Consider the following 60,276-nt stretch of genomic DNA (forward strand, 5'->3'; position numbering starts at 1 on the left):
TTCCAAGTCGTCTTTGTATTAGGTGGTTGTGTTTATTCCTGGTAATCTCCTGCATGTTTCCTTTTTGAAATGAATATTAATATTATTTAATATATGTGTTTTTCCAGATGAGCTGAACCAAGGGGCACGAGGCACGTCTGCTCGGTGATGGTCCTCGAGGGACATTTGCTGCCAATGTGGAGTGGGTGCTAGTGAACCTCGGTTCACCATCTGCCCCCCTGAGGATGACATCACCAGCCCCACTCAGGACCCAGTGCCTAACCAGCCACCTCCTACACCTCTCATACTTCTTACTTTTTAAAATATATTAATAGAAAAACAACCGATATACACCTCCAAATGAGCACAAAGTATTTTGAAACTTTGTGGTTGTCAAGTGTTTATGCAGTGTGTTGATCATCATGTTTACTCTGCTAGGATATTTATGTGAACTTGAGGGGAATTGATTTCACACATCCACTAAAAACCACTCTGACCCAGGTTGGCATAAGAATAAGACACAGAAACTGAGAAAAGCTCTTACGTTATTTGTTTGCAGATGCCAATTGCTTTGTCATTTTTAATTGTGACTGAGGTGCTAGAGAGTTATAAATTTGATTATAAATGCCAGTTCTGTCTGAACTATCGATTTGTCTTCCTGTAAAGCTCGTAACTATACTTGAACAGGAACACGTGCTTTTCATGCTATTTTAAAGAACATTCTATTTTCAGAAAATAGGAAACTTCTGCAGAGATGTGCTGTGAGAAGCATTTCAAACGGTGAAGTGAGTTACAACACAAAATCACAAAAATGTATTCACAATACAACACAAAAACTTAAAGTAGTAAACATACTTATACTTTTGACCAACCAAAACAAGTATACAAACTGCTGAACCATGTAAACAGACACAATAGAGCTTTCCATCACTGATTCAACCCTGTGAAGCTTCAAGGCCGTTTCACAGGACAAACAGCAAAACCTAAAAGTTTAAAGTTCATGAATGTATGAGTGATTGGAGGTACACTCATGTATTTAAAGGTTAATGTTAATGAGGACACAGGAAGTTCAGTCAGTGTATTGTATTAGTAACTCTGTTCACACAGCACACCTCCACTCAGTCTCAAAATTAGCAGCAGTAAAGAACCTGGTCCATAAATATTAGGCCTACATTTTCTCTCTTTTTTTCTCCACGAAAGATATTGGCAGCTACACTGGTTTGACTGTTTTCTCTTTTTTGGTAAGTCTTAAATTATGTTTTTCTGTGCTATTCAATTCATTGAGCTGTTGGAAACTTTCAATTAGTTCATAAATATTCATAAATATGCTATGTATAGTAGTATAGTTCCCAAATTATTTTAAATTTAATTTTGTATAATTTATGCATGTAAATACAAGTGTGTTTCTCCGCAGGACTTACTGTCTGTTAATGTAAAGATGGACACTGCAGAGAAAATCATTCTTTTCTGTTTTCTTTTACAAGGTTTGATTTTCCTCCACTTTTAACTATTTTAACAAGTGCTAAACAATGATAACTTTTAATTTAGTATTTTTAACTAAATTAATTTCAGATATTGGTTGACACATACATTTTTTTACTGGGATCTCACTCAAAATATTCAAAATTTACCCTTTTAAATGATCACATGTATTGCAATTAAATGTTTTGTGAAATTAATTAAAAAAAATTGTGTTTATAACACAACAGATGTGTTGGTGTGTCTGAATGCTTCACTCTTTGTTTCTGCTTGTGACTGAATGATTTTCATCATGTGTGTTGAAGGTGTTTGCTGTAGAGATTTCAGCATCAGTCTGCCGGAGAAGATTGAAGCTCTCAGTGGATCCTGTGTGATCATAAAGTGCACATTTGAGATTGAAGATGAATATAACAAAGGCCTCTCTGAGAGTAATGCTACAGGATTGTGGTTCAAAGATGGAACTGATAAGAATATCAATCAAGTGTTTAACTCCAGTGATCCCAAACCTGATCACTTTAAAGGGGAAATAACTGGAAAACTAGATGAGAACAACTGCACCACTATCTTTTATAATGTTAATTCAAATCACGCTGGTAAATATTACTTCAGGATTGAGAGTGTTGGTGCTCTGAAATACACCTACACTGAAAAAGAAAACATCTCCACTATAAATGTCATTGGTGAGTGATTTGAGAACTTTATTTATAAATGAATGTTAAATTATTATTATTATTATTATTTAAATTTTTGTCATGCCATCATTGTCACTTATTCTTGTATTTATGTGTATTTCAGAGTCTCCCCCCAAACCCACAGTGAAGCTGTATGTGGTTCAGGATCAGGAGGAGGTGTTGGAGGGGAGCTCTGTGAGTCTGCGCTGCTCTGCTGAGACTCTCTGCTCCTCTCCTCCACCAACTCTCACATGGAGCTCCACTCCCAGAATCCCCCTCAGTGAGAGCAGCAGACAACAGGAGCTCATCTCTGATCTGAACTTCACTGCTGCTCACCGTCACCACAGAGTCACTTTCACCTGCACTATAACCTACCAGATACTGGACAAGAACAAAATGGCACATGACAGCATCACATTACATGTTCAGTGTAGGATGTTTTTGTGGCTTCAGTTCTTTTCTCTTCCACAAGATGCTAATAGTGTGTAATATCATTCTCTATTTTTCTTTCTCAGATGCTCCTAAAATCTCTTCCTCCTCCAACTGTAACAGTGGGAATGTATTAGTGTATGTCTGTGAGGTTGATGGGAATCCCTCTCCTGAACTGGAGTGGCATCTGTCTGGACGTCCTGTCACTAACTCTTCAGACACGTTCATCAGTGAAGAGCGATTGAGCAGCACAGTCTTGAGGAGCTTCATCACTCTACATCAGTCACTCACAAACACATCTCTGCAGTGTGTAGGCAACAACACTCGTGGCACTGCAAGAAAACTGTTTCAAGTGCCTCCCCCTGTTTCATGTGAGTTTCAGTTCTGTAATTCATCTAATATAAGACATATTGACATCTATCATGTAAATGAAAAAAGTGTAAATCGTGCAATCGCAACAGTCATTGACTTCAATAGGAATGCTAATGCTGATATCTTACTTTTCAGATTGTTCCTAATATGCTCCTACCATAATGGCTATTTTGTTGTTTAAAATTTGACTAAATCAGTGAATCATCAGTAATTTTCTCTAAATTTAAAACTCCTTTGTTCTTCTTTAGGGTTAAATCTTCCCTCTGTGATGATTGGGGTTGCTGTTACGGCTTTGGTATTTGTGATGTCCTGTGCCATTACCTGTATCTGTGTACGGTAAGTGAACGACACATATGCTATTTAGAATAATGCAAAGTAGTGACCAAATTAGTAAGAAAAACATATTTAGTCTAATGATTGTATTGTACACAAACTGATTTCTCACATATGTTGCCGATTAAATATTTAAATGTATAGTTTTCAAGGGAATTTTTTGCTCATAAATACAATTAATTATTAATATATAAAATGGTCACACGTAATATTAGGCGACCTTTACTATGTACTAACATTAAATACACACACAATTATGTAATTACTGTTTAACTACATGTTATTCTGGAAAATTTCCACATTTATTGCTAATGAGTTTGAGGTACGGTTTAGATCAAGTTAATTAACTCATTAAGTTTTAGGGAGTCACTTGGACATTTATTTTAAGCACTCTGTCCTTTTATCAAAATTTATTTTATCAGAGGTCTATTCAAGTCAATATAAATGTTTTTGAATAATTAATACATAAAAAAAATTGTATCATATAACAGAGCCCTATTTAAAGTGTAAAATGTTGCTGCAATATATAAGAAAAAATTAAACCAAGTGGTATTTATATTAAAGATAAAGAGTACAAGTTCAATTTTCAAGCAAAATAGTTTACATAAAGGAGCTAGGCTTTAAACTATAGATATACATTTAAAACTAAACACAAAATTATTTGACACATTTGGTTGTCATGTGTTACTGTGGTAAAACTCTGTGGTTTTAAACTAGAAGAATGAGCTTGAGGGGAAATGACCTAACCACCTTGACACCAGTTGGTTAAAAGTCTTTGCAAAGAAAAGAGAAGTTAGATCTGTGAAACTCTTGAGTATACATAGCAGATGCCAGTTGTTTTTACAGTTTGCATCTAATGCAATGACATTTGATATGCAATGATATTTGTGTGTGACCTTGGTGCCAGTCCTGACTTATTGATTTTGCAGTCTGTGAAGCTCATTTATTATTATTATTATTTTTTAACATGGACACATGCTTTTCTTTTTTTTCTTTCTTTCTTTCTTAGAAAAGTGAATGGGAAACTTCTGCAGACTACACAAGAAGGTGCTGGGAGAAATGGACACAATACAGATGAAGTGAGACACAAAAACACACAAATGACTACTTCATAAACATTACCCATTCACACCAACATTAAGTTGTAAATAATGATTGCCGAACAATTAAACCAGACAAGCTGGAGCTTGTCCATCACTGATTCAACCCTGTCAATCTTTTAGGCCCTTCCACACGAGAATCAAGGCGACTCTGTTTATGTCATGATGTCTTCTGCTGAAGCCACCACAGAAAATCTAGAATCGCTCATTTATTCCTCCACTGATTTCAAAAGCTGTAAACCAGAGTCACAAGAGATCACGGGCATCTCCTCACTTCATGCCAACTACGCTGTGGTCAAACATTGTTCTGGAGGAGTGTCAAAGGCAGAGAGCTCAATGGGAGAGTCTTCAAGAGCGATAGAGGCACTGGTGATTGTGAGTGCAGATGGAGTTACTAAACAAACAGAGTCAAGGGATTCAGAGGAAGAGCTGTTTGCAGATTCCTCTCAGCTTTACGGAAAGGTTAAGCGTCTTAAGCCATAGAGAACTGGAGATTTTGCCATTTGTTTTCTCCTAAAAATTTCTGATATATGTAAACAATGGAATTTTTTAACATTAAGCCCCACTATTTCTAACACATAACACGCCTTTAAGTTCATCAGCGATTTTGCTGATGGGTTGTGAAATGTGGTTATAAACAAACAAGCGAACTGATGACTGTTAAAGGCAGTGGAGTGTAGACTTCAGCAGGAGAATAAGAATAAAGACCCTGATGGAAAAAAAAACCTCTACCAAAATGTATTTAAAGGATTAGTTCACTTTCAAATAAACTTTTGCTGATAATTTACTCACCCCCATGTCATCCAAGATGTTCATGTCTTTCTTTCTTCAGTCGAAAAGAAATGAAGGTTTTTGATGAAAACATTCCAGGATTATTCTCCTTATAGTGAACATCAATGGCCTTGCATTGATCGCCTTGTACGTGCTTCCGTATTCTTCAAAAAGCTTCCGCTGTATGTCCTACGCCTTCCCTATTCTACTTACGGAAAAAAATGGAACTGGTGCCGCGTTCGTTTCGTAAGTTGAATAGGGAAGGCATAGGACATACAGCGGAAGCTTTTTGAAGAATACGAAAAGTGGAAGCATGTGCAAATCATATACAGTTGTATTTTTTTCGAAAATGACTGATCGTTTTGCTAGATAAGACCCTTATTCCTTGTCTGGCATCGTTTAAAGCCCTTTGAAGCTGCACTGAAACTGTAATTTTGACCTTAAACCGTCTGGAGGTCATTGAAGTCCACTATAAGGAGAAAAATCCTGGAATGTTTTCATCAAAAACCTTCATTTCTTTTCGACTGAAGAAAGAAGGACATGGACATCTTGGATGACATGGGGGTGAGTAAATTATCAGGACATGTTTATTTGAAAGTGAACTAATCCTTTAAAATACATTTATTTCATACTAAGTATACTACAAATCAATTAACATATTTACTGACGTATCGCTTGAGACTTACTGATATAAATATTATAATGAAACTTTATTTGGAGTACTTCTTTATTCATTGCACATTTCTTAATATTAAAGGTCCCGTTTTTCGTGGTTTTTTGAAGCTTTGATTGTGTTTATAGTGTGCAATATAACATGTTTTCATGTTTCGCGTGTAAAAAAACAGTATTTTTCACATAATTTACTTATCTGTATACCGCTGTTTCCACTGTCATAAAAACGGGCTGATGACTTCCTTGTTCTATGAAGTCCCTCCTTCAGAAATACGTAACGAGTTCTGATTGTGCCAGCGGTTCCTGTGTTGTGATTCGACAGCAGCTTAGCGCATCTTGCCCGGAAAAGTCACGCCTCTTACCATAACGTGGAGATGCACGCGCTCTGTTACTGTAAACATGTCTTTAATTTTACCCTATCAATTTGAGCCGGAATCAGACTCGGTGATTGGACTGCGGGATGAAAATAACAGCGTTTCGACGACATGGCGACAAACACACTCTACAAACGCAACTCTTGTGTATTCCTGTGGGCGGAGGTTAGTCAAAAAACTGTTTTAGTGACGTCATTAAAGAAGGAAGTAGAGGGATGTAGTCCAAACTGGCCGTTCGATGTAGGCGACTTCTGTTAAATAAAATATCTCGCTTGGCATTGAACTTTGAGCTTTAAAATTTTACAGATTTTATTTATACTCTAACAACAACATTACACACTAACTAAAGTTTGAAACATGGGATCACGAAGAACGGGACCTTTAAGCCTAAAATGTGTTTTAACATCACTATTAGTAAGGATAGTTCCATCTCTGTATAATATCAGTCTTTAAATGCAAGATATTTAAAGTGTACCTAAATTATACTTGCAATATTTAAATTTTACCACAATCAGATATACTTAAGTATATCTTTAGATGGACCTCAGCACTATTTCCAGATAACTAAAGTGCATTAGATACAAAATTAGTTGTTCCACTTTAGTATAACGAAAGTACAATGGCAGGGTATTTACATTCAGTACATAAATACTCTAAGTAAATGTATTTGTAGAATACTTAGTATAAAATAAATTTATTTTCACTAGGGAAGAGCACTGTAAAAATGTTGTACAAGTAGAAAAGGATTAATTGTACGTCTTTTCATTTATTATATACAGTAAATACTGTATTCTCCCCAATTTTTCCATTATTTTATATTTTTGGATGGTTAAACCATGGTATTATTTGGAGTGCTTTGGAGCTGCCATGGAAATAAGAATGTGATACATTCTATATCTATAATTCTGCTTTCAGATCAGCAAGTTCTTAATAAAAACAACAATAGTCTGGATTAGAGCCACTTCTGAATTAATGAGTAATAAAATTGTTCTTAGATTTTCATTCAGCCCTTTTGAGGCTTCATATAACACTGATGTGGCCCAGGAAGGAATTAAGTTTGACATCCCAGATTGAACATATTTGAAAACAGATACTGATGACTTTTAAAAAATTATTTTACTTTACATATAAAAATACATATACATACTTTACATATAAAAAATATTTTATTTTACATTCCCACAAGAAAGTGGACTTATGGAAAAAGGATCTATGAATTTTAACTTTCTTTGTAGTGTCTTTGTAGTTTAAGCTTCAAATACTACCCTAATCTCCACACATGCATAATTTTTGGGATTTTTAACAGCAGTGTGTGTGTGAGTGTGTGTTTGTGACATATCAGGACACAAATTTGTATAATGACATGGGTATGACATAGGTATTACAAGGAGAGGGTGACTTATGAGGACATTACCCCATGTCCCCATTTTCAAAAGGCTTATAATTCATAGAGAATGAGTTTTTGTGAGAAAGTAAAAATGTGCACAGTTTTCTGTGATGGGTAGGTTTAGGGGTAGGGGTAGTGTAGGGGGATAGAAAATACGGTTTGTACAGTATAAAAACCATTACGCCTATGGAATGTCCCCACAATTCACAAAAACAAACGTGCGTGCGTGTGTGTGTGTGTGTGTGTGTGTGTGTGTGTGTGTGTAACAACCATGTTTTATTTTTTTCTGTTTTTGCTCAATTATTCTTTTAAAATAATACTGTTTGATAATTTCATTATTCCATTTAATCATGTAATCATTTATTTTGTCTCATTTAACAGTTTAATCATTATTATATTGTTTATTCTTTTACCTATTTTCCTTGCTCTTGTAGTGCTTGTTACTGTTGTTTATTAATCTTATGATTTTGTGGTTTATTCACAAAAATATTTGTCACTTCATGTAATTCTCATTGGTTTTGAATTGGTAAATTAACACTTGTTGAACTTGTGCTGGGTAGGGATGAAGTTCAGGCAAAGTCCTACTGAGCATTGAAACATATATATTATTCAATAAAACCTGCTCTTTTTTTTTTTTTTTGCAATTCTTCATCTCCTGCTTTCTGATATTTCCTCTGTCTGCCTTTTTGGCTGATCTGATGAAGAGACTGGATCCAATATTTCTGGCATTTTGGAATGATATAACATTTATCTGTCATAATCAAACTCTTTTCTGTATCTCGCAGTGCTGTTTATGGCGTTTTCGTGATAGTGTCACGTTGTCTAGACCGCTAGTAATCAAACAAATTTTCTTATTGGATAGGCCCAGGGCCGGATTAACATAAGGGCTAGGTGGGGCTGAAGCCCCAGGGCCCGCGGGTAGAGGGGGCCCGTGATTGGCTGGAGGAAATGAGATTGACAAGTCATAGGTGGTTGATTTTTGTCTAATAAAATAACAAGAAAAAATGATTGGAAAATATGCCTGACTGATAAATCACCGTCCAATCAAAATCTACAATTCGCGCCATGACATCGGGAAACGCCTCTTTGCGTTATGCTATCGCAGGTAGACGTAGACTAGAAAATGGGAAATTGGCCTTTATTGCTTGTTAAGCCTCTCTGGTGTTCAAAATGATAAACAAAAGTGATAGTGGTGCGCAAAAAAAAGGAAAAATAAGCTTGAAAGAGAGAAAAGGGATGCTAATCTTACAGCAAAAATTCCAAAACTAACTATTTCAGTTCACATAAAACATCCGAGCCAGTGGAAGACCCCGCGTGCAGCGGCAGTTCACAATTATCTTCACCCACCGACACCGTCGCCGATCTGCGTGCTTTACACGCTGAAGAAGGTGAGATAGCAGCTGCAGCAAGTTATTATTCTTATAACGAGTTAAGCCCTATTCGGATGGTAATTGTTTCTCATGAAAACCTAAGGTGTTTTCAACATTTACAGGGACGAGTCGATTGATTTTATTGCCGTTTGAATTCAGAATGTCAATGTTTTTTCTCTCATCATCATCACCCGCGTAAAAATCCCGAATTAACTTTCCTACTGTTTTTTGACGAACACCAATGTCGTGTGACTTGTCTCCACTATCTGCCTTTGAAGCACATTCTATCAGTTGCAGTTCTGGTGCCTCCATCCGTACAACTCGACCTCGACACATTCACATCACATGTCAGCGGTAGAGTTACTCACAGGACACTGCACTTATTCGCAATCACAAAAGTTCTTTATTTGCATGTGCTTTAAAGCCCTGCCAGTTAAACATGTCATTCGTGTGCTGTTCTGAGATGCGCTTTTTCTGACCCCATACACCCGAAGCGTGCACACACACTTAAGCCTGTCAAACAGCACCTGACTACTGGACTTCATCTTCCGCGTCTGATTGCGCTATAATACTGTCAAATACACAAAAGGTTTACATAAACACAGTTGGTTATGTCCGAAGGGAGTTGAGAAAATCGGGCGCGTGCAGTTCTTAAAGTGACAGCATCCTAATAGTTAGCATGCGGACCCTTGTCCTTAAAGGGATAGTTCACCCAAAAATTAAAATCCTGTCATCACATACTCACTTTCAGGCTGTTTTAAACCTGAATGAGTTTCTTTTTTCTGTTGAACACAAAAGAAAATATTTTAGAGAAGGTTCGTAACCAGACAGTTGATGGCACCCACTGATTTTTTTTCCTACTATGGAAGTCAATGGGTGCCGTCAACTGTCTGGTTACCAACATGTAACATGTAAGTAATGACAATTTTCATTTTTGCGTGAACTATCTCTTTAAAATATTCATGGTAAAGTAATCATTGAGGAAGTATGACTGAAGTATGACAAATGTTTTTGCTGCTTTTGGCAACCTGTTTGTTTGGAGTTCATATCTGGAGTTAATGCATTTGTTTGTAATGTGTTAAATAGCAAGGAATATTTAGTGTGCTTGTGCTTATATAAAATGATTTGATAAAATGAGATTTGTAAAAATATAAAAATAATAACAATAAAAAAAAAAAAAATTATTGTTGTACAAGACACTGTGACATGGCAATCAGATGAAAGGGGGCCCTTGGTGTTGCTATAGCCCCAGGGCCCAATGTGTTCTTAATCCGGGCCTGGATAGGCCTACTGAATATTGGTTCACTGATTTTATTCCAAGTTCAGATCTCAAACTATCAGTCATTCTTTCAAATAAAAACGAGTGGGGAATGAAATTAAACTGTTGGACTGTAGGGGGCAAGAGTTCAACATTAAGCCTGAAAATATGGAATGTGATGCTGACAAATTCAGGAGAAAATTAAATCAAAAGTGTTGTTGACTTTGTGCCTTGTGCACCTGCAAGTATTGTAGAACAGTAAAGTTTATTATTTATTTGTTTCCATTTGCACCTATTTGGGCTATTTGAATGTTTGTTAGTAGAAAACTGTGTTGACCAACCGATATGCTCCATTCCAGATGGCTACTAAGCTTGTTTGATGTCAGACATGAGGGCTCATTATCTGCTGTATCAAAAACAATCTGCATTGAGCAATGGGCTTGGCTTGATGCTTATGTAGCCTATTTAGTTATGCCCTTTAAAGTGCTTTCACATTATTTACTTTAAGCATAGTTACCCAACACTACACAGAAAGAATTGGCATCACTGATGGTATCTTCTTTATCTGATTCTAATCCGACCATGTCGTCTTGTTTTGTACAGAGTGTGCCAGATAATGGAGTACAACAATAAAAATGAAGTGCAAGTGATTACCTTTACACGATTATTGAACAGAACTGAAAACACCAAACTAACTACAGGTGAACAATGTCTTTTTTAGTGCTGCATTACAGCAAAATTTGAATATCATATATTTAAGGACCCTCTTGGAATAGCTCTGTTTATTATTGATCATTATTTTCCTGTTTATTACTGTGAAGCTGCTTTGAAGCAATCTGTATTGTATTAAACGCTATATAAATTAAGGTAACTTGAATAATGAATATAAAGACACAGTTCCCTTTCGTGGGAACATCGACGCTACGTCCAATGACGCAATGGGCTCCCATTGCGTCATTGGACGTAGCGTCTCGTTCCCTTACTCGGGGAACAAGGGTTACACTCGTAACCCGAGACGTTCTGTCTATGTGGCATAAAAAACCTCTCAGATTTCATCAAAATATCTTAATTTGTGTTCCAAAGATGAAATAAGGTCTTACGGATTTGGAACGACATGAGGGTGAGTAATTAAAACCAGAAATTTCATTTTTTGGGTGAACTAACCCTTGCACTCCACTTTTACACTTGCAAACTTCCTTTAGCACTCCCCCTCAGGGGAATCCCCACCTCCATTTTGAAGTGTGTTCAACTTCGTCAAGTGGGTGAGGCAAATTTATTTGGACAGACCCTCGACCCCTTGATTTTGAATGTACATTTCATGCAGATCCATAGACCACAATGCAACATGATTGTGATGTCACAGCAGATTGTGCTTAATTACCCCCACCCTACACAACTCTAGAGTTATTTTTACATTTAACTGCATATACTTGTAGCTACCTTAAGCTGACTGTTATAGTTTATGGTATTGTTATCTTTTTTATTTGTGTAATTTTTTATATTTTCTCCAACAGCCCAAGCATGCATACAGGCCTATAGAATGGTGCGTAAATTCATAAGGAAAAAAACTGTGAACAATAAATCAGCTCCATAGTTGATCAAGGGTTTAGGGCATTTCATTGCAAGGGTTCTGCCAGTAGTGGGCAACATAAGCAATGAAATACATCGGAGCGAATGAGAAGGAGCGAAGTTAGCAAGGTAAGGACATAAAAATGGACTTAAACACAGCCTTGTTGTTGTTTTGTTCCTGTATTCCCTTTCAGTTTAGTCCCAGGCTGTGTTCAAGATCGCCCCCTCATTCACTATTCCCTACATTACTCCACTAATATAGTCCACTTAAAGGAGTGAATGAAGTGACTGAGTGCGCTGGAAGGGCTGCCTTTTTTTGTCATGGAAGCTACCATATTTAAACCTTAATTTAACAATTAAATAATCAATTAAAAAGCAATTTATACCTGTATGATGATATGCTGGACCAGCGGTTTGGATGATTCCGCTGCAGGTGCCATCTTCAGGTCAGACGTGGGAATTCATTCTGCGCATGACTCTCGCAGTGCATTCTAAATATTCTCTAGCCATTGAGCGTACATCGGTTGTACACTCGTTATTGCAGTGCATTATAGGATTGAATGAGAGTTCTCGATAACATCCACTATGGTTTCGGACACCACTACAAATGGTGTCCCCTCAAATAGTGCCCTATTTAAGAGTAAAGGGAGCTATTTCGGACACAGCCCCTGATTATTCCCTATTTAGTTGCCTTAGTTACTGATTAGTCTCACCTGTGTCTCATTTAGTTTCCTTTGTTCGCACTGTGTATATAAAAACTTGTGTTTTAGTTTCTTCTTGTTGGTTCTTGTTTGCTTTATGTGTGATTTGCGATCTTCTTTTCGTCTTTATCTTCATGCGTGTTGGCTACCACACCCATTACAAATTTAACAGTTTGGATCAAGGAATGCAATTATCAGACCTGAGGAGAAACGGTGTCATTTAAAAACAAAAGGAAACTTCTTATCTGTATTTGATACAAAACAATCATGGAAGAATGTGCATGTCAAAGTGTAATTTGTCAACAGCTTGTGATTGCTTCTTTGTGCTTTCACTTTTGTTTTGTTTATTTCTACAGTCACCAGTCCCTACATTTGCAAATAACCTTGCTTTTTTTATTTATTTATTGACTATTTGCTATGAGAAACCATCATGTTTGTCTATTGCAGAGTTATGGTGTCTCCCCACTGGCACAGGATGTACCAGGTACTGCAGGTCAAGAGGTCAAAGCTTAAATAAGGATTCCACACCTCGGGGAACAATTACTGTTTGCTGTGACACTAAAATTAAATAAAGTTTTAACTTGACCCCATTTGCTATACACTGGCAGACAATGATTATTGAGCCATTTTTATGATTATGGGGGCAGTTTTGGCGTTAAAAATCAAAGCATGGTGAAAAATAGACTGATCTTGGTCTTGTCTTGACAACAAAATCAAAGACATATGACATTCAAAGAAGAAACAAAGCATGGCAAAAGGTCATTGTTAAGCTGGTAGTGCTTTCATAATGATTATGTGGTTATTAATTAGTAACAGGTTATTTCCAGCAAGTTATCTAAACTTATCACTCAATGGGGGTGAAATCAAGATCAGGCATGTGGACTTACGGGTCATGGGTTCACACGTAAAGCCAAGAAAAATGTGATCATGGTACTTGTGAAGAACAGATTCTTCTACATAAATCTTCTGCCCAAATTCTCCCTCCACCTATCAAGTGTTGCCCTGGCAGAATCAGGAAATACAGTGCAGCTATATAAGCTAACTGTCGCAACAGATTCTCCAAATATTGTGGCCGCACCTGTAGTGTGAGAACAGGAGAATCACATTGATTGCTGAATTCATTGACACAAGAGAAGGTTGGCTTACTTTAATAATGCAACAACATACTTGTACATAACTAAAATATTGGTGTTAGAGTTGCCATCTTAATTTCTGAGTATAAACTAGACTTTGAGTATAACTTTGTTTATTTATGTGGAATGGAATTTAAGAAGACAGTTAAACATTTTGACTCTAAAAGTGCAAGTTCTGACTATTTCTTTTCTTTTTAGGAACAAAAAGTGTTGTGGAACAATGAAAGCTTGTCAGTGCATCCTGCTACTCTTTAGCTGCCTGTTCCTTGATACTCTAGGTAAACTACAGTATGAATGTGTTTTTAAGGATTCATGAACATATAGTAATAACATTTGTAGAATAACTGAAAATGTATTATAATTTCCCTATAGCTTTGGAGTGTGAAGTGATTCCTGGCAACCTGAAGCAGATTGATGCTGGGATAGGTGTAGTGGGTGGGGTGAACGATGACAATGAAGTGTTCCTGTTGCTGGGGACTGGTTTTATAAGGATAAATGTAACAATGAAGCACTTTACGGTTGGACCTGCTGGAGAGCTTGCAGTGAATTTATCAAACAGCGTCTTTAAGTTTCAGAGTGGCAAATTCAGCTCGATTCCAGGTAAATAATAATAATAATAATAAAACAATAAATAAGATACACATTTCTTTTTCATTCATTCTCTATGTTTTATTGTCAGTCACTTTTAAACAGGTGGATGCCGGAGGTGACCAGATTATTGTAGGCATTACTCCGATAGATGACATCTTCTGCTTAAATAAAGATGCTAACAACATCGGGCCATCCAGCAATTTCCCTTGGGTGCAACTTGCAGGAAAGCTGAAGTACTACAGTTGTGGCCCATACAGCTGTTGGGGAGTGAACTCTGCAGGGAATATCCTCGTCAGAAGGGTAAGGGTACTACTAAGGGCTTAAACAGGTATGAAGAAAGAGGTTCAGTTCATCACTGAATTAGGCATCATCTAATGCTAGGCAGCTTTAAAACATTACTTGTCAGTGAAGGGATTGAAAACAGCTGTGATCATGCTATCTGTGAGGTTTCTGTATCTTCTTGTGTTTTATAGTCTGTAACTGGTGCTAACTGTGGAGGGGCGAGTTCCTTTGATGTAATTTCTGGAAGTATGTCCATGGTTGAAGTAGCAACTGATGGCAGCGTCTATGCTGTTGACACTCAGGGGTCTTTATTTCAGAGGTGAGCAAAAATAGTGTCAAATTTGAACAGATGTAAAATATGAGAATGATTTTCATTGGCAGAAACCATTATTCTTGTTTATTTTAGAACTGGTGTCTCTTCATCGAATCCCATTGGCACAGGTTGGTTAGGTTTACTTGTGTGTCCCAACGGCCACAAGCATGTGACTTCTGATCAGGGAAGGCTGTATGTCATCTGTAGTGACGGATCCATCAGGAGATGCATTTAAATGTCCAACAGAAGAGCTCAACTATCATTATAAAATGAAACTTGTTTTTCCTATCTTTCCTTTGTTACATTTATTTGTTGTCGATCAAATATTGATTCATGCTTTATTATTTTTAAAGTGTCAATAAAGAATTGTTACATAATCAACTTCTTTATAATCAATAATTATTGGAACTCATTCACATGATGTTTAAATAAATTTACATTTGGGGAAAATGCATGAGACATCACTTTCAGTTTGTCAGAAGCAGTGTTGGGAAAGTTACTTTTAAAAGTAATGCATTACAATATTTTGCGTTACTCTCTGAAAAAAGTAATTGCGTTAGTTACCGTGTTACATTACTTTTGCGTTTCTTTTTCTCACCTGGGCTGGGCTTGCTTGTTTGTTTTTTAATAACAATGAAAAAGTTCTATTTTTGGCAAACGTAAAGGCCCTTTCACACCAAAAGTGAAATGAATAAGCCTCAGGCTGAAGGAAATGCATATTACTTACACCTTTAGAGGGCGCAACTCAAATAAACCATTTAGCTGTTCTGCCATTCTGGATTAAAGAAAAATAGGATACAGGAGAAGGAAGTTCAACACTCTTATTTCTAAATCTAAAGTAATTTTTGTTAATTAGTATAGCTGAATTAGATCATTGAAGGTTTGCAACAAAGACATTGGTTAATAAAGTGAGATTAAATTGATAACCCCCCCGGTTTCACAGATAAGGTTTAAGCTATAGTCCCAGACTAAATGCATGTTTGAGATGTTTTAACTGAAGGCAACTTGCATGAAAATATATTAAAATATGTCAGTGCCATTGTTTTGTCTCAAGATTCACACCAGTAATGTTTTTTTCAAGGGTACGTTTATAAAAGCTACTAATTGAACCAAGGCTTAATCGTGGCTTAGTCTAAGCCCTGTCTGTGAAACCAGGCCAAAGTATAATTGTGCAATTTAATATAGTTTGTGTAAAATTCTGAGATTGCATTTCACTTTTTTTATTCATTTTGAGGAATACTGAATGTTTTTGTGCAAGTGAGATGAGTAAATGCAGTTACTTTTAGTCTAGAACTACAATAACCATATTCACACAGCAAACACAACATCTCTGCACTTTATTTCTCTCAACATGGGGAGAGCTGTCAGTCAATAAATGTGAAAAAAGTAACTTGGGTTACTTATTTGAAAAAGTAATGTGTTACTTTACTAGCTACTTGAAAAAGTAATCTGATTAAATAACTCAAGATACTTGTAATGCATTACCCTCAACACTGGTCAGAAGGAATGATAAATCATTTAAGGTAACACACTTCCAATGTTACATTTAAGTAAAGTAAAATAAAGCTACCTAATGTAATATACAGTGGTAACACTTTACAATAAAGTTCATTAGTTAAACATTAATGTATTAACTAACATGGTCTAACCATGAGAAATACATTTGTTACTGTATTTACTAACAGAGCTGGGTAGTAACGGATTACATGTAATCTAGATTACGTAATCAGATTCCAAAAATTAAGTACTTGTAATTAGGGTAAATTACATTTAAACTACTCGTATCTTAAACTACTAGAGTTACTTTTTTATGGATTATATGATTAAATATTTACACAATGGCAGTAAGTTGTTCACAATTAATTGATTCTCCTAATTTTTCATTTTTTTAATGTTTATATTTTTTCATAATAAACCTGACGCTTATATACTTTGTGATCCTTCGAGTTTTTTCCGGCGGTGAGGGGGAAATATAGATTAATATATTTGAAATATAGATTAAATATATATATGAAATATATATATATATATATATATATATATATATGAAATAATGATAATAATAATAATCTATGGAATATAGATTATTATAGAAATATTTGATGTAGCAGTGCTGTGTATTTCATGTTTTTCAATATTTGTTTTTGTAATGTTGCTGTTTTCTAAATTTACTTCATTTTAAGTAAATATGGGACCCACTTTATATTAAGTGGCCTTAACTACTATGTACTTACATTTAAATTAATAATTTAATACAATGCACTTACTGTGTACATACATGTTTTTACATTGTACTTATATTTTAAAAGCACCTGATTGTAATTACATCTGTAATTAATTTCTGTAATTACATTTATAACTACACTGTTGACCCATCCCTTAACCCTTACCCCTACCCTTAAACCTACCCATACCACCAAACCTGTCCCTAACCTTACCCGTATCCCACCTCAAAAGCAGCAAAAGTGTTTTGCAATTCAATATGAACCCAATAAGTACACTGTACTTCTTTTTTGATGTAAGTACATAGTAGTTAAGGCCACTTAATATAAAGTGGGACCTAAATATGTTTTAAGTTCATAAGATGTGATTTTGTTTTATTCAGTGTTACTCTCAGCAAACACTAACAGGTACATTAGTGTTAGTATTTTGAAGTATTAACTGTCCATACATTGCACTTTAAAAGAATCTGTTGAGGCTCTTGTTGATGAATAGAATATATTTTTTGGAATATATTTTTTCTTTGTATCTGTCAAAATAGTACAAGATTATCCTACAATATATGTGACATCAAATAAGCGTTAGCATAAAAGTAATCTAAATGTAATCCAAAAGTAGTCAGATTATCAAAAATGTGTAATCTAAGAGATTACACATTTTGTCATGTAATTTGTAATCAGAAACTGATTTCAATTCATAAGTAATCTACCCAGCTGTTTACTAATCTTCATTAATGTTAGTAAACGAAAATACAGTTGTTTGTTCATGTTAGTTCACAGTGCATTAATGTTAACAAGATTTTAATAATGTATTAGTAAATGTTAAAATTAACATTAATAAAGATTAATAAATGCTGTTAATAAGTGCAGTTTTTATTAGTTCATGTTAACTAATGAAGTTAACTAATGTTAACTAATGAACCTTATTGTATACAGTCAGCCAGTAGTTATCACATATTGTACTGTATCACGCTAAAGAGGATTTTTTTTATACGACAAATGATTGGTATGTTTATTATTACATGGCTACTCACCACATTTGTAAATAATCTGACACAAAATAAATATATTAGCTCACTTAAAAATGAATAAGGCTTTGACCAAGCAACAAGTCAAACACTACAACAACATTACAGGAATATTAATACTGAACTGCAGTAAGAAGGATGCCATACGAAGTGAGCAACTTAACCCTTTCATTAAGTGTTCTTCCATAAGGTCATCTGTAAGTGGCTAAGGGTCACTTCAAGGAACTTGAGGACTCATTGGAGATTAGAAAAATCAGCAAAGAATCACTCACTGGTAGCTAATCACCACAAGATGCATGCTGATTAGAAATGTGTCTGTACGTGGTTCGACATGCTCTGATATCATGCTGACATTTGTCAAAATAACCTTCGTGACACCAAGGCATGCCAGGCGTGTTTTCATGCATGCAGTTTCTCCAGAACTCTAAGGTTAGTGATAAAAGATAACACAACAGTTCACGGCAAAGAAAAAAGACGCCATCAGAGTCTCACTATACGTTCTCCAAATATTAAATATTTGTATAGGCCTATAAATGCATATTTTGCAATAAACTTATAGTTTCTATATGTAATCAACAACTATAAATTAATAGTTTCCATGAATTTTAAAGGTCCCGTTTTTCGTGGTTTTTTGAAGCTTTCATTGTGTTTATAGTGTGCAATATAACATGTGTTCATGTTTCGCGTGTAAAAAAACACAGTATTTTTCACATAATTTACTTATCTGTATACCGCTGTTTCCACTGTCATAAAAACGGGCTGATGACTTCCTTGTTCTATGAAGTCCCTCCTTCAGAAATACGTAACGAGTTCTGATTGTGCCAGCGGTTCCTGTGTTGTGATTCGACAGCAGCTTAGCGAACCGTGCCCGGAAAGGTCATGCCTCTTACCATAACATGGAGATGCATGCGCTCAGTGTTAATGTAAACATGTCTTTAATTTTACCCTATCAATTTGAGCCGGAATCAGACCCGGTGATTGGACTGCGGGATGAAAATAACAGCGTTTCGACGACATGGCGACAAACACACTCTACAAACGCAACTCTTGTGTATTCCTGTGGGCGGAGGTTAGTCAAAAAACTGTTTTAGTGACGTCATTAAAGAAGGAAGTAGAGGGATGTAGTCCAAACTGGCCATTCGATGTAGGTGACTTCTGTTAAATAAAATATCTCACTTGGCATTGAACTTTGAGCTTTAAAATTTTACAGATTTTATTTATACTCTAACAACAACATTACACACTAACTAAAGTTTGAAACATGGGATCACGAACAACGGGACCTTTAAATTAAATTATGTTATTTTAATTATATTATATAACACTTTACTATAAGGTTTAATTTATTAACATTAGTTAGGCTAACTACTTTAGTTAACAAGAGAATAACAATGAACAATGCTTCTACAGCATATAGCAGCTTAGTTAATGTTCATTTCAACATTTACTAATACTGTCACTGTTCTGTTTAGTTAGGCTAATTTCATTTTCATGGACTTTTAGGGTACGTTTACACGACAATGACATGGTTAAAACTGAGTTTTTTCCGTTGAGTTTTCCGCATACAGAAGAATCTGTGAAAATGACTAAAAACGCTGTATTCTGCTGGCAGGCCATTAGAAGGCGATGAAACACTATAGACTGAACACGTAATGCGCATGTGCATGACGTCATCGTTTTCATAGATTCGCGTTTTTTGCACTTTGAAACCCGTTTTCAAAAGTTTGCGTTTTCAGGCCACCAAAACGCCGTTGGCGTGTAAATGAACGGACAAAACGCATAAAAAGTTTTCCGTTTTTAGTTGAAAACGGTGTCATGTAAACGGCTCCCTGGTTTGTTGTTTGTTGTCACATGTGTTTCCTTTGTCTAGTTTCCTGCCACTTATGAGTTGTCATGGTTACTAATATGATTAGTCTTCTTTCAGTTCAGCTGTGGATTATTACAGCTTTGGTTCCTCAGTTCATTGTTGGTTGTTGTTTGTGTTAGACTTGCGCACTTTCTTGCATTGTTAGGTTCTTGTTAAATAAGTCTTGTTATTCTTTTTAACCTGCCTTCTTCTTTGTCATCTTTAGACCAGATGTAACAAATATGTTATTAAAATCAAATGTTTTTATCATATTTTTTTTTTTTATCATATCGATTTCCAAGTTTTTTTTTGTTTCAAAGCAAAGTTTGAATTGTTGTGAGTGACATTATAGCTGGTTGGTTTGGTTCATGACTTATAATGCTTTTTAAAAATCTTTATAGGAAAAATGAATGGGACAAACATTTCCAGAACCAACGCTGCTGAAAAAGCAAGTGAGTACTAACAAAGTCCCTTTAAGACAAGTCATTTCACTCGGCGGCCATCTTTGAAACGCCTCTCGGGCATCCTGGGCATCATTGCAGCTCCTATCTCTTTGAATGGGGAAACATCAGATTCTCCAAAACTGTTCGCCAACCTTACGATTAAATTTCATATTTGAAATCACCAATGAAATCTAACAACAACCAACTCATACATTTAGTTTCTAAACGCTCGAATCATGACAAAAAAGCTGTATTTTTTCAGGCTGGATCAAGCTGTTTTTCAGACTGTTTCTATAGAAACCGGTGATTCTAACGGCCGCTGAACTGACGCGATGACTTTACCAGTCGGCGATTGGCTCTTGGCTTTAGAAGGCAGGACTTATTCCGCCATATTGCGCGTTACACTTTCTCCCATTCAAAACAATACGAGTGACACGTCTTGTGTTATTCTATAGTCTTTGGTACTAATATTAGCAAATAGCTTTAAATAAATAGCTTTAAATAAAAGTAAATAAACTTTGTGAACAGCCAGATATGTTTCTACCATCACTAGTTTTTGAACCCTGGTTAGGCCCTGCTGTTGCCCTATTAATATACAAAGTACGTTTTACCTTTTGTACCTTTTACTTTTATATATTTTTGTACAAACTTTTTTTTTTTTTTATCCATAGGATATATTTATATATTTTTGTATGTCCTGTTTTTTTTTCTTTATTTATAATGCTGTGTGATGTTAGGTGGGTTGTGTTAAACACATTTAACAGTGCGATGATGAGTTCCACACAGTGAGGTGTGTATTCTAAACTGATCAAGCAAAAAAATGAAACCAAAACCACCATCAACACCACTGCTAATCAGTATCGATGATAAGCATAATTCTGCATGTCACTTGATGTGGAAAAGAACAGTCCTGTGACAAAAGAATTCAACCAATGTGATCAAAACAGATTCTTGCACATCTGATACGTCCAAGACATCAAAATATCAAAGACGAACCAAATCCCCCTCAAACCACTGCATAATTCCTGTAAATGGTAGGTAGATGTTGCCTAATCAGGAAACAAATTCCAGCTATATAAGCAAACTGTCATGTAACAGAATCTCCAAACATTGTGGCCGCACTTAGTGCGAGAACAGGAGAATCGCATTGCCCGTTGAATCCACTGACACAAGAGAAGGTTGGCCTAATTTAATAATACATAATTATTGTAATGTTGGTAGTAGCATTGGGATTTCAGCTTCTGCATATAAACTAGAAAAAAATGTATGTTTATTCATGTTGTAGGAAATTTAAGAAGACTTTTCACAATCACTCAGTGCAAGATCAGATGCAGGTGAGTTAATAGACTTGTCTTCTTCAGTCATCAGACTTTTGTTTTCTTGAGTTAATAGACTTTTTTGGTTACGCTTTATTTCGATGGCCCACTTTAGGCATTCTACAAAATATAAGTAACTTTTCAACTACATTTCAACTAACACTTATTAATTTGCAACTACGTACCAAATAACTCTCATTAGATTATAAGTAGGCTGTTAGTTTAGGGTTCGGGTTCGTAGAATAAGCTGACATATACTGTAGTTGCAAATAACTTGTAGTCGATGTCTGTTGGAGCATCAAACTAATGTGTTGGCAGATATTAAGAAGACTGCTAATAGTATAACTCTTATAGTTGGTAGTTGACACGTAGTGGCAAAGTTACTTATAGTTAGTAGAATGTCTAAAGTGGACCATTGAAATAAAGTGTTAGCCTTTTATTTTTTTATTTAGGAACGGGACCAGGAACAATGAAAGTGTGTCAGTGCATCCTGCTCCTCTTTAGTCACCTGTTCCTTTATACTCTAGGTAAAGTATGTTTCGGAGGACTATTGATCAAGATAAAACATTCACAGAATAATCTGCATTACTGATTATTTTATTATATTTTCCTTATAGCTTGGAATTGTGAAGTAATACCTGGTACCCTGAAGCAGATTGATGCTGGGCTAGGGATAGTGGGTGGGGTGAACAATGACAATGAAGTTTTCCTGTTCCTGGGGACCAGTTTTGAAAGGATAGGTTTATCCGCGAAGCACTTTACTGTTGGACCTGCTGGAGAACTAGGGGCGAATTCATCAAACAATGTCGTGAAGTTTGTGGATGGTAGCTTCAAGCTGATTCCAGGTAAGAAGTGTTGTGGTATGCTTCCTATGCAATGTGTATTTTTGTCTGGATGAGTCAATGCTAGTTGGATCTAGTCTGCAGATTTTAGGCATGTATGATGGGCACAGACTCTCTCACATCTCTTTGGAGCTTCAGACTCAACTTTAATTCAGTTAAAGAGTATCAAACATGATATTTTGAGCTGATTTTACAACACAATGTTTTCATTTGTTTAGTGTATGATGATCAGTCTGTCTATGCTGACTTTCATTCAGTGTCTTCATTTTACTGTCAGGCATTCAATTCAAACAAGTGGATGCCGGAGGTGACCAGATTATTGTAGGTGTTTCTCCAGTAGATGACGTCTTCTGCTTAAATAAGGATAATAACAATGTCGGGCCGTCCAGTGATGCTCCTTGGGTACAACTTGCAGGAAAGCTGAAGTACTACAGCTGTGGCCCATACAGCTGTTGGGGAGTGAACTCCGCAGGGAATGTCCTCATCAGAAGGGTAAGGATCTTGTTAAATACTGAATCCTGAATTGCTGAAATAGGGCTCTTCTAGTTCTAGGCAGTTTCAAATCATTACTTCTTAAAATAAAGGAATTGAGAACAGATGTGATCAAGCTATTTCTGAGTTGTTTTTGTCTTTTTTTTTTTTTTTTTGCACAGTTTGTAACTGGTGCTGCCTGTGGAGGGTCGAATGTTTTTGAGGCTGTTACTGGAGCTCTGTCCATGGTGGAAGTAGCAACTGATGGCAACGTCTTTGGTATTGACCCTCAGGGGAATTTATTGCAAAGGTGAGCTACAAAAATATTTCTTGCATTGAACCTTGTTTAGTTTAAGGAAATGGACAATTTCCTTACAAACAAATATTTAATTATCTTTAATGGCATAAAGCACTATTCTTGTGTATTTTAGAGTTGGTGTTTCCATATCTAATCCATTTGGATCAAGTTGGACAGTTATTTACATCTGTCCCAATGGCCACAAGCATGTGACGTTTGATCTGGGGTGGCTTTATGTCATCTGTAGTGATGGATCCGTCAGGAGATGCATCTAAATGTCCAACAGAAGAGCTCAACTATCATTATAAACAAAAATTCCTTTTCTTTGTTTAATTTTTTTGCTGTTGAACCAATAACATTTTATGACTTATGGTTTTACATGACTTTTAAAGTGTCAATAAACTGCTTCATAATCAACTTCCTTATAATTTTAAATTAATTTTAACCCTTGTGCTGTTCCCCCCATCAATTTTTGATGAATGTCTGGATACATGCATTCATTATCGCATCTTTAATGTGGCCAAAAATAAATGCAGGAAGTGACCAGGAGTAAATACTCTATATCTTGCATGGAATATGATAGATTTTTTACTTTCGAGTAAACTTTATAATGCAATAGATGGAATCCCTTTTAAGCGGCACTATATTTTAAGATTACCTTGCTGTTTAATCAAGTGGTATAAACTTTTCTCTCAAGTTCTACTGAATAACAATCACAAGCAAAGCCTATTGACACACTGGGGGCTTTATTGAGTTGCTCAACTCAGTCTACACAGGAACTTTATAATTATAAGTTACTAACCACTAGACCAATGCTCTCAGTCTAGCTCCTGATTATTGAATCCTGCTATTGTAAGGTTTTAGGCTGAAGAAGATTGAGGTAGGTGAAGTGGATCTAAATACAGCAGTTATTTTATTAATTAAATAAAACAAAAGAGTGATATCCACAAATGAAGGTAAATGAAACGGTGTGCATTAACACATTAATGAACTGAATGAACTGATCAATAAAATTCTGTAAATTTCTTTTCTGAAATTGTACTTTATGAATTAAAATAAATTATGAATGCAATGAATTTGCCTTACATTTAATATGAAATTTTGGAAAATCGAAACCAAGCGATCTTCAACCCTTGTGCCCAATGAATATCAATGTTTTGTGACTGGATGATGAGCGATGAAGGTGGAGATGACAGGAACAGTTGCCAGGCAATCAGTCACATTTCATGTTGCAACGAAAGTACAACGGGAAGTTGCTTGAGTGGTGCAGGAATGACGTATTTTTGTAGGCCATCCTGGAAGTTAGTGGAAGTTCCCTTGACAAAAACCCATAGGATTTTTCCATTGGGTTTTGGATTATTGCAAAAAATAAGGTCTGTGACAAAAGCTTATGATTCTGTCCATTGTGATAATCTTCATAAATTAACACAACTTTCATGAATTTTGAATATAATCAGCAGAAGTCACAAGCTAAACGTAGGTAATATGAACTACACCACGGCCGTTTGACTTTAAAGGATTAGTACACCCAAAAATAAAAAATTCTGTCATTAATTACACCTGTAAGACCTTCGTTCATCTTCGGTACACAAATTAACATATTTTTTTGATGAAATCTGATGGCTCAGTGAGGCCTCTATTGAGAGCAAAGCCACCGAACCTATCAAGATCCATAAAGGTACTAAAAACATATTTAAAACAGTTCTTGTGAATACATTGGTTCTACCTTAATATTATAAAGTTATGAGAATAATTTTTGTCCGCAATATCTAGTGATGGCCGATTTCCAAACACTGCTTCATGAAGCTTTGAAGCTTTACAAAAATCTTTTGTTTCGAATCAGTTGTTCGGTGTGCCAAAGTCACGTGATTTCAGCAGTTTGATACGCGATCGGAATCACTGATTCAAAACAAAAGATTCGTTAAGCTTCAAAGCAGTGTTTTGAAATCGGCCATCACTAGATATTGTTGAAAAGTCGTTATTTTGGGTTTTTTTGGCACACAAAAAGTATTCTCGTCGCTTTATAATATTAAGAGAGAACCACTGAACTCACATGAACTGTTTCTGGATCTTGAGAGCTTCGGTGACATTGCTGGCAATAGAGGCCTCACTGAGCCATCGGATTTCATAAAAAAAAGTCACAATTGGGTATTACTGATGCATTTTATATTGTAGAATAAAACATGAAAATATCTTGAGCTTGTGTTCATCGCAGACCTTATTTCAAGCATTTAAGATGTGGAGCGAAATGGCACAGAGTTTATACAAATCAGTTTAAATAGTGAGGGATCTGTATAAACAAATCTTTATGGCATGTTCATGTATTCCTGGTTGGCCTATGCGTGCTTCACACACCAGACAATGAGAGAAATTGTGTTAAAATGATAACTGCACACCAGTAGCCATATAGAGGTATGCTGCCATAGGCTAACTGATGGGACTGAAAAAACAAACAATTATTTAAGAATGGAAATGGTGAACATCCTCTTGATGGTGAACACAGACACCTCTGCTGTCTATATGTGCTTTAGGAAATACCATCAATCAATCATTCTCTGACTATAAGTAACCAGCACCTTAAGAAACTATCATGGCAACGTGACCATGCCATGGATGAATTAAACAGGAGAACAGCACAGCCTTGTGGTTCCACACAATTTAACACCTGGATTGAATGTGTATCCACTCACAGACATATCAAATAATTCAAGCTTCAAAATTATTCAAAGTTCCTGTAAAATATTATTTATAGTTTAATTGAAGTTTGTTTATTTTGGAAGAGTTCTTCATAATTAACTGATCACGGGTTAACATTTTTTTTTTGTTTTTTTTAAATAATTGACATATAATAATAAGGAAACGTGTAAAATGTATCCTTCAGTTTGTCAGAAAGTATTGAAAACTTTGCAACCATCCATTTGGATGCACTAAACAGGAGAACAGCGCAACCTTGTGGTGCTACATAAGACCTTCTAGATTGATTGTCACAGATCAAATTATTCAAATTTCTGATAAAATATTATTGCTGTCTAACTATTTATAGTTTCATTTAATATGCATAATTTAGCTTATCTGAATCGTTATTTTGGTTTATTTTTGTTTAAATTTACTTTTAAGCAAGGTAGAATTATTAGGCTACTTTAATTTACTTCATTTGTTAAATTTTCTTAAAGGGTTAGTTCAACCAAAAATGAAAATTCTGTCATTAATTACTCACCCTCATGTCATTCCAAACCCGTAAAACTTTAATTCATCTTCGGAACAAGTTATTTTTAATGAAATCTGAGTGATTTCTGTCTCACTCAACTACCACTTTGACACTGCAAAAAGTTCATAAAGAAATCATAAAACTAATCCATATCAATTGTTTAGTCCAAATTTTCTGAAGATACAAGATAGCTAGGATTGCTGATCAATGCTTATATGTGAATAAAAGCTTAAATTCAATCTGTTCATCATATAAAGTGATAGTGTCTCTTCGGAAAATTTAGACTAAACCATATTATGGATAAGTTTCACGGTTTCTTTATGAACTTTTTGAAGCTCAAAGAGGTAGTTGTGTAGCTGTCAATGGAGGGACAGAAATAATCTCAATTTCATTAAAATATCTTCATTTGTGTAACAAATATTTAATGATGACAAAATTTTCATTTTTGGGGGAACTATCACTTCATGAATTCAAATTATATTTAATCAAGAAAATGCATTTATTGCATATGGGTACAACAGTAAAAAAAAAAAAAAAATAGGCCTAATTAAACTCAATCAATAAATTATTTAAACGTTTTTATCCAAAGGAGTCAGGACAAAGCCACAACGGAGTATTGTCAGTGTGTGTGTAGTGGTGCTTTTTCGGTAGGCTAGATTTACTGTGTCTCAAAAGTACCAAAAGTGATTTTTTTTTTTTTTTTTCGAAGAATTAACAAACAAACAGATGATTGATAGCTAGCTACCTAGCACAGCGGAAGTGCTGCGATATAGCTTTAGTTTTTGCACGTGATGCCAATTTCCCGCCTTTGGCAGGCCATTTTCAGTCTCTCCGTGAAAATCAAGTAAAAGGTGTCTCGAGATGGGTCAACTCCGAAGGAGTTGTCATCGAGTTCACCTTAGAAAGTCAACAGAGACAACACCGCCGTGCAATGGCTACGGGGTTTGGCTCACGCTGGTGGTCCGCGGTCGGGACGGGCAGGAGTGACAGACACTTTAGTGTTTCTGCACGGACTTAACACACCTGCCGGAGAGAGTGGCCATTCGCAGCACCTGAACTTTACAGCATCTCCTCGCTTCGTGACGATGCGAAATAACTGGATTCTGGATTTGCGGAGAGATTGTACAACCCTGGAAAGGTACGCAATGCTTTTTTTTTTTTTTTTTTTTTTTTTTAAATTCCGTATTCTAAATCCTAAATCCTAATGAAATTTACTGAAGTGAAACAGTTGGGGACCCTGCCAACACACCCATGTGGGGCCCATAAGGGTTGGATATGGGCTGGTGAGTGGGCCCCATCTGGGCTGCCCAGATGGGGCCCAGTTAGTTTTGTCCGGGGGTTCCATGGTGGCCCCATGTGGGCAAGCCCAGATGGGCTGAAGTTGGGCTTCACATGGGCCCTAGCTAAAACCCACACGGGCAACCCAGGTTTCTCCTATATGGGGCCCACACTTACCTGGGCCCCATGTGGGCTGCTCATGGGCCCCTGCTATTCTACCCATAAGGGTAATAACCATTATTATGGGCTAACAAATTCATTTTTGGGGACTTATTTTACAGTCAGCCCATACAGTTCTGTAACCCGTGTTCATATTTTTTTACACAGCCAATTTTACCGGGTCTGGTGGACCCACCACATTATTAGGCTTTTAAATCAATACAGCCATAACAATTCATGTAAAAAATACTTGACAAATGTTTACTTTAGCTATTTACCCCTGTGAGATCGCATTTATGATCGTTTGTTTTTTGTGAGAAACCAAGGAAATTCAATAAAAATAAAAAATAGAAAAGATTTTATCATTATTAGTGATAATTTCTTAGAACTTAATCAGAATAGGTGAAAATGTTTGAAATGTAACAATTTTGTAACTTTGTGTGGGAATAGCAGGTGCAGAAAGACAACACTCCCGCACTCAGACGGCCAATGAGTTTGTGTTAGAAAAAATAATAAATAGCATATTTTTTCTTTTAGCAACCTTTAAAATGGGTCCCAAAGACCCAAACACCTTGGATTAAATGAGCTACAATAATAACAAGACCAGTAATACAATTAATTACCTTTTTATTTAAATAAAATGAAGAAAAACATTAAGAAAACTCTCATTAAGAAAACTTTTGCTCAGTGTTCCCTCACTGTTAGAGACAGGATTAGCTACTTTCCACCTCAAATGAACCCAAAGCCTGAAGTCCTTGTTAAGGGGTTGCCTGTCGGGCCTGTCTATTACCCCCTTCTATGACCGCCTTCTCTGCAGCTTTACAGGTGATTTGGCTGGTCATGGTGCTTTTCTTTAAGCCTCCTGCAAGAAACAAATATAACGGTCACTTACTTTATATGTGCCAACACAACTCTCAGCCAGGACTGTAAAGACCACTATGTAAAGAAAAGTGCTACATAAATTAAGATTATTATTAGAACTACACACATACTCTTAAACACACAAGTTAGGCAACTTACTTGCAACTCCATACACAGTGGCTACGTTTACATGCACCAATTTTCACCAATCCGAATGAATTGAATCTGATTGCAGATCTGTTTACATGTACTCTAAACATTGTAATCTGATTCAAATATCCGTTTATATGTGTTTTATATACATTTTGATTAAAACGTTTGTGCACGCACTGTGCGTGTGTGACGTCATATCAGTCACACATGCGGTAACCCAGGTTGCGTCAACAGACGATTATCATGTCTCGACGATAGCAAGAGATATTGTCAACAGCTTCAAACCTTGGCAATATTAAGAGGATTTGGTATTTCCAATTAATGTAGGCCTGTTACATTTTTCTAGTCTTATTATAACTATTAGGTTCAGCTTCTTTTATTATTATATTAATATTATATGTGCTGTGAGAATAATAAAAGATTAGGCTATTAGCTATCTTTAAAAATGATTTAAATTTTTTTTAGGTCTATTATTACAATGAATTATAGCCTATAATTAAAATTATTTAGAGTGTATGCTATAATACTATTTCCTAACACTGCAGTCATCAGTGAAAATTAAGTGCAGCGTTACTTCAAGCACCGACTTAAAAAAAACTTCAAGCACCGACTTTGTGCACTGCGTAATGCGTGTCAACACTGCACTGCGCATGTGCCCCAGAGTCTTCTGAGAACGAATGAGAAAGTAGTCAGATTTAAGCGTTTACATGGTCATTTTTTGCTGTTGGATTGGATTAGAAAAGGAATAAACCACCCCTTCCAATCCGATCGAAATTTCATTCGGATCAAGCTCAGTCGGATCGATTAAGGTGTTTACATGAACGTCTTTCAATTTGATTGAGCCGTCTATCTAATTACAAATGGATTATTTGGGTGCAAGTAAACATAGCCAGTAAATAATGTTTATAACTTTGGGGTATTGTGACAGCTTTCTAGTCTCAGTACAACTTAAAACATTATCCACATGTACACCTACCATTACTTCATACAGTTTTAAGGCCTTGAACTCTCTCTTCCCGTTTCGGCCCACAAAGTTGTACTGCCAGTTGGATGGAGGCCATGGAGGTGTCAGCAGAGATCTGAGGGTGGATGGAGCCCGGTGGAGGTGTCGGCACAGATCAGAGGGTGGATGCAGCCGGTGCGCTGTAAAAAAAAACAAAACAAAAAAAAAAACACAACTTTGAAATGAATAATTTTGTTGTGTTGGTTCAGCAAAAATCCACACTGTAAAAATCTTGTACAACAAAAAAATATTTTAATACACACACACACACATATATATATATATATATATATATATATATATATATATATATATATATATATATATATAAATTAAATTCTTAAGTACTTCTGTATCCAATAGACATTAAATGTTGAATTGGCTCAACTACAAAAGATTTGGTACAGAATAGTTTTCTCCAGAAAACAAATAATGTCAAGTTGACTTCTTTTTTTTATAGTGGAGATGATGACCTGAGGGTGGATGGAGGTGTAGGCCTGATGGGGCTCATCCTCACTGGACAAAATCACTCGCCTAGAAATCTATAATATACAAGCACAATCAATGAGTTTAAGTGTTTTAAAAACAGTTGGTTAAAAAATATATACATAAAAAATATATACATCTCTGGTATCTACACTCTAGATACCAGAGAGACCCTCACATTGATCCTTAACATCTGTTCCAACACCCCATGCTCCCTTCAGGCATGCACACATCCATTTGTATACATCTCTTTTCCCCTCAAAACGTGACTGTTACTTTTATTAACTGATTACATTTAATATTATTTATTTCTTAATCGTATATCTGTTGTCTACCTCCCTCGTTTTGACAGCTTTGAGCCAAATACACTTAACAAAACTCCCACAAAACATGTCCTTCCTGTGTCATTGGGAAATTTTTCACCATCCATTTAGTAGTAGTAATTCAAATAGCCTCACCTCTTTCTGCGCTTCCCCCTTCCCATATTCTCTGTAGAATCGGACTTGGTTGGTACATCTGTGTTCTGTTCATACTCGACTAATTTTGTGCAGGCAATTTCATACGTTGCTGTGGGAAACAGAGTGGCAATTAGTTTCATCCAGAGCAAATTTTACATTTCTAATGACACCCACAACCTACAAACAAAATATATATATTAAATTAATTATTATCAGTAAGTGTATAATATTTAAAACATTGAAATAAATGAATAAACTTTTAATAGTAATAGAAGATAACTACTTCTCTTGTCAGAGAAGAGTCAACATTTTTTGAGTGCACACCCACAAAATTGTCCGAATGCGCAACGTGCAACATGGATTGGGTCTTCTGACCTTTTGATTTTGATTAATATGTGAAATATGAGAGAGTTAAGACAGTGCTTATTTTGAAGACAGAGAGAGGGGCGGGGGAGGGGCTCTCTGCTCGTTCTCTCTGTCACTCATTTAACATGCGCAGCAGGCATCTACATCACTCATAGATCACAATAACTGATCAAACCGGGCTTTGGCGGGATAAAAATTTGTTTTGTCGGCCGCTAAAAAAATAAACGCAGGAAAACCCTGTTAACGTTGGTGATTTACGGTAGAAATCTAAAGGCACAAGTTGACAAAATATAATGAAATAACCACCTTAATGTGTAATGTTGACAATTTTTTTTTTATTTTGACATGAAAGCTTACATGTTAAGGGAGCAAACTGGTTCAAAATCTCAAAATTGATCACTGCATAAAAAACCGATGTTTTCACCTGCCGTGTCTCGAAGTGCAGCAGAGTGCACGCGATGCAAATCATGGCGGGGATATGTGCCTTAATTGGCACGACACCCTATCCGATAAAACTTTGCTGACATTCACATGGACTTTCATCAGTGTTTTTGCTTTAACTGTAAATGCAACAAGTGCAAATATTAAAATTCCACCAGCTGGTAAAAGCGGAGAAATGGGCATTTTACAGCCTTTTTAACAGCTTGCTAATACCTGTTCGACTGCCTTGCTAAGAAGTGTACAACCAAATACTTCTAAACAATATATTTAAGTCAACCACTCAAATAAGCTCAAATGCTACTGACTTAATAAATTAAAGTCGTCTGTTCAACGCTTTAACCAGGTTTAAGCTACATCTGCTAATGCACAAACATTTGCTAAAAGCTTTCCTCGTAACTAATACTTTCCAAAAAAGCTTTAGGTTAACATCATGCGGTAAAATCATCCCCAGTTTATTATACTCTTACCTGCCTTTTGTCCACACGACGACACCGGTGAACTCGAGGATCCTTAACGGACAGCAGACTACTGAAAAGGCGGCAAAGTTGTTGCTGGGCAGATTCTTTCGCTCGGCGATGGGGGTGGAGCTTTCCAGATGTGCGCTGCACAGAGTGCGCACTGCTTACGGTTTGAACATTTTGTGGGGAAACCGTACAAACTTGTCTTTTGAAACTCGTACAACGTTCTTAAGACAACTGTTTAGCTGCAGCCTGCAATTTGGCGCTCTAGCGATTAATAAACAGAATTCTTCTTGCGGAAGAACACTGCGGCCGGAGCTACTTCTCCTGTTTATATCTATGACGAGTCACGCAGGGACTTTGCTCCTCCGCAGCGATTCCTACTTGACCGGCCTGAAATAGTCCCAATATAAACACTTATTATAAATGTATAATGTTTCGGGGTAAGACAAAAACACGGTTAGGAAAATGGATTGTTAGATGGATGGATTGAAAATGAATGTTGTACATTTTCATTATAAAATTTTTGTAAATCTTAAAACACACAAAAAAGTTAGACAGCAGCTAATCTAATAAAATTTGTATAAAAAGTGGATCTAGCCCAGAGTCTATGTTGTTAAAAATAGCATCCATGTCTGACAGTCCATTTTGAATGGAGCCCTTTAGCCTATCTACTGCCCATGTGGGGCCCAACAACAACAGCCCACCCTGAGCCCATGCCCAGCCGAAGCCCAACTAGCCCAAGCAAGGCCCATGTGGGCCCCAACTGGACGTGTTTGCAGGGGAGTCGCTTACACCCATTTTAAACCCTTTGTCATTTTTTTTTTCCAAGATGAATTTTATTTCAGAAATTAAAAACATTCTTATTAGAAAATGTGTATTCAAGTCACACTTGAATGTATAGTTGTTGCATTAGATTAACAGGCAATTTCTGCTATTTACACTGTGTAAATTAGTGGGTAACGTTACACTAAGTGTAAAAAGCAACCAAAAGTATTTCCTTTGCACTAAGTGAAAAAACAGTATTTTCTTAGATGCTATTTGAAGTGTAAATAGTTAGATTATACTTAGTGCAAATAGTGGCAGATAGTATTTGCACTTCAGTGTAGTGGTAAGTGTAGCTATTAAGCCCACCAAAATCTAAGCAAGTTTAGGGTGTTTTTCATGGATATTGACAGGGGTTATAAGAAAAATAATTTGTTGTCTTAAAAGGGACTTTGGCATCTTTAAAAAAAACTTATGACTGTACACCAGTAACTTGCATGTTTTCCAGTAAATGATATCTAAAAACCCTTACAACTAAATAAAGAACAAATTACAGTAGAAAGGTTTTGGGTCTGTAAATTAAAAAAAAAAAAAAAAAAATGTTTTTGAAAGAAGTCTCTCATATTCATCACTGCTGCATTTATGTTATAAAAATATTGTAAAAACAGCAACATTGTAAAATATTATTACAAGTCACAGAATCCTTAAGAAATCATTCAATCATTCTAATATGATAATTTTGTGCAAGAAAAAAAAAAAAAAATGTACCGACCTCAACCTCTTTAATGATTTGACTCTAAAATTTTCACATCTAATTGGTGAAAAGTTTACACTGTTTTATTTTTTAAATAACATGCTGTCATTGTCCATAGATTTTGACAGATAAGATGTAAATAATGACCGTGTTATGGAGAATGATCAGATATTTCTTTTAATTTTTTTATTAACTTCACTGTAAAGAGATTGCTGTAAATTTTACAGTAACTTACTGGCAGCTAAAATACTGTTCAAATTACAGAAATCCGTTACAGTGTTGTGTTTACTTTGCTCAAATAGAGCTCTTAGCCGGCTACAGAGAAACTGGTAGCCAGGCTGATAGTTAGACAACCGTGCCAAGAATCCCGGGCTGAGAACAGTTTGTAATCGTGCCGTGCCGAACCAGTGACAAGAGGAAACGCAACTGAAACCGTTCCTTACCATTCTAAGAACCATTCGGCCCTATGGTTTAAAAGTGGATTTTGATACCCAATGGGCACAAAAGTTGCCTGGTTTCAGTTAAAACTTAAACCTTAATTACTAACCATAAATACTGAACAAAGCATATCAGTAATATGTATCAAGAAATTGGTCCCTACTCAAAATGACAGCTTTTTTCAGTTCTTTCTGACAAACTGAAGCATGCATTTCATGCATTTCTCCATGGCACATCAATATGCACGGTTAATTCCTGGTTGTCGTTAAACCAGCTCGGCATTTCCGGTGAACTGTTAGCTGTTCATTCTGTACTCACTGTACATCGACACAAAACCATCAATGGTTGACTTTTTAATGTTGTATTTATATTTTAATGCAGTTATCACATTTACCTAATTTGCCAATAAACCAGTTTTATTGATTGTAATAAAGATGAAGCTGACCGTTTAAAAACGCTGCGTTTGTAATTAGACACGCACACGTTTTTTTCCCCAGCACTTCAAATGTTATTTTTAATGTGATGACCAAAAACATTATTTGTTCATCCTTCTGAGATTGTTCTTATTGTAAAACTGAACATTTAAAAATGTAGGAAATTCAACATTTGATAGAAAACACTTATTTAAAAATAAAAAAGACAATAATTACCACTTTAACCAGCAGGTGGCGGCAAAGTAGCATTTATTTGCGCATATATCAGCCGTTTCCTCTAATCGTTTTTCACTTTGTTTTTGACTAAATATTAAACATTATAAAATAACTAGGTTTAAAAATACATTGTCAATGTGAAGTATGAAATACTCAAAAAATCGTATGAATTCTTATGAATTAAAGCGAGCACCACACTTTTCCTTGTAAACACGGTAGCTGTCAGTGCAGCGCAAGATCAATGATTTCAGCACACTTGTAAAAACACACATTTTATTGAATTAATCTAAATAAAGTACACAATAAATATTTAATTTTTGAAGCTTTCTTTCACATAAAAGTGTGAAAACTGATGGTCAAATTGAATTTAGCCAAGGAGGGTACGTCTTTACTTATTTATTTTTTTATGCTGTCTTTTTGAATAACAAAATCAATGCTATGCCTGACTATTTAAGTGACTATATTCTGATTATAAACTAAGTATTACACTACTGATGCTCAAAACACCAGCAAATGACATCTCACTGGAAGTTTTCCAGCTGGCTTATATTATTGCAGAAGTTCTAAAGAACGTTCCGTGCATATAGTCCATTATTTTCAAAATTAGGTTAATTTATTCCAGTGATCAATTGATTATAAAGAAAAATGATGTAACAGTCCATTTGTGCAATTTAACCTTTATTGACACAAAATAACAATGCAAAACTAAACTTTATATGTATTTATATAACTTTAATAAGCATAAACAAACAAAACAACTTTCAACATCAAAGAAAAGAAACAGAAAGAAAAGAAAGTAAAAGAGTCTGAGTTTAATGATCACTGGGTTCCTCTGAGATTCATGATGGACATTCAAGTACATCGTCTGATGGATCCATCACTACAGATGACCCACAGCCTCCCCAGATCGAAGGCTACATGTTTGTGTCCGAAGGGACAGACAGGAATCACTTGCCATCCTGTACCAGCAGGATTTGCTGGAGAGACTCCAAGTCTAGAAATGATAAGTGATAAGATGATTGATTCTAATAAATGTCAAAAATCATTTGGTATTTTACTTTTGCTCATATTTAAGTTTTGTTAAATAAAACAAACTTTCAGTGCTATTTTCAGCTCACCTTTGCAACAGAGACCCCTGATAGTCGACACCATAGACACTCCCATCAGTTGCAACTTCGACCATAGACAGAGTTCCATTAATAATATCAAAAAAAGCCGACCCTCCACAGGCAGAACCCGTCACATTCTGAGAAACACAACAAGATACAAACAACTCACTTGATTAAAACTGATTAGGCCTTTTCTTTTTGTTCAAACTTCTCTTTTCTTACCCTTTTGAGGAGGACATTCTCTTGAGAATTCACTCCCCAACAGCTGTATGGGCCACAGCTGTAGTACTTCAGCCTTCCTGAAATTTGGGTCCAAGGAATAATTCCAGATGGCCCATTGCTGTTCGCATCCTTGTTCATGCAGAAGATGTCATCTATTGGAGTAACACCTGCAACAATTTCACTTCCAGCATCCACCTGCTTTAAACCACCTGACAGTAAAATAAAGAATTTGAAGGGAAAAGGTCAGACAAAATATGGACAGATAAGGAAATCTGCAATCTTGAGTTTAATTTTCCTTTTTTTAACCTTGAATCTGCCTGAAGCTTCCGCTCTGAAACTTGAAGAGGACGTTTGATGGACTCACTCCGAACACTCCAGCAGGTCCAACAGTAAAATGCTTCAGTGATCCATTTATTCTTAAAAAACTGTTTCCCAGAAATAGGAAGACTTCATTGTCATTGTTGACTCCACCCACTAAACCTAATCCAACATCGATCTGCTTCAGGGTACCAGGAATCACTTCACAGTCTAAAGCTATGAAAAAATTTGGGATGGGTTCATTTGAATTATTCTGCAGATGTTAGTATTATCATGATATGATTATGAATCTCCAAACACACATTCATAGTTTACCTAGAGTATAAAGAAACTGGCAGCTGAAGAGTAGCAGGATGCACTGACAGGCTTTCATTGTGCTGTTTTTGTCTCGATCCTGTACATAAACAGAAATCAAATGTCCATGATGTAAAGTCTTCTTAATTTCTTTATTACATGCACAAAACAAACAAAAAACATAGTAATTACATGGTTTGAAATGAAACCAACCTTTTCTTGATCTTAGAAGAGTCAGCTGCTTTCAGCAGTCTTCTTCTCACAGCCACAATGTTTGGAGATGCCGGTGAATGTCTTTCAGGTTTGTTTTTATAGTTGTAGTTTGTTTCCTGATCAGGCGAGGGAAACCCCTGCTGTAGAGAATTATGCAGTGGATCGTGATCTAATGCTGGGTGGAGCAGAATTTCATAAGAACATGCAATGTTTTTTTTTTTTTTTTGACTGAATGGTTCTTTTCTCCACGTGTGCACCCATGCCATTGTCACATTCCTATGATGTAAATGGAATTTTTTCATGGTTTGTATATTATGTAATGATGCTTAAATTACCTGGTACAAGGTTCTTTAATTTAAAAGGAATATAAAAGTGCAGTAAAGTCACTCTGAAGCAGTGTAATAGTATTTCAAAGAATTGCAATGAATTTACATTAGTGAATTCATAAAGCATCACAAGGCACGTAACAATGGAAATTTTGGGGGGTATTTAAAAACGGAAGTATGAAGCTTATAATTGTATAAAAGCAATTAAATTAATATTTTAAAATATTTTCTGAGTTTTGCATTATATGATGTTGCATTGGATATAACCTTCAACAGAAAAGGTTAGTGATTATTTTCACACTAAAATCATGTTAACATTTACATCTTGTGGCAGTTCTACTAAAATTGTTACTGACTGGCCTCATTCACGTCCATTGTAAATGCTGCATGATAGCTCAGGATCCCACGCTAATTTACTCTAAATTGATTCTGTACATCTTACTGTATTCCTGGTTGGCCTGTGTGTTAGGCTATAGCAGAGATAAAATGACAATCTAGCACACACTGCCTTGGACGTGCATTTATGTATACTACAGGGACACTGCAGTATTTGATGGAAAAACAGAATCATTCTCTTCTGCTGTTGTTAAACTTTACAGTGTAGATATATATAGACAGATTTGCTAGGCATCCTACTTGTGTATGAGGAAATAGCATCAAAAAATCATCCGATGCATCCGAAATTGTAATCTGTATAGTAGTTACTACATTTGATTTGAAACTTACTTTTAAAAAGAAGTATGTTCTATATTGTATCAATTTGTGTAGTATGAATGAATTTAGGACTCACGCTGTCATGTCATCTATGACCTATGGTGTCAGCCTTTCCTGTGGCCTCTTTGGGATAATAAAAAGTGCAGTGGATGCATATAATATATTATATCAGTTTAAATACTCAAATTGGTTATATTATATTATGTAAAAATGTAACTATTCTTTTAAATGATTTTTAAAGGTGCCCTAGATTCAAAAATTTAATTTACCTTGGCATAGTTAAATAACAAGAGTTCAGTACATGGAAAAGACATACAGTGAGTCTCAAACTCCATTGTTTCCTCCTTCTTATATAAATCTCATTTGTTTAAACGACCTCCGAAGAACAGGCGAATCTCAACATAACACCGACTGTTACGTAACAGTCGGGGTGTACGCTCCCAATATTTGCATAATGCCAGCCCATGTTTAAGGGATTACACAAGCCAGTAACGTCTGGATCTGTGCACAGATGAAGCATCAGACTAGGTAAGCAAGCAAGAACAACAGCGAAAAATGGCAGATGGAGCAATAATAACTGACATAATCCATGATGATATATTTTTACTGATATTTGTAAATTGTCTTTCTAAATGTTTCGTTAGCATGTTGCTAATGTACTGTTAAATGTGATTAAAGTTACCATCGTTTCTTACTGTATTCACGGAGACAAGAGCCGTCGCTATTTTCATTTTTAAACACTTGCAGTCTGTATAATTCATAAACACAACTTCATTCTTTATAAATCTCTCCAACAATGTAGCATTAGCCGTTAGCCACAGAGCATATAGCCTCAAATTCACTCAGAATAAAACGTTAACATCCAAATAAATACTTTACTCACATAATTCGAAGCATGCATACAGCATGCATGACGAACATCTTGTAAAGATCCATTTGAGGGTTGTATTAGCTGGGTGAACTTTGTAAATGCGCTGTAATATAGTCGAGAGCTCGTTTGGCAGGGAGCACGTGATTTAAAGGGGCGGCGCCGAGTGAAAATCAGTGCATTGTTAATGATGCCCCAAAATAGGCAATTAAAAAAATTTATTTAAAAAAATCTATGGGGTATTTTGAGCTGAAACTTCACAGACACATTCAGGGGACACCTTAGACTTATATTACATCTTGTGAAAAAGCATTCTTGGGCACCTTTAAAATAGAATTTCTTGGTAAATTTAGTGACTTCTGAAATAACTGCTTGTTTTCAAAAATATGATTTAATATAACTAAGGTACATCAAGGGTCAAATCAAATAGAAATAGCACATTAAAGATTAAAGTTACAACTGCATTATGTAACAACTTTTTGTCTGTACACTGTACATGTCTGGTATAAAGAATGTCAAAAGCCATTTATATTTAAGGTGGGCTGGGGATGGTCTCCCCGTCCTGAGTTGTGGATGTGGTTGAGGGGAGTCAGCAGAGCTAGAAAGAGTTCAGGAGATTCTCTCAGTAACAGATGGGGAGAGAGCGAAAAAGTTTCTGGCTTACCTGGAACAGGGAGAGAGAGCTGAGCTGAGCTGAGACACAGCTGTGTGGAGCTGAAAAGCTCTCTTTTCTGTTTGTACTAAAGATTTTTGTTGAAACTACTTAATACCAGTTGTTTAAAGAGTCATAGCAGAGAAAAGAGAAGTTAGATGTCAAGCATAAATTGTTCACAAATGTCAATGACATTCATATATTTTTGTGTGAATAAGGTGTACAAATGTTTTATGGGGCAACTGTATATTTCATGAACTCTTGTTTATAAATGTCAGTTCTGACTGATTTATTGACTTTTCTATCTTATTATTTAAATTTTTTAAAATGATTATTTATTATTTTCGGAAAAGAAAAACATGCTTCTGAAACTTCCGCAGACTAGACATGTAGTATGTTGACCAATGAAGTTGGTTACAACAAGCGCACATATTTTATATATATATATATATATATATATATATATATATATATATATATATATATATATATATATATATATATATATATATATAAATGTTGTAGCAATAACAATACAAAGTGGGTTTAAAATCTGTGGTTACTCTTTTAAATGAAAATTGTGCCAACCAATTCTGTTCTCATATACAAACCCTTTACAGTAAAAGGTTTAGTCAGATGATCAATCTTGATTCTTCTTAAAACAAAAAAACTAAACAAACAGCAAAAACTGTTGACAGATCGGTTTTGTTTTCAATTAGGCTACATTATGTACACATGATTTTACGAGAACCAGTGTAGACACAAATGCCACTGAGCTTGTTTGGTGTCATATTTAAGAGTCTTGAAGAAACAATTTGTATGAGCAATGGACATAGCTTGATGATTATGTATTTAGTTGTGTAATGTCATTTTTAGTTCTTTTACATTATTTATTTCACGTGTTTACTTTTCATATTTTTTTGTATAGAGTGTGCCAGGCTATGGCTGTTGAGGTGGCAGACACTTTTGAACAGTTTGCTGTAAGCCTGGAAGCTATTGATGGCAGTATGTTGGAGCCTTGTTACAAAGTTTAGCTGAAAAAGTCACAGCACTGAACTTTTTGGTAACACTTTAGATTACAGCCTGGAAAATTACTGTGTAATCAAACCGAATTTACAGCGTACCTTTCAGTAATTATAGTGTACCAATAAAGTATGTATGTGTAGATATAAGGGAGCAATATGTAAAGTTTGCAGAATAAAGGGGTAACAACCAGGTAAATTAACAAATTATTTATACTGTAAGTATATTAGAACTAAGGGGTACTTGTTCTACTATTATGATAGGCAACAATCTTTTGTTTGGAAGCAGTTTAGTGAGAACATACACTGCGTATCTTATTGTAGTAATAGTGTACCAATACATTATTTTTTTTAATTACGTGGTAAATGTCAGTGCATTTATACAGTAATTTTTTTTTCTTTTTTTGATAGCAAAAGTGAATTAACTATGTTTCAAGGCAAGTAAAACTATTGCAACTTTTTTTTTAAATATTGGGGAAATGTCTAGGTCTAGGTTAGGTTAAAGGTCCCGTTCTTCGTGATCCCATGTTTCAAACTTTAGTTAGTGTGTAATGTTGTTGTTAGAGTATAAATAAAATCTGTAAAATTTTAAAGCTCAAAGTTCAATGCCAAGCGAGATATTTTATTTAACAGAAGTCGCCTACATCGAACGGCCAGTTTGGACTACATCCCTCTACTTCCTTCTTTAATGACGTCACTAAAACAGTTTTTTGACTAACCTCCGCCCACAGGAATACACAAGAGTTGCGTTTGTAGAGTGTGTTTGTCGCCATGTCGTCGAAACGCTGTTATTTTCATCCCGCAGTCCAATCACCGGGTCTGATTCCGGCTCAAATTGATAGGGTAAAATTAAAGACATGTTTACAATAACACTGAGCGCATGCATCTCCACGTTATGGTAAGAGGCATGACCTTTCCGGGCACGGTGCGCTCAGAGCTGTCGAATCACAACACAGGAACCGCTGGCACAATCAGAACTCGTTACGTATTTCTGAAGGAGGGACTTCATAGAACAAGGAAGTCATCAGCCCGTTTTTATGACAGTGGAAACAGCGGTATACAGATAAGTAAATTATGTGAAAAATACTGTTTTTTTACACGCGAAACATGAACACATGTTATATTGCACACTATAAACACAATCAAAGCTTCAAAAAACCACGAAAAACAGGACCTTTAAAAGGAATGTGAAGCTTAATTAAAACCTAACAATGACATCGCCTCATCAAAACATAGCCTTTTGCAGTAAAGTCACTCTGAAGCAGTGTAATAATATTTCAAAGAATTGCAAGGAATTTACATTGGTGAATTCATAAAGCATCACTACGATGAGGCACGTAACAATGGAAATTTTGGGGGGTATTTAAAAGCAGAAATATGAAGCTTATAATTGTATAAAAGCAATTAAATTAATCTTTTAAAATATTTTCTGAGTTTTGCAGTGTATGATGTTGCATTGGATATAACCTTCCACAGAAAAGGTTAGTAAGTGATTATTTTCACATAACATAACATAACATTTTTTTTTTTTTTTTTTACTTCTTGTGGCAGTTCTACTAAAAATGTTACTGACTGGCCTCATTCACTTCCATTGTAAATGCTGCAAGATAGCCCAGGATCCCACGCTAATTTACTCTAAATTGATTCTGTACATTTTATATTTAAGGTGGTCTACATGCTGGGGGCGCAGATGGCTGTAGATCCTCTCCAGGGGAGGGCTGGGGCTGGGGACGGTCTCCCTGTCCTGAGTTGAGCGGTGGGGGGTATGTGTCAGGAGGGATGTGGTTGAAGGGATTCAGCAGAGCTAGAAAGAGTTCAGGAGGTGAGCGGTAGGGGTGCAACGGTTCAAACTGCTCACGGTTTGGTTCGTATCACGTTTTCGGGTCACGGTTTCGGTACGGTTCGGTATGTGCTATGTTCTGTGAAAATGGGACTATTGTCCAAAAATAAAGAAAATAAGAACAAATAATCAAACTACAAATAAATACAATAGAGCAAATATTCAAATAAAATAAAGTGCTTTTCGGGTGTCTCAGGTAGGGCTGTGACGGTGGCAAATTTTTACTACCGCAGTGGTAAATCACCAACAACCGCCGGTGTTGCGGTGGTGGGGTCCAAAGGGGGGGCGGGGTTTGGTTGTATTTTTATATATATATATATATATATATATATATATATATATATATATATATATATATATATCAGAGGTTGCGTTAGACTTGCGTTTCGCCGTCATTTTGTTAGACAGGATCATAAAAAAATTCATCATAACCAATAATTACCCATCATTTTAATTTTTATATTTTAATATGTTATTTAATAGCTTCAGATTTCGTCCACATTTTCATTTTTATTCACAAACTTACATGATAAGCAAATAGGCCTAGTTATGCATTCATTTATATTATGAAAAGAAAGTTGATCAAAGACTGCATCACTTTCAGTTTTCATCTTGAACACGTCACAGATTGTGAGTGAATGCGATCATCCTTTCCTCTTTACTACTGTACATAACGAAATAAAAATGAATGAAAATCAAAGAATAAATTGAAAGATACTATATTACCGAAATCTGCATCACGTCAGTTCAATCAGTGTTGCAAACAATGTCACGTAACATTATACCTCAGAAAAGCCATTCGTTGACCATGAACTTATAGTCAGCAAGAAAAATAAACAATTATGTAAGTAAGCATAATTAACTTTATTATTATAAAATTGACTTAATCTGGGTGCTCGTCTGTGTGTAATCAAGCGCATCGCTTTCATTTTATTCTGGAGACTGAACTCGTGCTCTGCTGCCACACTAGAACACACTCACCACCTACTGGACAGGGGTGGGAATTACAATTACAAGCTACATAATATGTCAAAATGACGGACGGCCTGCAGATTTTTTTCCCGTCACTGCTAAAAAAAAATCCATCAATGACGGAAAATTTTCAGTTAACGCGTTCTCATATACAAACCCTTTACAGTTAAAGGTTTAGTCAGATGATCAATCTTGATTCTTCTTAAAACAAAAAAAAACTAAACAAACAGCAAAAACTGTTGACAGATCGGTTTTGTTTTCAAGTAGGCTACATCATGTACACATGATTTTACGAGAACCAGTGTAGACACAAATGCCACTGAGCTTGTTTGGTGTCATATTTAAGAGTCTTGAAGAAACAATTTGTATGAGCAATGGACATAGCTTGATGATTATGTATTTAGTTGTGTAATGTCATTTTTAGTTCTTTTACATTATTTATTTCACGTGTTTACTTTTCATATTTTTTTGTATAGAGTGTGCCAGGCTATGGCTGTTGAGGTGGCAGACACTTTTGAACAGTTTGCTGTAAGCCTGGAAGCTATTGATGGCAGTTTGGTGGAGCCTTGTTACAAAGTTTAGCTGAAAAAGTCACAGCACTGAAAACTTTTTGGTAACACTTTAGATTACAGCCTGGAAAATTACTGTGTAATCAAACCGAATTTACAGCTTACCTTTCATTAATTATAGTGTACCAATAAAGTATGTACATGTAGATATAAGGGAGCAATATGTAAAGTTTGCGGAATAAAGGGGTAACAACCAGGAAAATTAACAAATTATTTATACTGTAAGAATGTTAGAACTAAGGGGTACTTATTCTATTATTATGATAGGCAACAATCTTATGAACTGGTGTAGCTGTGATACATATGGAAGATCTCTGAGGTACCTAGCCAACAGATTGGATATGTTTCAACGCTGGAGATGGCAAGAATGGTCTTGCCAAGGGAAAAACACGCCCTGCCGAAGGAGATTTACCGTGGAAATACAGATGTGGTATTGCCCAGAGAGGGGAATCACAACACATGGAGGCACTTAGTCTGACACAGGGGCTGCTATCATAGCACGCAGCCATGGGGCCAGCAGTGGAACAGAAAGAAAAGGAAAACAAAAGATTCTTCCCCGGTCCTCCTCCGGGAGAAGGAGTAGTCCTGCTATCATTTTCTGCAGAGCTGACATCTCTAACTTAGGGTCATCAGTGTCAGGAAGACCGCTTGGCAGGTTTAGGAAGGCGGAGACGGGCTGTGCTGCCTTCCTGTGGCCATTTCCTCGCTGCGGCTTAGGTGGAGGCTGCTGCTGTGGCGCCCTCGGCAACAAGCAGGCTGAGGTGGCTGAGCCGGTGGCGGTGTTAAGACAGCAGCAGGCTGCCGGGGCAGAATATTTTTAATCGCCTCAGACTGGGCGGCTGAGAATTGCTGGATGAAACTCTCGACCACGTCGCCGAAGAGGCCAGCCTGAGAGACTGTTGCGGAGCTGAGTCCGATCAGACTCCCTCATGTCTGCTAGGTTTAGCCACAGGTGGCGCTCCTGGACCACCAAAGTGGACATCACCTCACCAAGGGACCCCGCGCAGTGACCTGTGTCGCCCATAGAGTGAGGTCGGTAGCAGTGCGCGATTCCTGCGTGAGTCCCTGGTCAGCACTGCCCTCTTGCAACTGTTTAACCCTCTGGAGTCTGAGGTTGATTTGGGGCCCTGGAGAAGTTTTGACATGCCCTGACCTTTAGTTGTTCATAAACATATTAATGGAAAAGGTGTCATTACACTGTATTCAGCATGAACTAGGCTGCCATAATATGTGAGCAACATCTATGTACATGTTTGTATTTTTGAAGGATTAACGTTTATGCGTGGTTATTGAAAAAACAAAAAACTTAAGTCACTGTAATAAGACCAAAAAATAAATATTAAATATGTGTTTATAAGACTTCTGGGTATTGGAGGTTGTAGACTAGAATTCTTGCTTCAAAATGATGTAAAATTATCCTGCCTACTCGTTCATATAAAACAATATATATATTTAAATTTTGTAAGACACTTTTTGTCAAGTCAAGTCACCTTTATTTATATAGCGCTTTTTACAATGCAGATTGTGTCAAAGCAGCTTTACATTGATAACTGGTACATAATTTTTGCTGCACAGCAGCTCTTTAAGAATAGTGTCAATGCAGGCAGATCAAAGCACTGTTGAATTAATGTCAAGAATACTGTTGAATATCAAATGTCAAGTCAAATGTCAAGTGTCCCCAACTAAGCAAGCCAAAGGCGACAGTGGCAAGGAACTCAAACTCCAACAGGTGACATCAGGTGGCAAACAAGTGGCAAATAGGTGTTAAAATGGAGAAAAAAAAAACTTGGGAGAAACCAGGCTTAGTCGGGGGGCCAGTTCTCCTCTGGCGAACAGTGCTTTGTTACGAATCAGGTTGCTATCATAAGTCTGATAGGATCGCAACATTCAAAGCATTTATTTCAGTTCCATCCAGGATCGTATTCATCACGCCGGTATGGACGGTTTGTTGAGGAACTGTGCTACTGGTTGTCGTGTCGATGAGGCCTTCACAATGGATGATCTAGTTGACTCGATCTCTGCTGATACTTCAGGGCTGCGTTGTGGTCGTGTCCAGTTGAGGATCATATTAATCACGCCGATATGGACGGTTTGTTGAGGAACTGTGCTACTGGCTGTCGTGTCGATGAGGCCTTCACAATGGATGATCTAGTTGACTTGATCTCTGCTGATACTTCAGGGCTGCGTTGTGGTCGTGTCCAATTGAGGATCGTATTCATCACGCCGGTATGGACGGTTTGTTGAGGAACTGTGGCACTGGCTGTCGTGTTGATGATGTCTTCACAATGGATGATCTAGTCAACTCGATCTCTGCTGATACTTCAGGGCTGCGTTGTGGTTGTGTCAAGGCACAGGTCCTTGGTCTCAGCTGGATACGGCCCGGATCCGGTTGACTACGGTAAACAAGATACACAGTATGCATGGAGGCGTGAATCTTCATGAATAATGCTGTGATTCACATCTGAGAAGACAAAGACCCGCATGATGACCTGCATAATGACCCGCATAATGAGCCCCTTCAGTCAGGTAGGCTATGTGAAAAAACCCTCTGTGAACATGTCTCAAGCTCATCATGTTGTATATCAAACATACAGAAAAAAAACAGCAATACTGTGAAATATTACTACAATTTAAAATAATGGTTTTCTATTTTAATATACTTTAAAAGATGAAGCTTAAAAGGATGCACATTTGGAGAAATACTGATGATATGTTTATGTCAATTTTCTATACAGAGGAGTAATATTTATTCAATATTTATGGTCATCACTATGAGTGCTGGATACTGTGTTTTCAATTCATACTTGCAGCTGGAGGGCGTTCTGTGTACATTTAGTCCACAAATGACTCCTAATGAAGAACAGACATACCATGTGACATTCCAGGAACTAACAGAGGCTTCCAGAGATCGCTATAACCATGGCTATAACATGCAGATAAACACTTTTGAAGATAATAAATACATGATTGCGACAATGTATACATGTATTGCCTCAGAATTTGCGTCTGAATAGCGCTCGCTCCGTGGGTGTGGCCGAATTAGTGGATAATGAGCTGACTCGCGGACGTCTGACATGTCTCTTTTTTCATACAGATTACATAAACAGAGAATATTTGTTTTTGATTTGACTTACACTATTTAAAACCTGACATTTCAATGTTTCTTTAGACATACGTCTCATTTTTGTGTCATTAGAATTCACTAAGTTGCAGTTCATTTTCTGAGAACTATCAGATTGGACTTTTTTCGGAGAGAGATGACAGATCACGCATCATGTTAGTTTTCTTTATTTTGCAAAAAGCACAACATTTTGTTTTTACTCTGAGTGTACACAAATAAAAGACGACATTCTATAGTTTCAATTGATATATTACTTATGTATCTATGACAAAAAAAAAATGACAGAGTATTTTAAGTCTGTTTTGCTGTGAAAAAATCCTGCAAAACACGCCGGCGCGTTTCCCAACTCCAGAGTGTTAAGCACTTTGGCCTGCCTTGCCCACAAGTGTGGACGAGAACTTACATGCCTTGGATGGGTGCTTGGAATCACCACGCTAAGTGGAGGGGCTCTGAGGACACAACTGCATCGTGACAGAGCACTCCACTGGGGGATCCTTGCATACCCCTTGGCCACTCCCCCATCCAGGGCAGTGAAGGCTGAGGTAGCCCCAGAACAATTTTGAACAGTTAAAGGTGCCTTCCACAAACTGGTCACTTCTTGATGCAGCCGAATGGAGCCGGTGGTGGGCGTGGCGATCAGTGCATACAGCCCCCAGGAACCAATTGTCCAGCCTTGAGTGCCACTCAAGCCTGATACTCTCAGCTGCCTGGGAAATCATGGCCGTCAGCTTGGGATCAGACTTGGGCAATGCTGGCATCCCAGAGGGAGGCAACGCAGTGAATCCTCATCTCCTGAGGACTCAAGCCTGGCTTGTGATGCGACGATCGACATCTGTTAATCCGCCGGACCCCCGAATGACATGCTGGGAACCTGACGAGAGGAACCAGCAAACTCAGCCGGAAGCTCCACAGCTTGCAGTGTTTGCGAGGGGGTGTGGCCCAAGGAGGCTGTCTCGTCAGGGAAGCCCACACCGTCACCCTCAGATCACCCTGGCCACCAGCCAAAGTAGCCCTCTCACGAGAAGAGGAACTAGATTGGGGTGTGGCAGAGGGGACTCTAACTCCTTTGAGATAATCGAGTCTCGATCTCAACACCGAGATGGTCATGTTCCCGCAGTGGGAACAGCCTCAGCGTGCTGAAAGCCCAGACATGTAAGACAGCGCTCGTGGCTGTCAGACGGAGCCATATATCGACCCCACCCAGAAAAACATGGGCAGAATGACATCTTTAGAAAGACGCAAACCCGCGTATGCTCTTTTTAGAGAGAAAAAAGCTCTTTCAGCAGTGTTGAAGTGCCCAGGGGAGATGCAGAGCTGGAACAGAAGCAGGAAGCTCTTCTAAATGATCTCTGCTAAACCCAACCGTCACACCAACACCACTGAAGACTTGTAGATTACACACTCCGGTGAAAGTGCAGCAACAATGAAGTGCTCGGCTCTGAAGCGAAAGCTTGAATGCACTGCTCCTTATGTACCCACAGAGCGGGCCGGAGATCGCGATGCAAATTCCGCAGACCAAGGTACTTCGCATACCATTGGCTTGTTTTGTTACCACTCGAAGGTGATTGGACTCTCAGGCGAGACCCCATTAGTCAGTATGCTCTGACGTAACGCCACACATGACCGATTGAAAGGGAACTCTTGTTCCATGTAGTTACAGGTCAAGTAGTGCTTGTTACCCCCTTGTTCTATGAAGTTACAGGATAAATACAATAAAAACACATACACACAGTCTGATATCACAGACTTGGAAAACTTCATTTGAAAAACAACTCAAGACAGATTTACAACACCGAAAGGTAAATTTGTTTTACTTACACAGTACTTTCCGGGCTGTAATCTAAAGTATTACCCTTTTTTTAATATAAAGGACAAAATTATTATTTCACGTCATAAAGATTGAAATGATCATTTTTAAACATGTTGGGTGAACATGTTCAATTATACATTTTCTATTTTATATGTTAAAATGTAATTTATTCTTGTGATGGAAAGGCTGATTTTTCAGCAGCCATTACTCCAGTCTTCACATGATACTTTTTTAAATCATTCTGATATGTTGATTTTGTGCTCAAGAAACATTTCTTCTTATTATGAATTTGAAAGTTGTTGTGCTTAATATTTTTATTGAAACCATGATACATGTAACAATGTAAAAGTGTTTAAACAGGACTTAAAAACTTAAAAACTTTTAAAGAGTTTAATGGTTCCTGAATAATTGATTAAAAACGAGAGAGAGAGAGAGAGAGAGTCGACAGCCTAAAATTTCAGCAAAGTGGGCAGTTGTAGAATGAACAGGTGAGTACTGGAAAATCAAATCTGAACAGACCAGATCAGAAGCACGTGTAGTGTTATTTAACACAAGGAAATATTTTCTCTGCAATTGTTATCTTAAAAGAATCTTCCTTGTTATTTGCATAATACTTAGGTAATGACTTGTCTGCTTTCACTTTCTTTACTTTTTATTTAGACAGTCTGCAATCATCCAGTACTGGATTGGATGAAAGTGAAAGGAATACAGTAAGTACTGTATTCCTTTCACTTTCATCCAATCCAGTCACACTGGTACAGGCTATTCTACCATAATTGTCATGTGGAAGCACAGGAGAGCAGGAGAATAGCAATCCAACTTAACACTGAAGAGAATGGACAAAGAATGACTTAAACTGAGAGCTATACTAGAGTAACTAAAGTGCTAAACAAGGGGCAGGTGTAACAAATCAAACAATCAGTGAGTAGCCATGACAACAAAAGAGAACATTCTAGAAACCAAGGAGTAAAATGGAAACACAGACTTTTGGCCTGTTTACACCTGCTTTCTGATTTATCAAAACACCATGTACACTTGCCCACATAAATGTGTCTCTGCAAAACAGCTATTAATCTGATCTTTAGTTCCCACGCTATATGCAGATTTAATGAGAGTTCACATCACCAAAGGCAAAAAATATGAGCTGCATTTTATTGATCATCAACTAAGTTAAAAGTCTTTTTTGAAGTTGCCAGCATCTGTTTTACATTTATAATCCTATGGAGTAAACCGTGTTTTCAAAAAGGTCCTGAGCGCTGCCAACGTATTTTTTAAATTTTTTTTTTTTTTTGAAAAAAACTTTTCTGAAAAAAACACCCTACATCAAGCTCCTTTTTGACAGCTGTCCAATGACAAACGAGTAGCGAGACTGGATGTTTTCATAACAACAAGAAAAAATGGAGAAGGGGCTGGTAGATTGACTTACTGTAACTTGTAAAGAGGCTGTGTGGGCACAGATTGGATGGATCCTTGGTTGTTCAGGTAAGTGTATCATCTACTACTTGTCATTAACAAAACTATCACCTGCTTAGCAACAGTTATCTATACCGTAACTAGCTGATTAGGCGACGCTTGCCTAGCTACTGTTATAGCAACAAAAGGCGCCTAACTAAAAAAGCGCCCTTGACAACTTTTCATGTAAAAAAAAAAGACACCAAGTGTGAACACGCCCCTAACACGCTCTCACATGCTTATTTTTTTTAGCATTTTTGGGAGGTGTAAAATTTACATGTGAGGTTTCAACCAACAGCAAAATGCATTTAGACCAGACCACCTCCTGAAGTGGTTTGAGCGATCAGATTTATATCCGTCTCGAATGCGTTTCGGAGGGCATTTACACCTGGGACCTCATTTATCAACAGCACATAGAAAATGTTCTATATTTTGTCCTACGAATGAAATTTAGTATATGCCCAAGTACAAGAAAAAACATATTTATCAAACGTACGCACGCAGTTCTTACACACATGAGTAAGCAATTATTGTTGATAAATCCCACATGTGCGTATGCACCATGCTCGTTCATGTTCACGGTCATTAGTATTTGGAAACACCTCCAATGAACCATATATGGTGACAACACTTCCCTTTAAAAATCATGTGATTTGTGTTTTTTCCTCAACAGAGTAATGGCAACCTACTTAAGGGGACGATCTCCCTGTGACAGACGGATTCGGCATTTTGGGAGCGTGAAACTGCTATTTTTTTTAAACCGGGTCCTAGAGTAGATCAGAAATCGACACCCTTGCGTTTTCGTGTGTACAGCCAATCCGTATATTTTGTGAAACGATGATGTCATTACCCCACGTGTCGACCCTAGTTAGACATCGCTCCATCACGTGACAGCAACAACAACAACAGTGGCGGACTACATGCTTGTTCGTGCTGCAGAAGCTACCGAGCCTGTTAGCTTTACTAAAATAAAGCTTTACTTTTAAGCTTTACTAAAGTCTGTATACAGCACGCAAGGTTTATGCGCATGCTCCAAATCTTATTCTCCATTTTTAGCTATCTCTGTGGCAGAATTGATATATAAACTTACTGATCTGGCATGTATACTACATAGTTTTGAGTCGGTTTCAGTGGTTTCGTGTGTACGCAGATATTTCTTGAGACGAGAAAAAAAAAGATTGAATAGGGAAAGCTCTGGCTTCGTGTGGATGTGGCCTCAAAAATAGAAACCTCAAGTGACAATATTGATACAAAAAATAATTACTACTTGTCTCTCTTTTTCTTTAAAAAAGCAAAAACATGGGTTACCATGAGACATTTACAATGGAAATAAAAGGGTCAAGCCGTAAACATTTATTTTAATAGTACAGCCACAAGATGTAAACAATGTGTGTGAACATGATTTTATTACTTACTAACCTTTTCTGTGTAGTTATATCCAAATTTCCATTTGCCATGATAATGCATCACTATACACTGCAAAACAAAAAAAAAAAGATTTAAAAGAAGATTTTTTTTTTTTTTAATACAACTATAAGCTTGATATTCCTTCTTTTAAATACCCTGATACTTATCCGTTGTAAGTGGCTCACCATAAACTTTTCTGATGCTTTATGAATTCAGGTATAGTTTCATTGCAATCCTTGTTTAATTGCATCACACTAATTCAAAATGACTTTACCGCAGAAGGCAAAGTTTTTATTTTCTTGTTGAGGTTTACGTTCCAATTATATTAAACAACGTTGTACCAGGTTTTAAACATCATATGTACTATACCAAACATAAAAAATTTAATTGCATCATATGAATGTGACATGAAGAATGGCAGGCATGAAGGCATATGGGTGCACACGTGGAGACAAAAGCTATTCAGTCCATGAACAAGCAAGTTCTTAAGAGCCAGTGACATAAGAGTTCTGCCTAAATTCTGCTCCACCCAGCATTAGATCACAATCCACTGCATAATTCCTCACAGCAGGGTTTCCTCTTGCCCAATCAGGAAACAAACTACAGCTATAAAAACAAACCTGAAAGACATTCACCAGCATCTCCAAACATTGTAGCTGTGAGAAGAAGACTGCTGAAAGCAGCTGACTCTTCTAAGATCAAGAAAAGGTTGGTTTAATTTCAAACCATGTAATTATTATGTTTTTTTGTTTGTTTTGTGCATGTAATAAAGAAATTAAGAAGACTTTACATCATGGACATTTGATTTCTGTTTATGTACAGGACGAGACAAAAACAGCACAATGAAAGCCTGTCAGTGCATCCTGCTACTCTTCAGCTGCCAGTTTCTTTATACTCTAGGTAAACTATGAATGTGTGTTTGGAGATTCATAATCATATCATGATACTACTAACATCTGCAGAATAATTCAAATGAACCCAACCCAAATGTTTCCATAGCTTTAGAGTGTGAAGTGATTCCTGGTACCCTGAAGCAGATCGATGCTGGATTAGGTTTAGTGGGTGGAGTCAACAATGACAATGAAGTCTTCCTATTTCTGGGAAACAGTTTTGTAAGAATAAGTGGATCTCTGAAGCATTTTACTGTTGGACCTGCTGGAGAGTTTGGAGTGAGTCCATCAAACGTCCTCTTCAAGTTTCAGAGCGGAAGCTTCAGGCAGATTCAAGGTAAAAAAATAATAATATATATATATATATATAAATGCTGAATGCAGATTTTCTTAGCTGCCCATATTTTGTCTGACTTTTCCCCTTCAATCTCTTTGTTTTACTGTCAGGAAGTTTCAAACAGGTGGATGCTGGAAGTGAGATTGTTGCAGGTGTTAATCCAATAGACGACGTCTCCTGCATTAATAGGGATACTAATAACAATGGACCTCCTGCAAATTTAGTTTGGACACAACTCACAGGAAGGCTGAAGTACTACAGCTGTGGCCCGTACAGCTGTTGGGGAGTGAACTTTACAGAGAATGTCTTCCTCAAAAGGGTAAGAGCAAAATCCAGAGTGTAAGAGCTTGAAAAAAAAGAAGAATTCTGAGTACACAGTTTTAGTCAAGTGAGTTGTTTGTATCTTGTTGTGTTTCTCAGAATGTGACGGGTTCTGCCTGTGGAGGGTCAAGTTTTTCAGAGATTATTAATGGAACTCTGTCTATGGTCGAAGTAGCAACTGATGGGAGTGTCTATGGTGTCAACTCTCAGGGGTCTCTGTTGCAAAGGTGAGCTGAAAATAGCTTTGAAAGCTTGTTTTAAGAAACCTTTTTAAAAATTAACAAAAGTCAAATTCAAAAATAATTTTCGCTTATTAGAAACCGTCATTCTTATCTGTTTTAGATTTGGAGTCTCTCCATCAAATCCTGCTGGTACAGGATGGCAAGGGATTGTTGTCTGTCCCAACGGCCACAAACATGTGACCTATGATCTGGGGAGGCTGTGGGTCATCTGTAGTGATGGATCCATCAGAAGTTGTACTTAAATGTCTATCATGAATCTCAGAGGAACCCAATGATCATTAAACTCAGAAATCTTTTACTTTCTTTTCTTTCTGTTTCTTTTCTTTGCTGTTTAGTCAATGAAAGTTGACTTTTGTTTTTGTGCTTATTGAAGTTTGATGTATAAAGTTATGTTTTACATTGTTATTTTGTGTCAATAAAGTTTAAATGAAATTACAGAAATGAGTTGGACTGCTTCATAATCAACTTTTCTTCATAATCAACTGAACACTGGAATAAATTATTTTTTTAAATTATTGGCGTGTCTTGGAGAAATGCATGAAATGCATCAGTTTTTCAGACATAAATAAAAATTGTTTGCAATACACTCAACATGTTAACCTAAAAACTTTTCCTAAGTTAAGTTGATCAAGTTGTCCTTTTGAGTAGGGACTACATTTCTATGTGGATTAATTTCTGGATTTGCATTACTGAGATTATTTATATTAATGTTCAACATTGTAAAGGTGCCCTAGAACCCTTTTTCACAAGATGTAATATAAGTCTAAGGTGTCCCCTGAATGTGTCTGTGAAGTTTCAGCTCAAAATACCCCATAGATTTTTTATTCAATTTTTTAACTGTCTATTTTGGGGCATAATTAAAAATGCACCGATTCTGTGCGTGTCCCCTTTAAATGCTCATGCTTCCCGCCCCCAAGCTCGCAACTCTATAATACATTGCATAAACAAAGTTCACACAGCTAATATAACCCTCAAAATGGATCTTTACAAAGTGTTCATCATGCAGCATATCAGATCATGCAAGTATAGTATTTATTTGGATGTTTACATTTATTTCTGAATGAGTTTGATAGTATATGCTCCGTGGCTAACGGGGCTAAAACTAACATTACACACTGTTGGAGAGATTTATAAAGAATGAAGTTGTGTTTATGAATTATACAGACTGCAAATGTTTAACAATGAAAATAATGACGGCTCTTGTCTCCGTGAATACAGTAAGAAACAATGGTAACTTTAACCACATTTAACAGTACATTAGCAACATGCTAACGAAACATTTAGAAAGACAATTTACAAATATCACTAAAAATATCATGATATCACGGATCATGTTAGTTATTATTGCTCCATCTGCCATTTTTTACTATTGTCTTGCTTGCTTACCTGCATAAAGTCTGTTGATTCGGCTGTGCTGCTCCAGATGTTAATACTGGCTTGTCTAATGCCTTGAACATGGGCTGGCATATGCAAAAATTGGGGGCGTACATATTAATGATCCTGACTGTTGCGTCACAGTCGGTGTTATGTTGAGATTCGCCTGTTCTTCATAGGTCTTTTGCACAAATCAAATTTACATAAGAATGAGGAAACAATGGTGTTTGAGACTCACTGTATGTCATTTCCATGTACAGAACTCTAATTATTTAACTATGCCGAGGTAAATTCAATTTTCAATTCTACGGCACCTTTAAGTTTTAAAAAACAGCAAACAAGCAATCTTGAAGGTATAGTTCACCCAAAAATTCTGTCATCATTTACTTACCCTCAAGTTGTTCTTCAACATATCTTTTTTTGTGTTCAGCAGAAGAAATAAATTCATACAGGTTTGGAACAACTTGAGGGTGAGTAAATGATGACAGAATGTTCATTTTTGGGTGAACTTTCCCTTTAAACTCTTTGTGCCCATTGGGTATCGATGAAACCCTTTGCTTTGTGATTGGATGATGAGTGATGCAGCTGGAGATGACAGAGATGGTTGCCAGGCAATCAATCATATCTCCATGCTAGAGATGCGCGGCACTCACACACACATGCTGAAGGTGGGAAGTTGTTAATTGAAGAAACTCTGTGTTCACAGAGGCTCTAATTAGAGCTCAGTACTGAGGCGGCTCATTATAAAGGCCTATGTCACAAACTGTGCATGTATTTGCTTATTATGTGGAGTGTTGGAAATGACACTGGGTTTATATGGGTCAGTTTAAATTAGTGAGGGATCTGTGTGAGTATAGTTTCATGGCATATTTCTGTATTCCTGTGTGGGTTTCATGGGAATGAATAAAAAAGTGTTTAAATGGCAATTGAGCACACCACTGATCCATACGTGTTTGTGTGTACTGCATGATAGTATTGAACAGAATAAACCAGCTAAAAGTGGAAATGTTGAATATCTTAAGCTTCTGATGCATAAACAGTCAAATACTACACAAGTCACATGGTATCAATCAATCAATCAATCATTCTCAGACTATAGTATACAGTCAGCAACCGAATCATAATGACAGTGAAGCAACATTGGCTGGATGAATTAAACAGGAGAATGGCACAGCCTTGTGGTGCCAAACAATATAACATCTTAGATTCATATCAGACTATATGTGGCCACTCACAGACACAGATTAAACTCTGGAAAAATACAATTTCAAGCAAAGTAGAAAGGTATAATTATTATTTATTCTGAATATTTGTTATGTTTTGTTATGTCATGATGCAGACAACATTCAGACAACAACGATAGAACACAATTACCCATTTTAGCAATGTATATTTATTAGGGAAAACGTTTAGATTTGAGTAAAGATGTCAAGATGACATTTAAAATAATTTTATAAACTCAAATTACATTTAAACACAATAAAATGCATTTAACAAAAGTAAAATAATCAAACTTGTATAGGGTAAAGGATAAATATTTATACTAGGGTGACCAAACGTCCTGTTTTCCCAGGACATGTCCTGTTTTCACGTCCTGTCCTGGCCGTCCTGGTTGTTTTTTATAAAGTGATGAAAATGTCCTGGTTTTCATTGTTTTTCATTGGGCCATTAAATTGACCGGTGTTAGAAGATTTTCGGTTTCTGAGATTTTTGGTTTCCGAAGGCAGAGCATACATTAATATAAATGAGTTTCGCAGACATGCGCGATTGCACGTGCAACTGAGAATATTAGTATCACATTGTATCTCAAGACATTAGTGGATTATTCCATAAAGGTGGAAAACTACAGTTGTTTACTTCTAGGTAACAGTTTATAATGTTTTCATTAGTTTGCACGATTTGTGCAGTCGTCTGTAACTGAATAACAGATACTTTGTGTAACAGCAGAGCAACCTTCAACTATCGTCTACAATGAGTTCAGGGTTGTAACCTTTGCGATGTAACAGCCGACAGGCCCATATAAATAACTTTATAACTTTTATGCTTGTTTGTTAAGCAACAAAAAACTGCTGGGAAAGATCAGCTCTACAGCAAAATATAGATGGGCAAACAAGGAGGATGAGGAAGAAAAACAGGATGAAGAGGAAAATGAGGATGAAGAAGAAAACTAAAGATATAGATATTTTTTGTTAGTTTCTTTTTGTAAGTTTGTGAGAGCTATTTTTGTTAAACTTGAATTGCTAATATAGCAGAGTTATTTATTATTTATTTATTTTTCTAATACAGAAGTGACATTATTTCTATCATTTCATTCGTTATTTTTGAAACTTGTCATAATAAAACATGTTGAGTAACCTCTGAGAAGCCTATCTGAATTTGTATCTTTGGTTATAGATAGTATTTTGTAATATAACAATTTTCTATCCATACAGAGGAGGCATACTTTAAATGTGTTGAAATTATAAGGCATCTTTGAGTAAACTTCAAGTATCATTTGAGTATCTCATTGCCAGGCTGAGTGTCCTGGTTTTCGGTAATCAAAATATGGTCACCCTAATTTATACTTAAATGGTTAGTTCACCCAAAAATGAAAGTTCTGTCATTTATTACTCACCCTCATGCTGTTTCACAACCGTAAGACCTTCGTTAATCTTCGGAACACAAATTAAGATTTTTTTGTTGAAATCCGATGGCTCAGTGAGGCCTCCATAGCCAGCAATGACATTTCCTCTCTCAAGATCCATTAATGTACTAAAAAGATATTTAAATCAGTTCATGTGAGTACAGTGGTTCAATATTAATATTATAAAGCGACGAGAATATTTTTGGTGCGCCAAAAAAAACCCCCCAAAATAACAACTTATTTAGTGATGGTCGATTTCAAAACACTGCTTCAGGAAGCTTCAGAGCGTAATGAATCAGTGTGTCGAATCAGCGGTTCAAAGCGCCGAAGTCACGTGATTTCAGCAGTTTGGCGGTTTGACACGCGATCCGAATCATGATTCGATACGCTGATTTATTATGCTCTGAAGCTTAACGAAGCAGTGTTTTGAAATCGGCCATCACTAAATAATTCGTTATTTAGTTTTTTTTTTGGTGCACCAAAAATATTCTCGTCGCTTTATAATATTAATATTGAACCACTGTCTCACATGAACTGATTTAAATATGTTTTTAGTATTAATTGATCTTGAGAGAGGAAATGTCATTGCTGTCTATGAAGGCCTCACTGAGCCATCGGATTTCAACAAAAATATCTTAATTTGTGTTCCGAAGATTAACGAAGGTCTTACGGGTGTGGAACAGCATGAGCGTGAGTAATAAATGACAGAATTTTCATTTTTGGGTGAACTAACCTTTTAAATTTGATAACAAAATTATCTGAGGACTGAGGCAGGTAATTTCACAGGTCATGGAGGTCATAACATCCTTTGAAAGCAAGCCACAGAGGCACAATGTTTTGTTTTTAATATAAATAAAAAACAGTAGGCACCACATTAAAAATAAAACAAGCAAAAAAAAAATAAATAAATAAAAAATACAAACAAATAAACAATTTTTATAAATGTGCAGCGGAAGTGCTAATATGACGTTAGTTTTTGCACGTGACCTTCAAACGTGTGTAGACGCGTCATTTATAAACAAGTCTTGGCAAACGATTTTGTGGAAAGTCACCTGGAGGTTCTGTAGCCCCCCGAAAAAGCAGCTTAACTCTTTTTTTTTTTCCCTCACGTAAATATATTTAGGCCTACGTACTTTTTAGTGAATGGATATGGGTGATATGGAGGATATATGGATGTATATTAGCCTATTTTACATATGACGACTTTTTCATTAAAAGCCAAAAATCAAGTGAAAGATGTCTCGAGAGATGTGACAACTCTGAAAGAGTGGATACTATTGAGTGAAACCCTGTTTGTTATGATGACAACAGCGCCGCGCGGTGGTTACGGGAACAGTTACAGCGGCGAGGCGCGTTTGTTTGTCCGGGGTTTGGCTCGTGAGAGCGGGTGGCTCGCGCTGACAGGTCCGCGAGAGGGACGGGCAGGAGTGACAGCCACGCTCGTATCTCTGGACGGACTAACACCTGCCGGAGAGAGTTACTGGCCATTCGCAGCACCTGACCTTTACAGCATCTCCGTTTTGAATTCATCCTCCGTTGCCTAGAGCTGCTTGTGAAGCAGGTGAGGCGGCTTTTGTGGAATTCGCTGCCTGTCTAAAAGGTGACGATGCGAAATAAAGGGACTCGCTGACTTGCGGAGAGATTGTAAATCCCTGGAAAAGGTACGTAATGCTTCTTTTTATTCTATAAACTTATGTTAAAAAATAAAGTGCACTGAAGTAAATTGACACTTTAACGTGAATGTCGCATTTCAACTGTTGCCAGTGCACGAGCCGTTATCAATAAAATAGAAGGTGGAATAGACTTGCTTTTCAAAGTGTTTAATATTTATGGAACTCACAGTGTTCTTTTTATTTATTCATTCATTTCTGTTAAATTGCTCTCTGACTGTTGATAAAGTGTTGGTGGTTGTTGCTCACGCGCATGAAGGATGCTGAGAGATACAACAAAACATGCTCTGATGCTCCACATGCTGAAAAAATGTAGTCTCATCAGTTAGAGCTGATCTAATGTGCTAATAATAAATAATTTTTTTTTCACAGTGTAAATACATGTATAAATATACAGAATTATGTAGAAGCATGTGTTTTTCAACACCAAACATTTTGTACCAAGAGTAATTGTATGATTTTGGTTAATGCTGCTGCAATATGATACATACATTTCTCACAGCAAAATATTAAATTTATGTAAAGTCACAAAAACCTTCATGTAACAACACAAGAATTATAGATATGTTGTTTTGAAATAGTTTTAAATGAGTATTTAACAACGCATATCTTGACATGTCGTGTCACCTAACCAATTGCAAAGAAATACAAATGAGCAATGTAAAGTGTGACCAAATCTTTCATGCGTGTTGATGCCTGGGCATTATAATGAGGGATCCGTGTCATCCTATCTGCAGTTTACGAATGGATTACGATTAAGGGGCTTATTTTTGACAGATATCATCCATTCAGTGAATGCTGTTGAATTACATGCATTTCAGCTAATTGCCTTTTGCTCATTTCTTAATCGTCTCCTGATTTCACGGTCATGAAAGACAAGACATTTGATGTTGCGCTGCATGATTATGTTATTCACACACATGTTTGGTCCCAATCCAGTTCGTCTTCCCAAAGCGTCCTGTATCCCGGGCTATAGTAAATGAACTCGAGTGCTGAATGGCACATGGGAGAATGGCTGTAATCCAGGCTTGCCGAAAGGAACCATGTAAAGACAGATGAATCAGTTCTCTGGGCGGATGGAGAGTTAATGAGATTTTCTCACACTTGTCACCACATGGTTTCTAATTTGAACCGGTGGCCACTTTCACTAGCGGTGCAGTGGACCCTGAAGGACTTCTCTGCTCA

General features: G+C 36.6%; 6 protein-coding genes across 8 annotated transcripts in view; 5 read left to right on the plus strand and 1 right to left on the minus strand.

Annotated features, from left to right (window-relative positions):
• Positions 1-1,750: 1,750 nt before the first annotated feature.
• On the plus strand, positions 1,751-5,066 carry LOC125245650 (sialic acid-binding Ig-like lectin 7). Its single transcript, XM_048156319.1, has 6 exons — positions 1,751-2,138; positions 2,254-2,559; positions 2,645-2,929; positions 3,143-3,266; positions 4,273-4,342; positions 4,487-5,066. Exons 1-6 carry the CDS (start codon positions 1,751-1,753, stop codon positions 4,844-4,846), a joined length of 1,533 nt encoding a protein of 510 aa, XP_048012276.1. The 3' UTR covers positions 4,847-5,066.
• An 8,229-nt stretch (positions 5,067-13,295) lies between these two features.
• Positions 13,296-15,165, plus strand: LOC125245489 (fish-egg lectin-like). The gene is made up of 6 exons (XM_048156074.1): positions 13,296-13,601; positions 13,797-13,876; positions 13,971-14,198; positions 14,278-14,489; positions 14,663-14,790; positions 14,878-15,165. The coding sequence occupies exons 2-6, from the start codon at positions 13,819-13,821 to the stop codon at positions 15,017-15,019; spliced, it is 768 nt and encodes a 255-aa protein (XP_048012031.1). The 5' UTR covers positions 13,296-13,601; positions 13,797-13,818; the 3' UTR covers positions 15,020-15,165.
• A 6,215-nt stretch (positions 15,166-21,380) lies between these two features.
• On the plus strand, positions 21,381-24,226 carry LOC125246476 (fish-egg lectin-like). 2 transcript variants are annotated; one of them, XM_048157458.1, is made up of 8 exons: positions 21,381-21,498; positions 21,606-21,654; positions 21,752-21,769; positions 22,089-22,163; positions 22,254-22,481; positions 22,756-22,970; positions 23,132-23,259; positions 23,381-24,226. In XM_048157458.1, exons 4-8 carry the CDS (start codon positions 22,106-22,108, stop codon positions 23,520-23,522), a joined length of 771 nt encoding a protein of 256 aa, XP_048013415.1. In that variant the 5' UTR covers positions 21,381-21,498; positions 21,606-21,654; positions 21,752-21,769; positions 22,089-22,105; the 3' UTR covers positions 23,523-24,226. The 2 variants fall into 2 exon arrangements, with proteins under 2 accessions (XP_048013415.1, XP_048013413.1); XM_048157456.1 differs by lacking the exon at positions 21,752-21,769.
• Positions 24,227-35,386: 11,160 nt separating this feature from the next.
• LOC125246173 (fish-egg lectin-like) lies at positions 35,387-36,962 on the minus strand. Its single transcript, XM_048157086.1, has 6 exons — positions 36,882-36,962; positions 36,690-36,768; positions 36,363-36,590; positions 36,057-36,265; positions 35,844-35,971; positions 35,387-35,719 (listed from the first exon to the last, which is right to left on the minus strand). The coding sequence occupies exons 2-6, from the start codon at positions 36,745-36,747 to the stop codon at positions 35,578-35,580; spliced, it is 765 nt and encodes a 254-aa protein (XP_048013043.1). The 5' UTR covers positions 36,748-36,768; positions 36,882-36,962; the 3' UTR covers positions 35,387-35,577.
• A 12,796-nt stretch (positions 36,963-49,758) lies between these two features.
• Positions 49,759-53,860, plus strand: LOC125246172 (fish-egg lectin-like). 2 transcript variants are annotated; one of them, XM_048157084.1, is made up of 7 exons: positions 49,759-50,257; positions 52,227-52,342; positions 52,457-52,534; positions 52,634-52,861; positions 52,972-53,180; positions 53,282-53,409; positions 53,525-53,860. In XM_048157084.1, the coding sequence occupies exons 3-7, from the start codon at positions 52,477-52,479 to the stop codon at positions 53,664-53,666; spliced, it is 765 nt and encodes a 254-aa protein (XP_048013041.1). In that variant the 5' UTR covers positions 49,759-50,257; positions 52,227-52,342; positions 52,457-52,476; the 3' UTR covers positions 53,667-53,860. The 2 variants fall into 2 exon arrangements, with proteins under 2 accessions (XP_048013041.1, XP_048013042.1); XM_048157085.1 differs by lacking the exon at positions 49,759-50,257 and having other exon boundaries at positions 52,208-52,342.
• Positions 53,861-58,496: 4,636 nt separating this feature from the next.
• Positions 58,497-60,276, plus strand: part of nav3 (neuron navigator 3) — a 387,003-nt gene continuing 385,223 nt past the window's right edge. Inside the window, exon 1 of the mRNA XM_048155140.1 lies at positions 58,497-59,082. The gene's annotated coding sequence lies outside the window, so the exon portion shown is untranslated. The remainder of the gene's footprint in view (positions 59,083-60,276) is intronic.

Source organism: Megalobrama amblycephala, linkage group LG14 (assembly GCF_018812025.1).
Source record: "Megalobrama amblycephala isolate DHTTF-2021 linkage group LG14, ASM1881202v1, whole genome shotgun sequence".
NCBI classification, from domain to species: domain Eukaryota; kingdom Metazoa; phylum Chordata; class Actinopteri; order Cypriniformes; family Xenocyprididae; genus Megalobrama; species Megalobrama amblycephala.

Coding starts and splice junctions, on each gene's coding strand:
- LOC125245650 (XM_048156319.1), top strand. CDS start 1,751: ATGTGTGTTGAAGGTGTTTGCTGTAGAGATTTCAGCATCAGTCTGCCG. Junction 2,560..2,644: donor CATCACATTACATGTTCAGT/GTAGGATGTTTT, acceptor TTTCTTTCTCAG/ATGCTCCTAAAATCTCTTCC. Junction 3,267..4,272: donor ATTACCTGTATCTGTGTACG/GTAAGTGAACGA, acceptor TTTCTTTCTTAG/AAAAGTGAATGGGAAACTTC.
- LOC125245489 (XM_048156074.1), top strand. CDS start 13,819: ATGAAAGCTTGTCAGTGCATCCTGCTACTCTTTAGCTGCCTGTTCCTT. Junction 13,877..13,970: donor CCTGTTCCTTGATACTCTAG/GTAAACTACAGT, acceptor ATTTCCCTATAG/CTTTGGAGTGTGAAGTGATT. Junction 14,490..14,662: donor GGAATATCCTCGTCAGAAGG/GTAAGGGTACTA, acceptor TGTGTTTTATAG/TCTGTAACTGGTGCTAACTG.
- LOC125246476 (XM_048157458.1), top strand. CDS start 22,106: ATGAAAGTGTGTCAGTGCATCCTGCTCCTCTTTAGTCACCTGTTCCTT. Junction 22,482..22,755: donor TAGCTTCAAGCTGATTCCAG/GTAAGAAGTGTT, acceptor TTTTACTGTCAG/GCATTCAATTCAAACAAGTG. Junction 22,971..23,131: donor GGAATGTCCTCATCAGAAGG/GTAAGGATCTTG, acceptor TTTTTTGCACAG/TTTGTAACTGGTGCTGCCTG.
- LOC125246173 (XM_048157086.1), bottom strand. CDS start 36,747: ATGAAAGCCTGTCAGTGCATCCTGCTACTCTTCAGCTGCCAGTTTCTT. Junction 36,591..36,689: donor CCAGTTTCTTTATACTCTAG/GTAAACTATGAA, acceptor ATTTTTTCATAG/CTTTAGACTGTGAAGTGATT. Junction 35,972..36,056: donor AGAATGTCCTCCTCAAAAGG/GTAAGAAAAGAG, acceptor TGTGTTTCTCAG/AATGTGACGGGTTCTGCCTG.
- LOC125246172 (XM_048157084.1), top strand. CDS start 52,477: ATGAAAGCCTGTCAGTGCATCCTGCTACTCTTCAGCTGCCAGTTTCTT. Junction 52,862..52,971: donor AAGCTTCAGGCAGATTCAAG/GTAAAAAAATAA, acceptor TTTTACTGTCAG/GAAGTTTCAAACAGGTGGAT. Junction 53,181..53,281: donor AGAATGTCTTCCTCAAAAGG/GTAAGAGCAAAA, acceptor TGTGTTTCTCAG/AATGTGACGGGTTCTGCCTG.